The 60,948-nt window shown below is 32.3% G+C and overlaps 4 protein-coding genes and 2 long non-coding RNA genes across 9 annotated transcripts; 3 read left to right on the forward strand and 3 right to left on the reverse strand.

The window, feature by feature from the left end:
* Positions 1-9,626: 9,626 nt before the first annotated feature.
* LOC139905505 (uncharacterized) lies at positions 9,627-10,006 on the reverse strand. The gene is made up of 2 exons (XR_011780318.1): positions 9,930-10,006; positions 9,627-9,867 (listed from the first exon to the last, which is right to left on the reverse strand). It is a non-coding gene; the product is annotated as an uncharacterized lncRNA (long non-coding RNA).
* A 22,446-nt stretch (positions 10,007-32,452) lies between these two features.
* On the reverse strand, positions 32,453-33,165 carry LOC139905600 (uncharacterized). The gene is made up of 3 exons (XR_011780485.1): positions 33,003-33,165; positions 32,811-32,950; positions 32,453-32,748 (listed from the first exon to the last, which is right to left on the reverse strand). It is a non-coding gene; the product is annotated as an uncharacterized lncRNA (long non-coding RNA).
* A 4,162-nt stretch (positions 33,166-37,327) lies between these two features.
* Positions 37,328-38,870, forward strand: LOC121117324 (protein PBDC1). Its single transcript, XM_040711725.2, has 3 exons — positions 37,328-37,451; positions 37,535-37,804; positions 38,419-38,870. The coding sequence occupies exons 1-3, from the start codon at positions 37,431-37,433 to the stop codon at positions 38,740-38,742; spliced, it is 615 nt and encodes a 204-aa protein (XP_040567659.1). The 5' UTR covers positions 37,328-37,430; the 3' UTR covers positions 38,743-38,870.
* Positions 38,731-42,569, reverse strand: Rcd1 (Reduction in Cnn dots 1). Of its 4 annotated transcripts, none has more exons than XM_071888823.1 (7): positions 42,204-42,569; positions 41,928-42,142; positions 41,234-41,855; positions 40,295-41,099; positions 39,923-40,212; positions 39,477-39,858; positions 38,731-39,386 (listed from the first exon to the last, which is right to left on the reverse strand). In XM_071888823.1, exons 1-7 carry the CDS (start codon positions 42,315-42,317, stop codon positions 38,848-38,850), a joined length of 2,967 nt encoding a protein of 988 aa, XP_071744924.1. In that variant the 5' UTR covers positions 42,318-42,569; the 3' UTR covers positions 38,731-38,847. The 4 variants fall into 4 exon arrangements, with proteins under 4 accessions (XP_071744924.1, XP_040567658.1, XP_040567657.1 ...); XM_040711724.2 differs by having other exon boundaries at positions 41,234-41,876; positions 42,204-42,559; XM_040711723.2 differs by having other exon boundaries at positions 38,731-39,858.
* Positions 42,570-48,380: 5,811 nt separating this feature from the next.
* Positions 48,381-49,712, forward strand: LOC121118640 (uncharacterized). Its single transcript, XM_040713225.2, has 4 exons — positions 48,381-48,533; positions 48,606-48,910; positions 48,975-49,445; positions 49,525-49,712. Exons 1-4 carry the CDS (start codon positions 48,458-48,460, stop codon positions 49,618-49,620), a joined length of 948 nt encoding a protein of 315 aa, XP_040569159.1. The 5' UTR covers positions 48,381-48,457; the 3' UTR covers positions 49,621-49,712.
* Positions 49,713-51,091: 1,379 nt separating this feature from the next.
* On the forward strand, positions 51,092-59,538 carry Not1 (CCR4-NOT transcription complex subunit 1). Its single transcript, XM_040711366.2, has 5 exons — positions 51,092-51,665; positions 51,728-51,889; positions 51,946-52,230; positions 52,289-52,444; positions 52,510-59,538. Exons 1-5 carry the CDS (start codon positions 51,618-51,620, stop codon positions 59,443-59,445), a joined length of 7,587 nt encoding a protein of 2,528 aa, XP_040567300.1. The 5' UTR covers positions 51,092-51,617; the 3' UTR covers positions 59,446-59,538.
* Positions 59,539-60,948: the final 1,410 nt, after the last annotated feature.

The following is a 60,948-nucleotide window of genomic DNA, read 5'->3' on the forward strand; positions in this document are numbered from 1 at the left end:
ATTCATTTTATTAAATTTTTCCTTAATCAAACCATTGTTATAATTATTTCAGTCCGACCATGTCCATCAGCCAACTGTTTAAGGCATGTCACTGCAAAAACTTACCATATCCAGTTTTTTTTTAGTAAATATAATAAAATAGAAAATCTGTTCCACTAAACGGCTTTTTTTTTTCAAATTTTCTTATCTAACGGCTTATACATGTATGAGTTATGTTCTTCTAATGTATTTAGTTAAGTCTTTTATATGAATTTAAATCTTTTTATTTCATTTAAATCAGATTTTTTAAATTTGGGTATATTTCATTTGTATATCTAAATTAACACGGTTAGAATTAGTTTATATAATAAACGTCTATACTTATAAACAGTCATTGACATTTAAAAGTAGCTGAATCTTGATTTATTTATCAGACATTTTCCGTCTGTTAGACCGAAGCACTAAATTATGGAGCCTCTCACTTGAGGCACTTGTCGGGAGGATGGCATTCATCTTAAGGAACACTTTCTTAATTCTCCTGTACTACAGTATAGAATAAATGTAACTTGATTCATCAGTTGACTTCTTGCTCAAAAATGTCAGTTCTCCTTCGTCTTTTGATATAAAAGCTACAGGAAGCTGATTCTGTCTGCACTGTGTGGTTGGACACAGATTCTGAATTATCCATTGCTCTGAGATTTTCAATTAGATATCTTTGAGGCCGGACTCTGTGCTCATGTTCATCCAAGAACTCTACTTTGAATTCAGGAAGATAGACTGAGGCAAGAAGTATCTCCCTGGATTCAAAATAGGGATCAAATCGCTTCTTTAGTCCCTCCATCGCAGCATCAACCAACATTTTGATTTTTAACTTTCTCCCTGGTCTCTACAATGTAACTTTTAAGACACTGAATTGTGGGAAGGAGGTGTTCGAAAAACATAGGTTTATCCCCTTGCAGGTGATCTAAGGTATCTTCCATAGGCTTCATTACAATTACCCATTCATACAGGAAGTTGTACTACTGGGGCGTGAAAGGTTTGACATTGGCAGCAGCTAGGACGGATTGGAAAGAGGGATCCTTCTCTTTAATTTTCCTAATACGTTGGAGAGAATCATGCACCCTGTTCCACCTTGTTACTGTAGGTTATTATAGCCTTAGAGTTTTTGCTGACGGTGTCGGATAATTTGGTGGATTGGTTGTAGTAATTCCATGTCTTTGTCAGCTTAGCGGAGGTAGGATAGTATAATGTTGCATATTCTCCATTTCTTGGCTTCAGAGCCTTCTTGCAGTCATTTGTTGTTACCAAATTGAGGCTATTTGCGGCACATCTGGAAATAAATTGATTGTCTAAATTTTATCTTATAATATGAAAAACTGCTTATATATTAATTAAAATTTGTTTTGTCAGATTATTTAGACATAGATTTTGGTATTTAAAAAAAAGGATTTAAGATATGTTAAACATGTATTAGGAATTACATACCTAAAATGCATTGGAAGTCCCGAAGCTAGTTCTGTGGTGTCATTCAGGATAATATGGTCGTCAAGGTCTGCATCATCCTCGTCTTCATCTTCCACTTTTCCATATTCTTCAGCTGGAAACTTTGGAGACTATTCGCCCAAAGATTGTTTTCCATAAAGAGGGAATGCTTATTTAAAGTTCGAGGCGTAATCAGTCACCATAGCAATCGTCTTCCATTAAATTCCCCATTCTTTAAGGATTTTAAGGATAACAATAGGAAAGGTGTGGGATCCTCGGATTCTTCGGCAGGCCAAACTATAACTTTTTCTATTCAATGTTTCAGCGTCAAGGGTATGGGCAGTCAGGCTTAAATAATTTTTATATCCACTGCTCCAGACATCGCAGGTAGTGGATATGTATTCGACTTTCACTAGGTCTTCCTTAATTTATGAGCTATCACTGATGCTAAATCATTATCAATTTAAAAATAAAGTTAATAAAATTCATTATATCAATTATCCTTTTGATTTATTTTTACTACCAGTAGTAAAAACTTGAATTAAATCAGCCAAACAACGATTAAGTGTATTTTGGAAATAGGGTCCTTTGTTGATTTCCCTTATGCTTATGATTCTCTAAAGAAACTACTTAGTACATATTTTTTAAATCATTAGTAATATAAATTGGAAAACTGTAGCAAATAATTATTTTTTACTAGAATTCTGGAACTGATTGGTTACGTTAACGTTAAACGTTAAATAGAATCATCTTTAGCTCAGACTTTAGAGGGAGATCGGAACATTATAAAGAATTTTGAAACGTTATTTATTACGCCCTCCTTGGTCCTAACAGCATAGCACTGAAAATACATAATCTGAGATAAATCACTTCAGGGCACCAAAAAAAAATGCTACTTATTATTTAAAAGCATCCCCATCAATATGTTTGACTTTACACTACATTAACCACCTTGTCTTAAATTATATTCAAATTGTTATAAAATATTTAGCAATAAGAATAAGAAATGAATGGGTAAGTAGAAAATTGCTCTCTTACCTAATCCATAACTATTCCATAGTCAAGTGATTTGCAATTTGTGGGATATGAGATATTTCATAGAAAGTAATCAATGTACACACAAAATCAGGTTCATAATTTTTTTACATAAATTAATTTTATTTTAGGGACCCTCAAAGACAATCATAATTATATCCATAATGAAGAAAAAAAAGTAGTAATCTTTATAAACAATTTCTGTTCAATATCCAAGCCTGATTTTTCTGCAGATTTACTTGAAAGTTGACTTGAATTGTACATATGGATGTCAGAAAAGATTGGGTATACCCGTCTCCAGCATCTATCACGGTCTGGATCTGGCACAGGAGGAGGCGTTGACAAGGTGTTTACTTGGCTTGTTAGTCATTGTTTCCTTAATCGAGGATATCAGAGAGTTCTTGATGGTATTATATGTTCAATTTGTTCTAGATTCAACATAGCCTCAGACAAAATGGTTCATCGGATTAATTTACAGACTGATGGGGGCCATATTTCCTTCCCTATGAAGTCATAGCAGTGTTCAACTCAGACACTTGTGTGATTTGTCAGACATGACAAGACGCTGAGTCTTGTTGCCAGACCAAAGGCCGATTTCTAGCAATTTGCAAAATTGATATTTGAAGTCTCCAAGTTTTTGTGTACAAAAATCTTCGTCAAGTTGCTCACAATAGAGGAAATAATTTAGTTTTAAAAAAAAAGAATCGCTCGAACCAATATTGTGGAACACGAACCGAAGAGTATTGGCCCCATTTACATTGCATATTTTCTTGTTTGCTTTCGACGCGTTTTTGCCTTTGACGTAGTAAAAATGTAAAATATGGCGAATGTCTTCCTTTGAGACCTACATACACGACTGAACCGGAAAAGTGCAATACTGTACGAAAAGCGTTTGTAGTATACTCTAACACAATTACAACACCTTATCATGTGATCTGAAGAGACCAAAATAAACAAGATATACTTAGTTTAAAAAAGTAGGGCAGGAAATAGGCAATTACTTTTTCCTCAACCAAAAATGTATATAATACTAAAAACATTTTTTCCATTTACTTATTCATGTAATTTACTTCATCTTGAAGTTCTATTTTCTTTTTACAAACTTTTTGGTTTTCTTTGCAACAATTTTAACTAAGATAAGTAAATAATATGTAGTATATAATGTATCCTGATCCAATTAATCGTAGAATGAAAAATTCTAAACAACAATCTCAAATTGAATTACTTGAATTTGTTTTTTCTTTACAAAAATTAAACATGGAAAAATGAATTTGGAAAACAATTGGCACAAACTTTTTACAAAAGTTCTCCTCATGCATTCTATCAATAAATTTAAAATAAAAGTATAATCTGTATATGTATTATAATAAAATTTGTAAGTGTGTCCTTTTTGGGTGCCCACACTGTTAGACCTAGGAGGCTGAAACTTTGCAGGAGTGCCCTCTTTTGAGGCTGGTCAGGCTAAGATGGGGGTGTTGATTTGGGGGGGGGGTCATATGAGGGGGCTTAATCATATACCCAAAAACACCAAAATTGTTTTTGAAGCCCAAGGAGACTTGATAGGGGTTGAGTTATAAAAAAAGTGACTGGCGTCTCTAAAAACAACTATACGAATAATAACGTTTTCTAAATTTATTCAAATCAAAAAAGTTATGGACAAAATAATCAATCGTTGAAAATTGCAATTTCCTTTTTTTTTTTTTTTTTTAGGTGCAAAAAAATGAAGTTTCAATGAAATATTGGATTCATAGATAAATTAAAGTTTGTAGAAATTTGTCTAAAGATTTGTTTGCATATAAATTTGTCACTTAAAAATTGATGTTTAACTCATATATCAGTCACATCTCTATTATTTTTCTCTCATTATTTCATCAAACTTCAATTTACCATTTTTCAAAAGATAGATACTAAACCTAAAATTTAAAAAGACATGGTGTGTTTGTATACTTTAACAAGTGTTGTTTAGTATTAAGAGTTGGGTAATTTGGCTGATGACCCATGTTATTACCCCATTTAGTACGTCTAATTTAAGCCCAAAGAGGTATTTATGTATTTTATTATGTTACTAAAAAATTTATCATCTAAGAAACTAATGCTCATTAACACATAATTATCTACATTACATTCTATATTTACTGTTTAATCTGGGTTTGTATAACAAATTTAATCCACTATAAAGTGCAATTTAAAAATAAAAAAATTCCCTTGGAAAAAATGGTAAAAAGAATCAATGCTTCTTCACATGGGTTGAACAGTTAGACTGAATTAATATGGCTCAAAGATGAAGTCATTTCCTGTCACATGTAAAATTATAGTAATTATAATGAATGGTAAAGTGTATATTAGGTTATCTCATATTACCCCAGTTACCCCTACAGGAAGTGTATGATACAAACAAAATATGACAATGCTATTTCAGTATTTGGGGTGGATAAATACCCCAGGGAAGAAACTAAGAGTTATAATATATGCCATATGATGTGTAATCCCATGGCTATCTCATAGACTGTTTATAGACTGTTCTGTTTCCTTAAATTATAGTTAGCATTTAGAAAGATTTGTTTATCAACTTTTTTCCCACTTTGTTTATGACTAGTGTAGAAAAGTGGTAAAAATAAATGTCATTGCTATACAATGTCATCTTTAGGTTGCCACACATCTAGGTCAATTTAAAAAAAGGAAAAAAATGCATTATTTAGGCAATAAAGATTAAAATAAAGCTTTATTGTCTATTTTTTATAAAACAATTTGAATATTCATTTTTCTAAACTCTAAAAAGTATATAATTTTTACATTATTTCCGCTCAAGGAAATGTAAAAAAATCCCAATTTAGTTGAAACTTTTTATATACATATTTTATGGCTTTTTTTTTTAAATATTTTTACATTATTACCAATTATGGTTTTAAATTTGATTCCTGGTGAAACTTGACTGGTATTTTAAATCTATTATTACCAAATGGTTCATGTTTTGTCAATGAGAATAAAAGATGAAAAGAAATTGTTCAAATCAAATTTGGTAATTTCTGTTAAACATTTTTACGATAGATTGAATCAAGTTAATCATCTTCCCCAGGGGTATTTATATAATTATTTTACTTCTTTTTTCCTTTTTTTTTTTGGTTTGTATAATTTTTTCGAAAAAAAATACAAACATTAAAAGTTTTTGATAGAAAAATTTTAAAAATGCATATTATTAAGAAAAAATTAATTTTTTTCAAAAAAATGTCAAAACTGCACAGCTGTTAACAAAAAAAAATGGAAAAAATAAAAATTTTATTATTAAATTTTTTCGTATGTAGCATAATTTGCCCGAATGATTTTTTTTTTAAGAAAATAAATTTTCCCCTCTAACCCACCCCCTGCAGACACCCCTACTCACAAAGAAACTATTGAGGCATGAGTGTTCTTTACTTATTTTTGGTTATTTACAAAACGATTGAGAGTGGCACTGTCTTACGGCTAAATAATATAGCTTCCTGAATGATAATATTAATAGGTGGGGTAAAAAGTACTTTCGTATTTTTACCCTTCTGTTCCATGAACTTGTTAACAACGGGAATCCAACTTCATAATCCCCTTCTCATAAAGCTCCATGTGCCTTTTGGCAAAAAACTCGGCCAACCAATTTTAACAGGCCTCTAATGAGGCCAAATTTGTACCCCAACCAACCAAACCAAAAGATTATTAATAATAATTCTTCATAAATATACTCATACTTCATGTACACTCTCCTTAGCTTTAACGACTGATTATGTTTATTCATTAAGGATGTTTAAATATTACCTGATTAATTTGGAGTTATTGAAAGAGTATTCAACTGCTTTTACAAAGTTCCCGAGCGTATGATGATAGGTGCTGGAGTTAAGGGAATTTGATAAGAAGCAGTAAAGGTGCCGTTTTCTTTACATGGCATTAAAAAAAATGCTTATGTAATTAGCTGGGTTATCTTTGGGAATTCTTTACTTGTAAGTTCAGCTACGTTTTGGAGTTCATGTTTCAAATGGGGTAGCGTCCTTTCAGGTATTTGCCCGCTTTTTTACAGTAAAACACTCCAACTGCGATCAAAACCTTGAACAAATTTTCATCAAAGTCCAAACCAAGAGTTAGTTGAACACTCAGGACGACAAAATTTGTAATATTAATAGTATTAGTGATTCTTACGTCCATGATGTTGATTGCATAAAGACGACCATAGAAACATGGAACGACGCAGCTCAATGGACAAGGAACTCGGGAGAAATTATTCTTTTTAACTTAATGTCCGCAGTCTCCCAAAGACATATTTTACTACAGGACTTGAATGCTAAAAACGAGCGAGTGTATTTTAGCACGAACATTTTAAAGATAGCCCATGAAGAATTAATTTTTTTTATATCAATTTAGTTTTGTTTATGTTAAAATTCTAAACTAAAACGATCTACAATAAATAAATAATAGGTCAATTTCTATTATAAAATTTCCCTTTATATCTCCGATTTTGAAATAAAGGCATTATTACCATTGTTTTTCTAAGTGGGACAAACATCAGACACCCACATTAATTATTTTAATACTATGTAGGATTGTAGGATATATAACTTAATTCTAATTGTATACCTATTTTATTCATTCTTTTATCCTCATCATCCATTAACTGTTCATAAACCATAATTTTGTTTGGATTAATTGAATATTAATTTTATTGTCGTAAAATTTTTACCTAGTATTTTTTTAATATGCTCATACTATTTACTAAGAAACAAACAAACAATAATATATTAATATTTTGTTTATAAGGATGGTTTTTATGGATAAGTTTTCTTGGAAAAATATTGATTAATAAATAGAAAAGATCAATTCCAAGAAATTAGGCATCATGTATTATTCTTGTAGTATTCATTACAACGAAACTTATTAATTAAATTATTATAAATATGATTATTACTTAATCATATTTATTTTACCTATACAGAGTTACCCAGAATGAATCTATTAGTATAATATCATAATAGCATGTGCTAGTTATTTTTTCAACGACTAATATCTTCAAGTATATATACAAGTGTATATTTTTATTTTTGGAGTTTATCTATCTGTTGTTATTAATAAAGTCTTCGCTTAAATTTTTTATTGTTATACTTCATTTGGCCATCGTCTAATGTCTGATCTCTAGTATTGTATTTTAAAAAACGTATTAATTTACATATAAAGTGAATGAAGCGCCGGCCAATATTGACATCAACAACACTGTTAAAGATGTTGAAGAGTCGTCTTTTAGATTTTAGGATATATAACAAGGTCCATTATAAAAGTCAAAAATGCCAAGAACGCTATATACTACTTCTATTTTTTAATCTATCCAATAATGCACACAAGTTAATAGGGCACAGCCATTTGAAATAAAATTCATAAATATGAATAATAGAGGTTAATTAGTTTTACCTTCAAATATAATTTATTTATCTTGTGTCTTCATTGTAAAACTTTGTTAGGAAACTATGAACGATGATGAAACAAGGGCATTATTTTTTTTCCTTCAGTCATTTAAATGACTTATTTTCAAACATATATATATATATATATATAAGTTGAATTCAAAAGCAAACACAGAGTTCAGTTCCATATAAACAGTTGTATGTGATAAGTATAATTCTTTTGAGATATATCAAATAAAAATTCAATGTTACAAGTATATCTACATATACACTTATAAAAACATGTTTGTTTGCTTTTGGATAAATCGTTCCTAAAACTTTTGATAGCTTTTTAATATTGTTTGGTGTCTATATTTATAGCTTTTTTTTCGTTTCTTTAATAGTTATAATGCTTCATATTTTTAAAAAAAATTTGTTAAATTTATTATTATATTTAAATATGCATTAGGATAACCTCTTTCCTTTTAGAATTTATACTTTTAAATTTAAAAAAATAAAATCATCAATTGATATAATATATAATTTAAATAACATTTTTAAAAGGAACTGTGGGAAAAAAGAAACTTGAAATCAATTGGTCCATTCACAAGAATGGATAGAAAAAATAAGAAAAAGTTTAAAAAATAATGTTAAAAATATTAATATTTTTAAACAAATGAGTTTAAATTTTATATTTATTTTTTAATTAATTCTAAAATAATGTTATTATATAAAGGGATTCTTCAGAAAGATGCGCACTATACGCTGTACTCATACACACGACACCGTCTAGAAAATTAGATTAATTTAAATAAAATTATTTTTTTTTTAATAGTAAGGGTCCCTTTTTGAGTAATAATATAGATATATTAATGACAGATTATGTATAATTCTATAAAACATATTCATTTTAAAAGTTTACTGAAGCTTGCATTTATAAATATTTTAAATTGAAAGATTAAGATCTATTAGTATTAATGCAGTAACACACTTCTATGATTATAAACATTATCTACATTTGAATTTTTAATCACTAATTGTAGCTCAAACTTTATTTTTTTAGCAAATAAAAAAACGGAAACTTCCATATAAAATATCAATTTCCTCTAGAACGACCCTATACTTTATTTTTTAAACTTTCAAAATGGATAAGTGTAAACATCAAGGAATATTGAACAGTCTTTAAAAGTATTGGGAACGATTTTAAAAGAAAAAAATATGTGTTTAATATTGTTGTAGAGTCGAAGTCGTAGATTCGGAGTAGGTGCCTTTTTTGGGGATGTCGAAGTCAGAGTGAGGAGCCAGAAAATTGGTAACGACTCCGACTCCGACAAAAAAATATATAACAATAATTTATGTAAATAAAGTTTATTTATAATCTAAAGCTTACATTGAGTGTTCGTAAAGCGTTTTTCTAAATGTTTATTCATAATAGGTATTAAGTACTATTAATTTATGAAACTGGAAAGTTATTTCATTTATAAGTTTACTTCACAAATTTCCAACGTGCCCTATAGTCTACATCTTCACAATTCCCAAACATTTCTAAATTCAAAAATATTATGTTGGATAGAGCATAGCCAATAGGGGTACTAGTTCATTACTTAGTCTTGTAAATAGTCATTATCATCAGAGTAAAGGCTAACTTCATAGTGAGGGATTCTTTGTATTGTTTTTCCTCGGTTACGAGTGCATAACTTATATTCATAAACTTATGAATGTATTAGCAGTAGATAGATTTTGATCCATTTCATTTATTGTTCATCTTTTTAAATATCTTATATTCCAAATGGTTTATTTTTACCTCATACAATTATTTGCTACATATAACTTCACTTCACTTCTATATATTCAATTTAACTAAAGAAAACATCACAAATCATCTTCCAAGAAGTTACGCGAGGCATTCAAGTCTTGAAGTAAAGATGATTCTGGGTCCCTCCTTGAGAAGAAAATATACTTAATGTATATGAACCTTTAAAAAAAACCTAAGTAAGTTGGAGTAATTGAAATACTAAAATTTTCAATTTTTTTTACATATACTTAATCAGTGTAACTCCATCCTAGCAATTAAAGAATAATTTACAAAAATCAAATTTTCAAGGAAGAAAAGGTCATCGCTCACGCTAAAGCCGTCCATGGTATTCTTATGACTAAATAATTATAATTATAGTTAGTGATGAAAATCTTGTGTATTTTTGGACTCGCCCGTTTTTGTTTTGTTTTTGGAATTGGTAATCTGAAGAATGAATTTTCTTTTCCTAAGCTGTTGTCCTTTTGTCACAGCTGATTATAGCAGATCTAATGAAACGCAATGACAACTAAGCCGCTCTTCTCCAAAACATGCGTCAAATTGTTAGGGTTAAACTCTTTATATTCAGTTTATTTTTTTAACATGCCCAAAATATATGGGATTTTCATTACTAATCATAGTGTCATGTAATATACTTTATTGCCCAAACTATAGGAGTTATAGGCTCCTACTTTTTAGACTTAGAGTAATATTTCTATCATAAATTTGTAAAGTTGCGTCACCATTATATAATCATCCCCAAGCCCCACTTGCAAATACTTGTGCCGATTCAATATGCATATATCCCTGTAACAGGTATCTCTAAAAAAAAATATACAATACATAGTTGTAATAATTATATATATATGCAAAACATAATGAGAAACCATTTTATTAACTAAAGTCCCAAGTGAGTCATTAAATGTCGAAAATACATTTTAAAAACTTAAAAAAGAAACTTAACTCATTAGTATAATAGTTGTATTCACGAGTTAAATATCTTTTTAAGAAATGCATTTTTAATCATTTACTATAAAATATATATCAATAATTATCCAATACTTACAGACTTTTCAATATGTAAAAGCTTGTTTGCATTTCCTTTGACAGCCCCCCACCCAAAAAAAAAATAATTATTCGAAAAATTGAAATACAAAAAAAAATAATTAAAAAAGGTAGAAATTATATTCAAAATTGATTATAATTAGTGTATTGTATAAAATATTATCTTAACGTGTGCAAAAAAAAATTATAGTTGCTAATCTGATTAGTGTTTTATTTCCCCTCAAAGTTGTTACTTATGAGTATTCTTTTTAATCCATGAAGAGAATATGTAATCATAAAGTATAATACCAGTGTAGTAATGTTTTAAGTACCTATCCTTGTTGGACTCGGAGTAAAATCGAGGATCGACATCGGAGTAATTTCTGTCTATGTCTTTACTATGTAGATATAGAGCAGGATTGGTGTATATTTCATTCTCCTTGTAGCTACTCACAACTAATCTAATGAAAGGAAATAACAGCTGTTAGCTGCTCTCCTTCAAAACATTCTTTAAATTAAACAGGGTTTTTCCAGTTTCTTTTATTTTTAGATCCCGTCAGATCATATCTTATATACATGTAATTATTAATTATGGAGCTTCTTTTTTTTTTTTTTTTGAGTGAAGACTTTGACTCAAGACGACATTTTGAAGACTTGACAGTCGTCATGATCACACAATCAAATGCTTGATACTTGACTTGGACTCGTTCAGGCTTACAACTCCAGTAGGACTCGAAAATTCATTTTTTTTTTACTAGATATATAAATTATTTTATATTCTAAGGACTTGAAATACACTCAATGGAGATATTTAAGTACTTGAGGATGTCAAGAAAGAATCAGATTCCATTCTAGTCTATTAGTGTACATCCTATTGTTAGTATAGTCCCAGCTAGTGATGAAAATCGTGTGTACTTCGGGTTGTTAAAAAAACGTAAATCAACATGGTTACCCTGTTTTGAAGAGTAGTAGTATAGATGTAATGACGTTTCATTAGAGCAGCTACAATCAGCTTTAATAAGGGAGGAGGGGAAGAAGGAAATAAACAAGAATATTTGTACAAATTACTCCGATATGTATCCTAAATTCTATTCTGAACAATCATAACTCTGCAACTATTCCTCAAGGCTACTCTCCGTCTTTTAGGATCACACAATAATCTTCAATCAGTTTTTGAATATAATTGAATTTAGTTATTTTAAATATTAAACGGTTTTGCTGCTGCATAATTTTTTATTTTTTTTTTTGATATTCACGGATGATTATTTTTTTGTTTTAAAACTTTAGAAAAAAATTCCAAAATCCATAGCTATTCACAAAAAAATTACGGATTTTGGGCATAATATTTTTTTTTTTGGAGGGGGCACCTACAATCCTCCATCTCACCCACCTGCAAACTCTCCTGCAATCAGGAAAAAAAAATTCAATATTTCTTTTCTTTCTTTGGGGGGTTGGAGGGTGTGGGCTTGGTATTTGGTATTTTTTTTAATTTCAAAAATTCACAGCCGTTCACAAAAAATTAGAAAAAGTAAATCTTTTGTAAAAATGTAATACAAATTCCATAGCTATTCACAAAAAATTACATTTTTTTGGAAAAAATTTCAAAATCAGCTGCTGTTCACAAAAAAATTTATTTTTTTTGGAAAAAAAAAAACAAATACAATTTCAAATCTTAATTTTTTTGGAAAAAAATTCATAGCTTTTCACAGAAAATTTATTTTTTTGGAAAGAAATGAAGAATTTTATTTCTGTGGAAATTTGGTTATTCGGGGACTACAGCCGCCCCAGCACACACTCTGCAGATACCCTTGGTAACCCTGAGGATTTATTGTGGCGTTATAATAGTAAGTCCTTGCTGGATTGATCCAATGAAACCTTATGACAGCTGAGCTGCTTCTATCCAACACATTCTCGAATTAGGTGGGTTACCACGTGATTTTTTTTTTTTAATATATATCCAAAATTCTTCTGATTAGCATCACTGGTTATCTTGCTAACAGTACTCATGGAATTCTTAGCTGTCTGGTTATTTTTCATGGAATTGGAGCTAGCTATAAAAAAGGATGTAATAGGTTAAGTAAAAAGTTCTGAGCGTTGTTCCGCTTTATTTTGACAATAAAATAAACATATTTAGGATTATCAGATTAAGATGGTTCCAAACGGTTTTCTGGCTAATCTTCAGTTCCTGGAATAAGTGCCCACATGTCAGTCCAACTCGACGATTTCCATTATTTTATCGACATTTTCATATTACCAAATCGAAATTATTAGAGCCACCGCTTTGCTGTTGCATTCGATCCTGTATTGGGTCCATAAACAGCACAACATTTTTTGGCTGCCTGCTCCGCCTTCTAACCTCGATCGTAGTTATACTGCAGAATATATAGAATTTTATCTTTTTTACTTCTATTTCGGAAAGCTGTAACACACCACTGGCTTCATCAAACACAAAACTATGAATGAACTTTTTTTAATGGTACTCTTAACCTTTAAGCATACTTTAAGCTTTTTTTGATGCAATCGTGAGGTATAGTTCACTAAATACATCTAGCGAAAAAAGCTCAAAACTTTTTACTTAACCTAATATAATCATGAAATAATTCTTCTTTTTACCTGGTAATATACAAAAATACTCTTAAAGAGAAAAGAACAAGGAGAAATGTCTCTAAAGTCTTTTATACATCAATAGGCATGATTTTTGTACGAGTGATTAATTGAAGGAACTGAATGTAATCAAAGTTTGTTTATAGTATCTCAAAGAAAGGTTGTATTGTAGGTGATTGTCCAATGTCTATGTGTTTATAAGTTCATGTGTTACTAAGCCGGGATCAAATTGATTAATCCGTAATGAATAACAAAATTAATTTAACTATTTTTTTATTTTCTATATATCCTATTGGCAAACGAAACAAACGCTTTCAGGAATAAGTATACATCTAATCATTTCTAAAATATTGGATCAAAAAAAATACTGATATCCACACATGTCTACTTTATGTGCAACTTCAACATCATTCAAATTATTAATCATAATAACTAAATAATAGAAATTAAAGATAATTAGTAGATGAGGATATAATTCAAACTCATTTTTGAGAAAAATCATCCTTGCTTGCTTTTATTTAATGATAGACCTCATTATGAGTCTAGAATGCATTAGAAAAATCAATTACCTTTTCTTCATCTCTATAGTTATATGCAATTACTCATCAGTAACTTTTTATTACTCATAAGTAACCACCTCCAATTTATGTCATTCTCAGCATTGCATTCCCCTTCAAAGGCAGATATTCTTTAAAACTTGTTATTACAAGAAGTTGTGCAATCGTCAAAATGGACTCAACATCAGGTCATATATTTACCTAACAGTTCTCACATAATGGCTAGAAACTTGAAACGTACACGCTTGTATTAAATGGATTTGAGAGGTTCTGTCTGAGCTAATTACCACTGTTTGCAATTTTATAAGTAGCCAATCATCTCAAGCACCTGCTACTATTTGATTTTTTTAAATCGGGCGAGGAATTTCATCGCAGTGAGATTCAAGGATTAGGGAGCCAACTTTTCTTCATGCGGGTCACACTCCAACAGAGGTGGCCAGGCTGACGGTAATGGCTTGTAAGACCATCTAAATTTTGAGAAGAGGCTAGACCAAAACAAGACCATGGAGAGGGAGGAGGGCCCCGGAAAAAGCTCCTCATTAATGCAGATGTTTTCAAGGATGCCCTAATATGGTTCCAGGACGGTTAAAGGTCACAGCAACCATGTACATTGATATTTTCAAGGCCATCCTGCTCCCCAGGGTATAAACAAATTTCTCCGACGGCAATGTCGTCTTTCAGCAAGATGGAGTCCCTGCTCAAATGCGAAAATTACTCCGATCTTCTTAGCTAACAACATTGCTTTCAAGGACAAGAGAATGTAGCCACCATAAAATCTGGATGTCAATCCTCTCAACATTTTTTTCCTGTCTGCACATCGAGAGGAGAGCCTGCAACATCCGTCAACCGGACGTTGAAGCCATGAAGGCATCTTTCGACGAGGAGTGGACAGCCATAGACACGAATTTAATATTGAATTGATTAGACATTGGCTATATATCAGAAAAAGATTAATAAAGATTTCTGTTCAATGTATAATTAATGAATTACAGGCTATTTATTTTTTTTCAAGTGTGTAAGTTTCAAGTTACACCCGGTATGTACAAATTGCATATGAAATATAAATGGATTTAAATTGTATTCAAATATAGTTTTACCCTATTATATCATACTTCTCATATTTAATACAGTAGTTTTGGAATCCTCGATTTGAGGAGTTAGACCAGGGCTTCTCAACAGTTTTTGGGTGTTAGACAAAGATAAATTGATCTTCTTTTGGGCCACACTAATTTTTGGATATTTTTTCAGGAAAATTCCAAAATCCAAAGCCCCCCCTCTCAAAAAAAAAAATATATATATATAATCTTGCAAATGCCCCTGTAAAGACACAATGCTAGCTAAATATTCCAAGATAAAATACAATTAATTTTAATTTTATTATTCGTATTATATATTTTTTTGCGGGCCCTCGTTCAGAATCCCTAAGTTAGACAATAGTAATGTAATGTAATTGCATGGATCATTCAGTAGAAGAAAATACGAATATATTATTTATGACCGTCCAGTTTTACAAAACATTTTGCCTAATCGATACATAAAATAACTATAAATGATTTAATATTCTATATTTGAATACACTATACAGCAACAACGATTGTGTACTCAGATATTAATGGTTATTTTATATCTATGGTCATTTACATTAAGGTGGACGGTGGACGTCCATGTATTTTTTTTGAGCTACACAAACACAAAATGTATCAAATTTGTTTCACTTTTCTGAAATTATGATTCTAGTAAAGAAAACTAGAATGGATACTCAATAGAACACAAAACCTCTACCTAAAATAAAATTAAGCTATGTATCGTTATTTATTCTAAAGTAATGGTCAATTATTGTTTTGTGTTAAAAAAGACTCCTGAAAATTTAATGACCTCCTACTGTGTCATTTAGATGGAATCTTTGTATCAAAGCAGATCATAATCGATTCCTAACTTTTGCTGTAATCCTGAACAAACAAATAGGGGCAAAAAAATATTCTCCGCTCAAATTCGTCGGCCGAGGTAATAACTAAAACTGTTAATTATTTGGAGGACTCTACCTCTTTTCGAAGTTTTGTAAATATTTATGTATTCACAGACTTTAGCCTTATGTCTAAAATAATAAAAAAATAAATTTTTAAAGGTATTTTATTATTAGAATAAATTATACAAATCATATAACAACAAGAAAGGGGCACTCGATAGAGTGCAAAATTTTGCTTAAAATCAAATGAGTAATGTATTTGAATTTGTTCCAAAGTTATGGTCGATTATACATTTATAAGTTTTGTATTAACTTGACCTTTGGCCTCTACAAATTTAATGGTATCTTGCTGTGACCATATATAATCTTCGTACCAAGTTAAATCAAAATAGATTGCTAACTTTTGCTGTAATCCTGGTGACTAAAATACATAGTCAAAAAAAATTACCTTCGTTCAATTTCGTTGGCCGAAGTAATAAAATAAGCAAAGTAGAGCTATTATCAATAACTTAAAATTTGGTATTTTGGCTCGAAATTGAAATCTAATTCTATTTAAGTCATCTCTAGAACTAACACTATTAACACTTTGTGAGACATATGTTACCAATTTAACGCATATTCCTACTGATTGTGTATGACAAAGTAAGTGAAATTTTAAAAAAAAATTTATATTTTGCCATGATTTAAAAGTACAACCTCTCATAAAGTAAAAATGGATCTACCTTTACTGCAACTTTGAGTAGTGTATCTCAAATACAATAATCCAGGTTCTGCTAAAACTGAGATGTGTTTTTCTAAAACTTATTTGGGATAGTAACAATCCCATATTCTCTCATCCATCAGAATTTTGTATTTTTGTCCATCAATCTAAATGCTTCTAATAACAACTCCTTCAAAAGTTTTGAAAGCTTTAAGAGGGGCTTTAGATACTCAGTGATCCGTTAAAATCTGAACCCTTTGAATTTTGACCTTCAACAACATATAATTTAGTACTTAGCAACATAATTTCAACAAAATTAATACTATAAACAGATGTGTGCCTGACCTCTATTAATCATTAATGTAGCCGCCCTTAGTGGCAATAATGGCTTCCATGCGGTAGCGGAAGGGATGGCACCCGCTGCAGATAAAGTCCTCTGTTAGGGTGTTCCAGTGTTGGCTGACAGCAGCTTTCAGGGCCTCAGTGTTTGGATGACAGACACTATAGCCCCTCCCCTTAACATGCACCAAAAAGGTGTAGTCAAGAGGGTACGCATGAGGGCTGTAGGGGAGCCAAAAGTGTCAAAACACAGTTCAAAAGAATTTAAAAGAGTCTTGCAACGGAAGATGTGGGCTTCTTTCATTGCTGGTGTCAAGAATGGCCTTTCCACTTTCACAAAGCTCTTTTCACCCACTTTTTTATAGATCTCTGATCAGTCTGCGGTGAAACCCCAAGATCTCTTGCATAGGCCTCATGCCAACACCCTCGACTTCACTTTTTGGGTGCATGTCAAGGGGAAGGCCTGCAGTGCCCGCATTAAAACACCGAGGCCCTCAAAGCCATAGTCAGCCAACACTGGGGCGCCATGACAGATTACTACTTCCACAGCGGGTCCCAGGCCTTACACTGCCGCTTGAAAGCTATCATTGTCGTTAAGGGCGGCTACATTAATGATTAAGAGAGCTCAGATATACATCTATTTATAGGATTACTTCTGTTGAAATTCTATGTTTAATTAATAAATTATATCTTGTAGAAGCTCAAAATTCAAAGTGTTCAGATTTTAATGGACTGCTCGGTATTGTTTAGACATACGGCTTGAATCTGTAAAAATGTAATTTTTTTGTAAGACTTCGTAGAGCGGTAGAGCCCTCCATAGGGTTATAAAGTTTGTGTAGCTCAAAAAAAAAAAAAAATACATCGGCGAAAAATTAAAACTTACACAGTATGTTCCCCACTTTTGACCCCTTCCTTTCCCAATTTTCGCATTTAATACACATTTTTTCAACTTCCTATTAATTAAAGTCTGTACATTATTAGAGTTGTATGAAATATGACCTAACACGCATACAGTATTTTTCTAGTTATCTATTTGAACAGGGTTTTTTTCAAAGCTGTTATCATTATTCTTAAGTGTCACTTATGATTATTTTTTTAATCATTAAAGAACGATTGTCTAAGTTTGAAGTGTAATCACAAGTGTGTGTGTTCTTAAATGACGTAGAGTAAAGCACAGGATTTGTCGTGGAGTTATAAATACAAGTCCTTGTTGGACTCAGAGTATAATTCAGGATCGATATCGGAGTAATTCCTGCCTATGCTAAATATGGAGCAAAATTTGAATTAATTTACTCCCTCTTATAGCTGCTCGTAGCTAATTTAATAAAACGTCATTGCTCCTAATCTGTTCTCCTACAAAACATTCTTCGAACTTTCAGTGTCAGTTTTAGTGTGAGCAGGACCTAGGGCAAATATATACTTAATAATAAATATTAAACAAAAATCCCACTCCTTATATAACAAGAACAGACTATATAGACTGAAATTACTCCGATGTTGATCCAGAATTCTACAACGAGTCTTACAAAGATTTACAGCTATAACTTCCTAGCAAGCCGTCATTGTTACTCTCCGTCTTTCATGAGAACACGCACTAGTGATTACTTTATTCTTAGATGTTCCCTCCTCAATAATCTGAATAGAATCTATAGATGGTGTTGGGTCAGTCCTTATTTATTCGGTACAGTCCAGGGATCGAGCCGATCCTATTAGTCCTTATTACCGTCATTTCTTATATGTCAGTCTATATAATTTTTCATATAAATATAGGTTGTTTTTTAAGCCAAATTATATATACCTATGTATTAAGATCATTGCACATACCTTGCAAAGAATAATATATTTTTCTTTTATAATACAAACATATTATATATTTACTTAGTTATATAATGTATAGGTATAACGAATAACTAGGGATCACGAGGGATCGATTTTACCTTCTTTAAGGACCCACAAGTAAGACTGGACTGGACCGAGGTCCTATATAAGGACCGAGACAACACTACCTATCGGGCACTTAACATAAAAATGTATTTATCTTCTTTTCTTAAATATCAGTCTGGCGTCTTTAAAAAATGGATGCCTAATATACCCTGTTTCTACGTATACTTATTGTATGTATAATACATAGAGTGGAATGATGACTTTCTCATCAATAGCCTTAATGTTTCAAGTGGATAAATTATGAGTTATCTTCCTCTTCTTTATGGTATTTATTCCATAGTACTTGTGTATTGTATGTATCTTCAAAAGCATTGAATTTCGTAATATAATTTGTAAAAATACAAAGTAGTAAATAGAAATAAAATGAATTCATTTGATGTTGAAACTGTATGTCTAGTGAATGTTACTTATGTTGATATATATTATACAACTGTAAATCCCTCATTTCTAGGCATTAATATATACGTTACAATTTATGTACCCATTTTCTTTGGCTATAAAAAGAAATGAATTCTTTTTGTTCTCAATAAGGAAAGCCATAAAACAGGGAAACTTCTCAATTAAAAGCCTTTTCCGATACGAAAGCATTATAAACTGGTGATGGGACGATACTAAAAAAAGTCACGATGCCGACTACGATGGGATTCTAGTAAAAATTCCTGATGTCGATTACGATTCTTTAATAATTTAAATAATAGTTAAAAAATACCGTTTTTGTTATCAGGGGCGACACAAGATTATATCTTTATATATTTTTTTTAATAAAAACAAATTGAAAAATGATTTTTTTTTCTAAAAAAACTTCAAATATGAAACTTTTGAAAAAAAATTAAAAAATTATATTTTTAATATTTCGAAAAAAAAAAATTTAATATTAAATTTTTCGGAGAAAAATTTCAAAAATACATTAGTATTCACAGAAAATTTTTCATATTACAAAAAAAATCGAAAAATTAAATAAAATTTCAAATATTAAATTCCTTAATTTGGGGGAGGTGTATTTTTTTCATAGCTTAGAAAAGTATTAAATTGTTAAATGCCAGTAAAAAGTAAGAATCGGAATCTTAAATTAAACATTATTTTCGTCATGCCGCTCTTGATTCCGATTCCATAAATACACCCGATTCTCTTATTCCATTTATCGTCTCATCACTATTATAAACAATTTTTGTAGTGTTGATCATGGAATTCTAGATACATGGAAGTCTATTGACTTCATTTTGTTTTCTTCCCCCTGGAGTCATATAAAACATGGGCTGAAAAGTCCCAGCTTTACACATAGATGGTGTTTTTTTTTTAAATTTACCTCATTTTCAGTCAGTAGCAATCTTCTAAAAACAGCTGTTAATATTTCATGACAATCTGTTCTTCAGTTTCTGAGTTATTGTGCTAAGTGCTAAGACAATACTTTTCTTATTTCCAAAACAATGAACGTATTTTAATTTTATACTGCTTTTTGATGGGGTAAAAATACCGTTTGAGGTAAGCAATGCCTTAAAAATGTTATGGGGACTCCACTTCTTCAAGTTAATATAAATATTTGTTTTTCATTGTTGAGGACGGGACTTTTCAGCTCATGTGTTATACGAGGTGTGATCAAAAAGTGTCTTTTCAAATTTCAGGGGCAAAGTCATTTGGTATGCTAGATTTTTTTATGTTAGGACACTCACCGTGAACATATATTTATCGTTTCAGATATATTATATATATATGCCTCTCAGGTTTGTTTGTGAGAGGCATAACGGTTGAAGTATTTTGGGCGTTCGGGGATTTTTGTGATTAAAAAACATGGATCAATAGAATTTATATCAAATTTTTTTGTAAAAAATAAAACTCAGTGCTTCAAAAGACTTTAAATGTTGACAATGGCATACAATGAAACTATTATGAGTGAAAAAATGTTGACAAGTTGTACAAACTCTTCTAAGATGGCGAGGAAGATGACAATGAGGAGCTTCGCTCTGGACGTCCAAGCACGTGAACAACAGATTGAAACATTGAAGCAGTGAAGAAAATTGTTTTTTGAAAACCGTCGAATTGCTATCAAAAACAACAGCACAATCATGCCTCAGCCCAATATATTTACTATATTTTGGATTTACTTATATTACAAAACAGTTTTTGATGATTCTTTTGACAGTGTATTTCGGGGGGGATCCAACTGCAAAAACCTTCCTTCATTGGGATCCCTTTTTGGAGGGGTAAAAATATGTATATGATGCAATCAAGATTATGATTACTTGATTAGCTATATCGATTGAACCAGATTCCGTTAACAGCCAATCAGAGGAAGGATAAATTTGACACAAAATTAACTATTGAATAATCTCCTTAAATTTTGCAACAAATGTGAAATACTTTTGCACCAAATTGCGATATCCTGACCTTCCATCTATGCAATAAGTTGGAGATATAATCACGTTAGATTTGATGATGATATACAGCCATCTAACAAAACTCCTGAACATCACAATAGTCTTTCAGTATATTTAAAACTCCCAATACTAATTGATGGAAAAAATTTACGAAAAAAAATCTTTCTAAATTCATAATCTGTCGGTATAATATAGCAAAATTTGGATTTGATTTTGATGCCTTCCTATTTCCTTACTTGATCTGGAGGGGGACTTGTGTGTATTTTCTTTCTCTTTTAGCTGATCGCTGCTAATATAATGAAACGTCATGACAACTAAGCTGTTCTCCTCTAAAACATTCGTCAAATTGACACCGGATTAACATGTTATGTTTTTCGATTTATTTTATTTGTAAATAGCAGGAGGTCATATTTTATTCAACTCTAATTAATGCATACTTCAAACCAACATTGGTTAGAAAGACATATCATCAAATGCATTAACCAGGCAGTCTAATGCATATTTCCTTTTATTTATTCATTAACGGGCATTACTTATATTATTTTTTATTATACTTTCAATTATCGTAAAAGTATACTCAATCCTAATGCTGTCCATCAATTTAAATACTGACATACATCATAATGCATACATCTAATAGATAGGCATATCAACATCTCCCGAAGTAGGTGGATGGGGTCATAGATAGGTATGTGAAAATTGTCTAAATCCCTGTGAGTGTAAATCAAAAAGAAAAGTATATATTGGCAACTTTGATATACGACATATCTACTAACAAGATCAATATAAAAACTATATATATATTAATAGAGCAAAGTTTATCTGTAGCAATGTGCCATTGTATGTTGAATTGACAAAAAATAATTTTTATCTAAGAAATAACAATGTAGCCATTATTTACATTGGATCAATTATTTTATGATTTTTTTTTTTTTTAATATTTTAAACATAATTTAAGATCTTTAAGTTTATTTATTCTTGTAGCTTATTTCTCTTCAATTTTTGAAATAAAAAATTTCAGGAATATAATTCCAATCATAAAGAGTTGTCAAATTCAAATACTTCTATTCGAGTGAAACAATGAGCCCCGCTCATTGTTTTACAAAACGAGTAAAAGCAATAGGGCCCTCTCAAAATTATTAACTGAGCAGGAGCGTGGGTGTGCTCAAGATTTCTTGAGCGGACTAATGCTATGTTTATATACGTATTACGTCATGTTACTTGTGTGTTGATTCCATGCGTAAAAGAAGGACTTTTACTTCCTAGTGTTAATTTAAATAAATATTATGCCATTATGAATAAATTTTTAAAAAATTTCTCCAAAAATTTAATATTTGAAATATATTTTTTGAATGTTTTTTTCAAAAAATCTAATTTTGTGAAGATCTGTGGATTTTTGAAATTTTGTTCCAAAATTTTTAACTCTTGTGAACAACTATGAGCTTAGGAAAATGTTTACCCAAAAATTTAATATTTGTAATTTTTTGTGAACAGCTGTGGACTATTGAATTTATCTCCCCTATATCCAATTTTTTGTGAATACCTTTGGATTTTTGAAATTTTTTCTCAAAAATTTTATATTTGATTTATGAAATTTTATTAAAAAAATTTTTTTTTTTTTAAATATGTATATATACTATAATTCTGCGGACGCTTACACAAACATTTACAATGTGATTGTTATTGGCTGTCAAGGTTTCTGTTCCCCCCCCCCTTAATCAGTATTCTGAACTTTGATTGGTTAAGCAATTCACATTATCTCTTGTTAAGCTGTGAACAAAACAGCAACAATCATTTAATAATGATTTCATAATTGTGAAAAAGAGGCCAACTACCAACTGATATTGGGGTTTTTTTCGGTTTCTGGTTGTGATATTCAATAATGGTAATGACTTGATCTAACAAAGACTCAGAAAGAAAGTACTCCAATGTCGAATCTGAGGATTTTTTTGCAACTCCAATTACGACTCGACTAATTTGAATTATCCTACTCGAATTTCAACTTTGACTCCTACTATTTGAAATTATTCGACTCTGAATTCAACTATGTCTTTTTGAAATTATTCACCTTCAGCACCAAGTATTTTAAATTATTGTCAAATCCGGGTTTGCTATATCAAGCAATATTGATTTTAATTCGAGGATACGGTCAATCATTAAATAAATGGTCCCCATCTTGTGGTTTGATATATTATTGCACCCTTCTGGACTCTTCTTTTAATATTAATATCCATTATGGAAGCATAATGGACGTCATAAAATACTAAAACTCATTACACCCACCAGTGGCGCTGAAACGATAGAAACCAAGGGCCATGTCAAATCAATGTCGAAGTTTTAACGATTTTTATTTTCAAATTGTCTTTTAAAAAAAGTTATTTTTTCAAATTATATTACTTTCTAAAAAATTTCAACTCTAGAATTTCAATTAAGTAAATCTATTTTTTCAATTCGGCATTTAAAACAAAAAAAAAAACACTCTACCAAAAAGCCCGACACTCCTTCTATTCTAAACACTCCTGATGATGTCGACATTATTTAATTTTGCCTCCCTCCTTGAAAATACATTCTAGGACGAGAAAATACTTAGAATTTGCAACTCCACTTTTACAATTCGGTGTTAAGTGTTTTTTTTTATACTGATATGGACCAATCTTTTGGCCAAGCCCGAAATTCAAACCATGCATCAAAATTTTAAATCGTAACAAATATAACGGTTAACAAGGGCCTTAACAGGTAGCCCCCAAAATTAAGAGATTTTTGCTTTTTACAAGATTTTTTTTTGTCAGGATGGAAAAATTGTACGCGAAAATAAGGGTAAACTTTTCATCCAAAAAATTAATGTTTCAAAAACTTTTGTGAATAGCTGTCAATTTTTGAAATAAATTCCAAAATTAAAATACCTGTAGATTTTTGAATTTTTTTTCCAAAAAAATTTATTTTTTATGAATTGCTTTCGATTTTGAAATTTTTTTCGAAACAATTTAATATTTGCAATTTCATTTTTTTTTTGTACTATTCATAAATCAGAAAAGGAACAAAATTGGTCTATATATTAAAACCCAAAAATGTAATATTTTAAAAAAATTTCCAAAAAAAATAATATCTGAAAAATTTTCCCAAAAAAAAATAATTTTCTTTGAATAGTTGTAGATTTTTGAATTTTTTTCCATAAAAAAATTAATTTTCTGTGTATAGCTATGGATTTTTTTTTTTTTAATTTTATTTTTTTTAATTTTTTTGTTGATAGCTATAGATTTTTAAAATGTTTTCTGAAAAAATTAATTTCCTGTGAATATCTATGTATTTTTGAAGCTTTTTTCCAAAGAATTTAATTCCAAAAAAAAATCCCCCCAAAAAAAAAATATAATCCTGCGGACGCCCTTGACTTTTAATGTTTGTTAACAGTCTGAGATCGCGGTCTAGACCAAAATATCAGTCCAAATCATTAGAGAAATAATAACTTAAGACCAAAATGGAAGAAAATCTTTCTTTGACTGAGTATTAACAATAGTATTTTTCCCTGCGATTCACACCTATTCTTTCATAAATAATAGGTTAAAACAAATACATTTTAGTATATAAGTAAAATATTAATAGATTGGGTGATTCATTCACATCAAACAACAATTTTGTACTATAAGTCCAATTATATAATTAGAATTTCCCTTTGATATTCAAATAAATAAATAGTACTGTGTAAAACACATTTAAATATATTTTAATCATCCATGCATAACAATACCATTTTATTTATATATTAGTCAAAAATACTTATTGGAAGTAGAATGTACGCAAGAGCGTTTTTAAGGCAACAAGCCCTGCTCTTTAGACTGCCTTTGGATGCACCTTTTATATATAAAATAAATATTAAATACATATATACCGAGAAGAAATATTTAATAAAATGTCTTATAAATATAAAAAAGATTGACCTTTTTAAAAAAATGGTAATTTCTAAAATAGGAAAATTTTACCTATAATATTTTGTAAAAAAATGAAATATTTACAAAATTTATTAAAATTATAAATATAAAGTAAAGCATTATTTTCCATTTATAAAACAATATTATGTTATTAAAAAAAAGATAAACTAAAAATAATAGAAGGTTTATTTTATGAAAAAGTGAAAATATTTTTAAAAAATAAGTTTTCAAATAGTAAAGAAAGAAAAGGTTTCTAACATTTATCTTTGTCGCAGACTCTGTTCACAGTAAAACCACCTCCTGGTTGTGTATATACATAGTATTAAACCGATACCAAGACACAAAAAATGGAAGGACAAGAAAAGTTTGATGAATCAAAGTTAGCTAACAAGGGTTAAAGTATTTCAATTTAGTTCAGCAGTAAAAAAGGTATGTACAGTGACACACTAGAGATCCCCCTGACCATGTAGGATGCTGCTCAAAAATACATATTTTGACATATAATTTTAAAAAATCAATGAAACAAATCGGACATTTCTTAAATAAATATATTAAAATAAATCGTAAATATCTATCTCAAAAACCCCATTATAATAACTTGTCATGTCAATAGCCCACCACCACCACCAGGGTCAGCGTTACTGCAATGCACAGCATTTTTTTTTCATTTAATCGCTAAAATATATTTGATTTTACAAAAAGCATCATCAACATGGGTTGTTTTCTAATCAGAAAAGCCCCACAAGAATCATCACATGATTGACTGTGAAATTACGCCTCAACATAATTCACGGATCCTTCGTCCTCCAACTCGGAGTTAGCGCCAAAAATATCGAGGTTAGATACTAATAACACTAAAAAGAGGACATAAAATAACAATCACTTCAAATTTGGCTTAAGCAGTACTGGGGATACAGCAATCCCTCTTCTCTCGTGCCTAATATGTGGCAAGCAACTGTCAAACCAAGTTATGGTTCCTAGCAAACTTAAAAAATACCTGACCACTAATTCTCCATAACTTGCTGACAAGCATACTGAATATTTTATATTTATGAAAAGTCAACATAGCCGTCAAGAACAAATGATGACTAAATCTGTGAAATGCTCGAAGAAAACACTGGAAATTTACTACCTCGTGTCTGATATAGTAAATAAAACAAAAATGTCCCTGACTATTGCAGAGACTGTGATTATGCCATCATGTTCAAAATCCTAGGGCCTCAAGCAGCCAAGAAATGACAAAGGTCCCACTTTCAAATTTTACAATAGGGAGGCGAATCAATGACATGTCTGTGGATATTGAGGAATATATTGACAAGTGCACATTTTTTTCAACTGGATAAGTCAAGAAACGAAAATGGGCACACTCAGCTCTTGGTAAATGTTCGGGTTGTAAATGGGGACAATAATAGAGATTTTTTTTTTTTTTTTTTTTTTTTTTTTGCAAACCGTACCCAAACAAAACGACAAGTGAAGAAATTTATTGTTTGACAACTGAATATCATGGAAGAAAGAAGATTGTGTTGGAAGAACTGTATTACTATCTATATTGATTGTGCGGCAATGATGGTTGACCTAATTCCTTCACATAGATGCATTTGCTGCAAAGACGCAAAAAAAATTTAATCCACAGCTGTTCACAAAAAAAGAGATTTTTTTGAAGAAAAAAAATCAAAAATTGAATTGCGAATATTAAATTTTTTAGAAAATAATTTCAAAAATTTATACCTATCCACAAAAATATAAAAATCCACAGTTATTCAAAGAAAATTATTTTTCCTTAAAAACAATAAAAAAATATTTTTTTGAGAAAAAAACCTTCAAAAATTGAATATCAAATATAGAATATTTTGGAAAAAAATTTAAAAAATCCACAGCTATTCACAAAAATTAAATTTATAATATTAAACTTCTTGGAAATAAATTTCAAAAATTCATAACTATTAACAAGAAATTAAATTTTTCTGAAATAAATTTCAAATATTAATTTTTTTGCTCTGACTCTGAAGGACTTTTTTTCAGGAAAGAAATCTTTCATAATAAAAATTTTACCCGTATTTTCCCCTAAAATGTTTTTCATCCTGACCAAAAAAATTCTTGTGAAAAGGAAAAATATTTAATTTGGGGGACTACAGCCCCTTCAGACCACCCCTTGCGGACTTCCCAAAGAGTTTATGGATGTTCCGTTACCCAAGATTTCCTGTAGTAGTTGTTATTTGTATAAGTTGTAACTAGTATAAACAGATTAAACAAGTTGCAACAAAGATTAAGATGTTTAGAATACTTGTAATGGAGATAATAGATTAAATAGACTTTCCAAGGATGGTCCATATATTAACTATGTAACTTTGAAAATTATATGTATTATGTGGAACGTTATAAAGTTGAAATGTCCAGTTATTTAACTCGTCAATACATAACAAATGATAATTTTAATTGATCAAAATGAAATGTTAGCATCAACCCATTAATACCGAGAATTAATTACATCAAAATTTGAGTTAATTGTCATGTTGTTTATCTCATAGTAGTAATAAGGCAGATTTAAAAATATAAATTTTCAAAATGTTCCTACTCGGTAATAAGACAACAGAATTTGAATTTATTACATAACAGTGAATTTCAACTAGAAAAATATGATTTTTATTATTTAATAAATGTTTTTAAGATGATACTGGAGCATTTAGTCCTTAGTGTGATAACGTTCCATGCATTCTGGGTGCAAAATAACTTTGTACTTTTTACATATATGAGGTGTCCGGCTTTTACATTTTTTGTATTTACTTCTAGCATACTCTCCTCTCGCAGTCCAGTGGCCTTCTTTGCTGAGTCGAATACTTTCTTCCTGCACTTCCCAATGGATGTTTGGGGCCTGGACGCTTCTTTGTACCTGTCTGTTTTCAGCACTACAATAACTAAATTTCTAGTAAAATTCAGGAGGCCGAGATTATGGTTATTTCATCAGCTGAAACGTCAAGCATTGACGACTTTTGGATAGATATCCCATGCAAACAAATGCAGCCACCATTTTTTACCATATCCTTATTCTGTAGGGTTCTACTTGTTGATCACATTCACTGTTTTTAATTTGTATGCTAAATAATTTTCTCTTTGCGAGGTTTCTTTCTCGCTGGAGTTTCAGGTATTTCTGATTCAATTTCATTTGGTACGACTTTAGAAAACAAAATTCTTCTTGGTAAATAATCTAGATTACATGGCACTTCATTGTCAGATGAATCAGAGTCACAGTTGGAGTCCACTGATGCTTTTTCAATGGACGGTTAAATGGTTAAAACTTGAGTGCAATCAGTTTCACACTCAATATCTTCTTCTTAAAGCAAAGATTGTATTTCTTCCGAAGACAATCTAAAAAATTTTAATAGAATAAAAGGCACTCACAACTTTTGAAACTTATTATTCGTCATATATATTGCTCAAAACAATAAATTTGTACAACATCTATAACGAGTTCACAAGAATAGTAACTATCATGTAAAAAAAAACACGTCTTTTAGCTTGCAGCGTTGTATCAACTCCGAATGGGTACATTTGTTCCACTCTTCATATTTATGCTTATAAATAATGTATATGATATAATATGTAAAATAAGAAATAAAATTGTCCAAAAATATGCAACAGTTCTTCATGCATGTAAAAACAAGCCCTTTAGTTTTGTTGGATTGTGCCATATTTCTACACACCACACTTGACCTATTTTATCTGCCTACTACTCGTAAGTTACTGACTACATATGTTTGTACTTTATATAAAATATTTACAAAACTTAAATGGAACTTCCTAATCGGTTATAGCATTGAAATATTTTTTGATTGTTTAGTAATAACAGTTTTTCTTCAGGGGGCACGTATGTTCCCAGTTGGCATTCATTGTAATTGATGTATTTAAATGTGTATCATTTTCGCTGACTTCATAAACTGCATCATAATTGAAGGAAACTTCATCTTGGGAGCTCATAGTTAGTATTTTTACTAGATAAAATGGACGAATTTTCAATAAATGTCTTTAAGAATAAAACAGACTTAAGACCTACATTGAATACTAACACTGATAATTGAATTGAGGTCCTAAAAGTTAAAAACGTTGGCTTACAGCATTGGTTCGCAAAGTGGAGTCACGATCCCGTTGGGGGTCGCCCAACACGAAGGAGGGGTTGCGAGATGATTTCTAAAAAAGAAGAATAAAAATTGACATTACGTTAAGTGGCGTTAAAACTTAAATAAGGATGAATGTACATATTTTTTATAAGTTTATTCTGGTTCACTTTTAGAAAAAGTATTTCATAGCAAATAGTGCTCTATGAAAACATAACAGGATGCACCTCTTTTACCGCCACAATTAATCATCTGTTGTCTGACATAAAAGATGCACTTATTGAACTTTCATGCGACCAAACACTAAAAACAGATTTTGATTATAAAACACTTGACGAATTCTGGATTTATTTTAATGAATGAGTACCTCCTTCTGGCTAAAACAACTTTAGATTTACCTATGTCATTAGGGTAAACATATTTATGTGAGAAGACCTTTTTGGTATTAACTTATATCAAAATAAAAACCGATATCGGATATAGGTAGAGGATCTTCGAGTTGCTGTATCCGAAATTAAACCAAGAATATACTTGCTTTGCTCAATGCATAATGAACATTTGTCACATTAAGACCTTGATTAGTTTATATAAACGAAACTTTTTTTCATGACGAAGACGAAAATTTGACAAAAATTACGACGAAGAAGAAACTCTGACGAAGACAAAAACTTTGACGAAACAATGACGATGCCTAACTAAGATAGTAGTATTACACTGACGAAGCTCTGACAAAAACAAATGACTTACGATTACGAAGACCTAAAGTATCAATGTTATTACAGATTGTTCATACAACATGCCCTATGGTCTTGCAACGGAACTAATTCAACAAAACTTTTCTTCAAGCGTATAAAATTTAATTAATAATTAAGTGTATGTGTGTGTATGTATGTATTTCATCAGCTCACACGTTCTACAATATGTCAGTATGTCTCAAGGCAGTTTAAACTGCACTACTAATTATAATTACCAAGAACCCCTTCTAATAGAATACGCCCAGCCTACGGGTTGTGGGCTGCTGGTCCCTGAGACAGGTTATATTATTCATCCACCGCTTCTCTGAGCATCAAAGAACCCGTCTAATATCCAAAATACACCCCGGTCCTCAGGCTGTACAGTTAAAGTGCTAAAAATGTTATTTATCGGCTGCCATGGCCCCGAAAACTACGAGGACAATGCGTTCTACTCTCATTGAATGAAGATCGAACACCGCATTTGAAGCAGCCAAGACAACTTTGGATGAAGCTTCAAATCTAAGTTTCCTTTTACACAGTGCACCAATCTCTATTGCAGCAGATGCATCAGCCGATGGCATTGGTCCAGTCCTCCATTATAAATAAAACAAATAATTATTCCTGGTACAGAACTCTCCATTTTTTCTTAAATGTCTTCCACAACTACTAAACCACATATGCCTACAGAGTTTCGTTACAACTTATTTGACCATATCCACGGCATTTCTCATCCTAGCATTCGTACAATGCTAAGAATGTTGACGTCAAGATTTATTTGGCTCAATATTAATAACGATGTCCACCAATGGGTTAGAACCTGCATAAGGCGTCAACGCTCTAAAGTCAACAAGGACACCGTCTTGCCCCCGCAAGGTTTCCAACCAATATTGATCTTATTTGTCCTCTTCCTTTCTCAGATGGTTATATATATATTATAATGTCCCTTGATCGTTTTACTCGTTGGCCAGCAGCCGTACCAATCAAAGACACCACGGGCAAAACAGTCGCGAGTGCATTCATCGGTGGTTGGACTTCACAATTTAGCATACCATTATCTTTTACGAGTGACCGAGGCGCGCAATTTCAACTGTCACTTTGAGGAGCTAATGACTATGTTGGGTATTGCACACCATCGGACGGCAAGCTACCACTCTTTGCCAATGGCATGGTAGAAAGATTTCACCGCAAGCTAAAGTCTGCCCTCTACGCCCACTCCAATGCCATTCCAAGTTGGACAATGTATTTACGCGCATCCGTAAAGGAAGACATAGGGGTTTCCTGAGCAGAAGTTCTATTAGGCTCTACAATTAGCATACCTTGGGAACTTTTAACAAATACAGAATAACCCAATCTCATTGCTCCTTGCGATTTCGCTCACGCCCTTCAAGAAGCTATGACCAAGCTCAACCCTGTACTACCGCGAACTCCAAAATCACTCAAGACTTTTGTCAGTAAAGACCTTCTAGAATGCTCTCACGTGTTCGTACGAGTCAATGCCATACGGAAGTCCGTCCTTGCAGTCACCATACCAAGGTCCCTTTCCGGTTCTACACCGAACTAGAAAAACTGTCACTATAGACCGACATGGTAAACAAGATACTATCTCCATCGATCGGGTCAAAGCAGCATACATCCTAGAAACTCCTCACCCGGCACCATCGACAAAGAAAAGAAAAGTATCAATAAAGTTTTGTTCCTCACTCCAATCGTCACTGGGGAGGGGGGTGATGTAGTGACCAGAACATTATAGTTAAAGTTGATAATATTGTAGAGAAAAACGCGTGCAAGGAGAAGGGGAGGGGGGGATGGGGGAAAGATATATCGTATCATTGTTTAAAATACTGATGTGATTATCAGCTGCCTGCTTTATTATGATTTTTGAGGGTATAACGAAAGTATTTATTAGCAAGATGTTTAATAAAGATATTCTACGTATAATTGACATAGACGTTTTTTTATCCGTAACAGTAGATTTGAAAACGTCACACTCCATGAAATTGTAATTCAATTCATTATGAACCATATTCTCAGAATAGCTAATGAAACGACAAAGTAGAGTATTTCGAAATATATTTCAAGTTCCTGGTTTAAAAAAGAAGGCTTTAATTAAATATAATCTACATACTAAAAAATATACCATCATAAATTTATGTTAAATATACAAAATTAAACAATTGGAATTATATAACTAATAACAATAAATTATATATACCGAATATTGAAATAATAGATTGATCCAAATAATATTTTCTTGTTCTGACATCGGAATCCAGTTAAATATGTCATAACTTTAGGTTGCAAAATACAAGCAAGACGTGGAGTTTAATTAAAAAGATAATCACCTCTCTTCTTCATGTGGAAGTTGCTATATACAATTATGCACAGGATAGATATATCTAAACCGATGAGATCTAACTAATTATTAATAATAAAGTAAATGTCAAAACCATAAAATTAGACAATAAATATACTAATAAAAAAATGTTAGAAATAAATCTATCTTAAAGATTTAGAGCAAAAGCTAATTATGTAGTAATATCCGGCGATATTACTCCTTATTAAGAGCATCAAAAAAAGATTTTTTCCCCATTATTTATGCTTATATAACAACATACTATTATCATGAAGGATATACACAATTGCTAATTATATTGCTACACCCAACGCAACTAACCCCGTTGTTGTGACCATTTAAGCAGTTGTTTTTGCCTTTTATGAGTTTTCTGAACACTATTTCTTGGAGCCTATCAACCATAGCTAAGCCTTCAGGGATAAAAAAGGAATATTTATTGACTAAGTAATGTTGGAAAACATAATGATCATACCCAAGTCTTTAAGTGAAGAAACTAGTCTCAGACAAACTAGTTGCGAACCATCCAAAGCTACTACCCCCGCTGTTGTGACCATTTATGCAGTTGTTTTTGCCACTTAATGAGTTGTGTATCATAATTCTTGATATGTTTAGCTAAAATAGAATCATATTTTATGGTTAGATTTAAAAAAAATTGAATACTTACTGTTAGATAGTACAAAATTTAGAGTTCCATTTCGAAATTAGTAAATATTTTATACTTTTTACTGATAACTTGATCGTCATTTGGTGTGTATGACTCAATACATTTTTATATGAATTTCTATAAATGACATCAGTAACAACATCCTCCATTAATTTAATGATGGTTCCTGAGGAAGGGAAGAATTTACCCGTGTATTTCTCCATAAATTTTTTGAACGTAGATGATTAGCAATGGATAAGGGTATATACATGCAATAAGCATCTTTGTGAGATCAGAAATAAAGTCTGACTTGATGTATTCATCATTAACTTGATTTTTTTAGATGAATATCCATGCTCTTGATATGAGATGAGGACAATGAGTGGCGTGTAATTCTAGACAGGGGACTAGAGGCACATTTATACCGACATATCCGACAAACCATCTGTTTCTCATCTGGTAAGTATTTTCCAAATTCCTGGGCCTCCATTTTCATACATCCAGACAGAAGGCGACGTTATTTTAGGCATTTTATTCAGTTCTCTATCGACTATCAGCATCTAATATTATATTAATATTGAATAATAAAGGCGGGAATGATAACGTTCTTGATTGATAGAAGAACAAGTATATTATTTAATCAATGATGGCATGCGTATTTATTTATTTCTCCTTGCACGCTTTTCTTTCTTACCAAAATTATCACCCTTAATTATAGCTCCCTTCTTCTTCTTCTTCTTACCTCCATATGAAGGGGTGTATAAGAAAAGGAAGAAGTTTTTCTTTTTTCCCGTTAAAAGGCGCATAATTCAATTATTCAATGTCAATTAATTACATTATATTATCAAACCATTGTTATATTTATATTTTTAACCTCAACACATTTTTAAACCCTATTTATAAATAATATTCTCAGTGAAATTATATTTTTAAAGGTAGAATTAAAAGTAGAAGTACTAAATGTTTAATGATAAATTTGATGTTGATACCAATGTGATTTTATTTAAAGCAGATACCATTTTCAGTAGTTAATAAATCAATTCATTCCATAATTGGAATAAAATATAGATCTTAATACTATTTTTTACCTTAAGATCTACAAGGTCACCGTCATGCCAAGAAAAGAACGACAACATGTAGCGAGAAGAGCTCATAATATTTTACTGTCCTAGTTACTTAATGTCCCGGCAACGCCGGGCAATCCTATTATATTTTCTTATAAAAAAATGTACAAACATACGTACCAACAGGCGTCTCGAGCTTGGGTTTTGTACGAGTTAGGGGTAAGGGAGGGAGTGTATTATTTCAAAAATTATATTGAATTTTTCAGTCGTTTAGAGGCTATCAAACTCTTTGGATCTCTATCCTCCTGATGGGAGGGTGGGCTATTGAAATTTTTTTTCTTCTTAATATAGTCTAATTCAATTCAAATTATTTTTTACCGGCCATCCCTTACTTCACTTTGTGAGTGAAGGAAGTGAGCTCCATAATTCATTTTTGGTTAGTTAAATTTATTTTTTGAAGTTTTTTTCTCCTTGTCCCTTCCATTATTGGATTTGGACCTGAAGAGTGAGACGCTTTTTTAATAGCAACACCGTGACAAAGTTATAAACCGTTGTGTTTGGGGTTCACAACTTGATATGTCCCCCATTGTACGATAAAACTATCATTTTATGTATTGTTCTTAGAAAGCTACAATTCTCATAGATATGATTCGGCTCAGGAAGTCTTCTTGAGATTTTTTTTCTTTTTTTTTATATATGAGTTTCAATCTAATAAATGAGGAAGAAATCTTTATGGTTTCAAATAAAGCTATTTAATAATAATAGCAAATTTAAAATTTAACAAGACTCCTACCCGAAAATATATTTGGCAGTCTTAAAACAAATAAATGTACATAATATATAGTACATTTGTAAATGGGTTTGATTGATTATAGGATCTCAAGTCCTTTTTGTTTCTAACTGAAGATGAATTTTGAAATAATAATATTCACATGAATTGTTCAGTTTGATACAATATTAATTTTAAAATAACTCTTATATATGTTTTGAATTAGTCAGGTTTAGAGTCTAACAATATCCAAAAACCGACTCTTCTTTTGTATTTATTATAAGATTTCTTACAAATATTATTTATCGAACCAATTTTTCATTTTCGACAAAAGTCAACATAAGCGAGAAGCACAGATTCATTTTGTAGTAAAATGGACTCATCTAACTGCATACTAAATTATGTTGCAGCAACAATGTTTCACAATTTATTTTCTATGTTTTTAGGCATTTCATCCATTCTTCCTTGAATTGAGGTACTACTGAGAGGTGTAGACTTCATAATTTGGTGTGGTGACTTATGTACAACTGTGTGCATATCTTTCTTACTGGCCAATCGTGTAAGCCATACCAGATCTAGCAATCAGCAAAAATATGTTGTAGGATGCACGCAAACCGTTATTAGATTGTTGTGGAAGTGATCAAAACCATATTTCCAATATTTTTTCGTCCTTTGACCTTTTTTTAAAGCTGCAGACAAATATGTTTCATGACCCTCAAAGACTTGTGGTTTAAATAGTTAAAGAAATAAAAAACTATTGGTGCAAAAAATATCTTAATACAGTTTTATAATTACTTAACGTCCTTTAAGTACTTGCTTGAACTTTTAGGTTACAGAATCTGGAGTTTAGTTTAGTTTTTAACTATAAGTATAAGTATTTATTCTAAGTAGTCTGTTTGTATTTGAAAGTAATGGTATACCGAATATATGATAAAATATAAAGTCGCCGATCATGAAGTACATTAATCCAATCTCAATATAACGCACTTATTTCCTATCAACCGGATAATATTCAAGATATTCATTGCTTCCATTTAGTAGTCATATTTTTTTATGTTTTTAGATCAATTAGTTCGTTTTATTTAATCACCATTTTTTGCTCTACCGCCCCCCAATCGGCCCATTTCGCATTGCCATTTTCGCCACTTCTCAGTAGAGAGGAAATAAGAATTTGGACTTATAAATTTACTAATAACTTTTAAAAACCATATTCACTATAATTACCAATTTTGGGACACTTATGTGAAACACCCATTCGTTGATATATATTTTTACTAAATATTAATTAATATGACCTGTTTGTTGTCATTGCAAATTTATCGAGATATTAGAGGTCATAAATCAACTATTGGTTATAACTTTTTTTATTATAGCGAATTTCAACGTAATTTTTTCACATAGATATCATATATTAGTTATTACATACTAATTCAATCATTAAAAAAGTCGTCAAAATCGAGTTATCACAAGTCTACAAAACAGTGACGAACTCCTTGTGTACATAGGCGCCATATGTACAGATCTGCTAATCCCCTATTTTTTGTGGCCACTTCAGTGGATAAATATAACCGTCTTGCTATCGTAAAGAATTCATATTCTTTTGCATTGAACTCCCAATAACTTTATTTTATTAGTTCATTTATTCTGTTTATTCATCTTGTAATGTCTGCAAATGATCTCTTCAGTCAAATGCAAGCCTCTCCGTCCAACTGGGAGAATAATAATGATCCCGTTATGACGACTGGTTTTCTTCAAATTTTGTGTTTAGACATTTCATAAAAAGTAATTGAAAGTTGTACACACAAAATTAGATTTATATGTCTTGAATATACATATAAAGTTATATTTTAGCTACCATCAAAGATAATAATTATAATTATACCCATAATGAAGGAAAAAAATACAATAAACTTCCTACAAAATTGTCCAAAATCGATCCTTATAGACATTGAGAAAATGAACGTCAAAGTGAACGCCGTTTGTTTTACCGTTCAATGTCCAAGCCTGTCTATTTGTATAAAATGCAGTCTAAATTTTACATTCCTATCTCAACGAGAGATGTAGGTGTCGCTCATTTTCTAGTAGTATATTTAAGGGTCGAACTCAAAAAAAGTTTGGGAACCCTTGGCTTAAATCACTAATGTAAATACAATTATAAATATATGCCGTGTACCAGTTACAACCAAAAAATTAAATAAATTATAATAATTGTAATGAGAATAATACAATAGTTGAATAATCCTTATTTAGTTGGTATAACTTCCGACTATTTTGATGAAAATTGTTATTTAATCAGTATTCTGTAATACATTATAGTTAATAAACCCACCGTTATATTACTTGCGTATACATAATAATCCATAATTTTAGAGATCAAAATGAAATCAAGCAATAGTTGGTAATTAAAATTATGTTATAATTAAATAAGGAGTTTTATAAGACATACAAGTGGCAAATTGTACAATTAAATATGAATACATAACCACATACGCGTTGCAACTTGCACACTCCGTTAATACAAGTTACACTTCTACATTTGCATAAAAGGGATCGAATATATCAGGCTAGCTAACAAAAAAAGCAATAATAACGTTAGCAGCGCCATCTATAATAACAATGGCCGTGGCACGTGGTATAGTAAGTAAATTTGTACTTTTAACTTTATAATTAATCATTCTACTAACTAATTACTAATTAGGTTATAATTTGTTTTAAAATAGGGAGCTGAAGGATTAATAGCTGCTGCAGAGACACTTGGAAGGCCAAGCGAAGAGTTTGGAAACGATGAGCGTGTTGAGACACTATGGGTCATGAAAGCCATTGAGCACGCTGAAGTCTACTTCAATTTACTATGTTCCATTAAACCAAGTGAGCTCTCTCGTTTAAGTCCCGACGATGACAAAATTCATGATCGATTCAAAAGTGAATTTCCGAATATCGACGTCAAAGTTATAAAGGAATCTCTCCTCAAATCTCAGGAAAATAAAGAAGTGAATAGCAAAAAAATGTATTTTAATCGCCAATCAGGGCTGAAAATTTTCCATCTGTGGCCCTTCAATACAAAAGCAAATCCGAATTATTTTCTTGCATAAACAATCAAGTTGATTTTTTCAATCACAGCCTTCATATTTTGTAGATAAAAATACTATTAATCCCTCACATTATTCACTGAATAGTTCCAAAAATTACAAACACATTACCGTAACAAGTTGAATGTAGTTTATATACACCCTGATAATCTTTATAATCTTTCAAATGTAGTATCTCAAACTTTCATTCTTATAGTGTGACAATCAACTTTCACTTCTTTAAGTCACCACTCAATAGGGTTAATAAGAATAATTTGTTGACAGAAACTGACTATAATTTGTCGAAGAATACAAAAAAATCATTCCGGTTTAATTTTGTATTGACGGGCCACATAATAATATTTAGTGACTAAATCAACTTTTTGTTGCAATAAGGCTAACTTAATTTAGATACACAGGAAAGTGTAGTGTAAAAATAGAATTTACACAACACTTCGGCAACCGGACAAAATATGAATTTTCAATCCTGGTTGCAATCCTTATGATGATTATTTTAATTATTTAACATATTTTAGAAATGGAGAAGTTTTTGTAAGGAATTTGAATATATCGAAGACTATAACTTTGGCACTCTCATCCGACTTGACTCTGAGCTTGATTATTCAGAAGAAAATTCGATCATAACAACCAAAATCCAATTCTTCGCCATCGAAATTTCACGCAACAGACTCGGTTATAACGACGTAATTAGAAGCAAGTACAAGCCGCAACCGAGGAAGGGTAGACCTAAAGATACCGATAGCGTAACAGATGGTGGTCCATCTGGTCGTAACCTAACGAAAGAGGTTGAAAATGAATTGCAAGAAATTCTTGCTGGCAAACATGAGTTGCTCAAGTAAAAATCTATTTCGTACGTTAATATTATCAGAACTTTATCAATAACATATTTGATAATACAATTGAATAAATAAATATTATATATTTACAACAATATAATAAATGAATCATTTTATTCTTTTATTTTTTATTGCTGGCTTAGATTTTTTGGCATACGGCTTATATTCCATATCTTCAAAATCCTCTTCTAATATGTCCGCCTCAAATAAAGGAAGTTTTGGTGATGATGAAAGGGTATCCTCGTCGACACTCAACGTGGACGAACCAAAACGTCCAATTGAGGAAGGTCCTTCATTTTCAGAAGATCCTATTGATGAGCTCGCTTTTGTATCACTTGTGACAAAAATCTGCTTACGAAAGCGTGAGGGCGAAGTAGTTGGAGTAGAAGTTATTTGTAATTTACCTTCATTACCTTTTTGTACCACTTTAACATATTTACCAGACACAATCGGAGAAGGTTGAATGATTGTGGCATTTGAAGTTGTTGGTCTGAGAGAAGTTACAGCAAGTGTTGTTAATGTCTTGTTCGGTTCAGGCTGTAAACTACTTAAACTGGCTAGAATTTCTGCCACATTTCTTCTGTCCTTATCTTTCGGAACATCTCCAATAGTTTTAGGAAGATATTTATTTACAAGTTTGATAGTCTCTGTAAATTTGGAAGGACTTTGATTTGTAGGTAAAGAAGCCTGACTAGCAGGAACAGCAAGTATGCAAAAATTTTCATCTTTTGACTTACCTGGTGTCAAAGAACTTAGACTACGGGTGGGAAGGAGTTCTTTCGATGGATTATATGATATAGTAGCCTGAGGTGTTCCAACAGTACTGTTGGATGTACAAACAATGGGTTTTTTAATTGTTATAGGACATTTAACTTTAGAGGAATCTAAATGCTGATTCAGTATGATTAAATTTGGCGAAGGAGTAACAAGCTTTCCTGAGTGTGTAACACTTGGAGGGCAAACTAAGTGTGGTATACTTGCTACAGATTTCAGTCCTGCAGCTTTTATTCCAGGGTGTTGAATAACTTGTCTCGAAATTAATGGCGATGAAGGGATAGTTGCAGCGAACTGAGGTGTAGTTGTTAGCGACAAAGATGTTGATATAATTGGAGGAGCCGTCTGAAGAATATGGAACGTATTATGTATAACAATTTTTAAATGGCATGAAAAACTGTGAACTTACGCTTATAGTAGGAGAATTTGTCATGTGTTTGAGAGCTTCCGATGGCTTAAGTGGAGTTGAGGGTAACTCAATTAATTTATTGATTTTTTCTGCAGTTGAATCTAACATCTTTTGAGTTCTAAATATATCCTCTGGGTTTAGGAGTTTAGATTGGCTCTGTGAAAAAAACATGGAGGACGTGACAGTTGTTGGAGCTGGTGATAAAATTTTAACAGATGTTGTTTGAAGAGGTTGCTTATTAAGACCATGGATATTTGAACATTCTGTTGTCACCGGAATATTATATACAACTGAAATTATTAAAAGATTTGTGAATTCAATATGACGATACATAACTTAACTATGTACATATTAAAAAAAAGCTTTATATACCTTTATTTATCTTTGGTTTCTTGGGTTTATCAGACTTTTTTCTTGGACGTGGATTGTTCTTTTTATTTGACTTATTACCATCCGAACAGGATACGAGAGGGCTAGCTGGAATCATAGGAGGCCCGTTAACATCTGAATGTGGATAACCAAGGTTCAGTAATGAGTCATTTGAAGCTGAAGATGAGTGTGTCATGGGTGGAGCCCTTAAAACATTAGCAGTAAATTCTCGAATTTCATCAATTAAACATCTATCTACCATGCTTTGAGTTATTCCTTCCAAACATTTTTTTATTTTTGAGACTCTAAGAGCATCATCAGCTTCTCCAACAATGATTAGACCCGTCTCAGCTTTCATTTTTTCTCTCATATCTTCAATATCGTCAGATCGACATAAGAGAGAATTTTGACCAACTATAAAAAGAATAGATGTTTTTAAATCCATAATTGGATCATCTGCCTCTCCTCGGGAGCCATCTAAAGTATAAACGGGGAAACCCAGACATACAATTACTGCTACACTTTCCATGGCAGCAACTTGACAAGCAACCGAAGCGACTGAGCCCCAACCAAGTAAAATAACAGATCGATCCGGGTTATTTCGTTTTAACTCTCTTATCTTGGCAATAGTCTGAGTGATCATATGGTGAAGATAGGCAGAAACTGTCATTTTCTTGGAGTCTTCGCTACTATAGTCCAATACAACCAACTTACCAAGATGAGAGAGCATTAACGCCCATCGTTTTGATCTCAGAGTCCAACTTTCTTTACATATAAGGATAAGCAAAGGATTGTTGGGCAATTTTTTCTGGAGAATAAAAATGATAATAAGAATTAACTGAACTTAATATTTGAACATGAATTATTTTATGTATTTAGAAAAAGAGCAATTAATCTATTAAGTCAAAAGAAAAGACAAGTAAGAATATCAAATCGACTTACAATGTTTTCTTCGCCTAAGCTGGTCACGACGGGGTCCCATGGTCTCTTGATTAAAAGTTGAAGACCTTCTTTCGCTAATTGCGTAGAAATATCCATTGGAAGTTTACCACTGGTCATTTTATCAACTAATGTAGGCATTTTTGCTCGTAAGGACTGAAGAACCTCTAAATATGTTGCTATATGATGCCTGGGTAAATGTTCACAGAAAGTTTCATGAAGCCAACGAGTTAATTTTGAATCCCAAAGAATTTCAGAGAGTATCAAGCGAAACCTTTTGGATGTTTTGTCAGCAGATAAACGCCGAAGCACAGGTTCATTAAGAACACCTTCTGTAGCCAGATGAGAAAGTCGATCCGCATTGAGTATTTTAAAAGCTTTATTAAAAAGACGTGTTTGAGCAGATGTCCAATTATCTTTAGGGATGGAAGCTTCGTCCCATTCCATATCCTCTTTATCAGGAAGAACACAAAATTGAGTATTTGCAAAACTGACAAATCGCTCTGGCTCTTTCATGAACTTGATTGCTTTATCATAATCATACTTCCCTGGAAGAAATGCGTTTTTTTCCACATCTGTATTCACTACGTCAATTTCATCGTCTTCGTAATTCCTTTTGAGGTATCTGAAACGCGGATTTTGAGTTCTTTCTCAAGAAAAATGTGAATAGAATGAAGAAGTGTGTGTGCCAACTCACTTATTGCATTGACGAATGACTCGCGGGATGAACAAGGTTTTTGTGGGTCTGGACAAGGGATGATCTGGACGCCAGTTAAAGGGCTTGGAGTATCCGTGATCGTCGCTGAAGTTCCCATGAATCCTTTCCTCTCTAGAGACGAGATGAATGTATCTTGAGCTCAAATCTTCATTCTCGTGATCCTCCACTTCACTCGTTACATTTATCATCTCTTCCTAAGCAACATAAACTCATTATAATCATTGTTCCAACACACAAAACAAAAGAGGGACTCACATCTTTTTTCTTCGTTCCTTGTTGTTGAGACTCGGACAAACTTCGAATGAGTCCATCCTTGGTTTGATGAGAACTTTCCAACTCTGAAAATTTTATTCCTGGCTGAACCACCATCTTTATGAAAGGTTCTTTATCCTACGCCAATTAATTATTATTATTTATTAGTATGGGAATCTCAAGACATCGAATGAAGCTCAAAAAGTCAATTCCTCTGGAATAGATTGAAGAACAGCCGTACACGTAGTAACACGGTGTATATGTGTTAAGAAGTTATTTTGTTTATTGTTATTGAATTACACCACTAATACTAGAAAAAATATACAAATAGAGGCGACAAAGGGATTTCGGTTGGCAGTTCGGCATACTAAGGCAGGAATAGAGCATTATCACGTGACTTCACAATTTGGGTGTCTTATTTTTTATCGTCCTAGCTAAACAACCAAGCTTTGAAACAATCCTTTGGTCATTAATATTAAGGGAAGTGCACTATGATTGAATGTCAAATGTGGCCTACAAATAAAATACCTTAATTTTTTCTTTTTATCAAAAATATATCACTGTATTGCTATGTTTTAATATATATATCAATATCACCCTAAAATGTATTGATGTAGGTTATTTCGTCATTATACCTTATTTCCGTGTTGTAGATAAAAACTAACTATTATAAATTATAATGGAAAGAATGAAATATTTTTCACTGATTATCCTACTTTTCTCGTTTCTTATCGATTAAAAGAAAAAGTTAATGGTACAAATTGAGACATTTAATAGGGATTTTCAATTCATATTACTTTGAAGTTTGAAACCCCAAAATGGTGACTCCTTTAATTATGATGCAATATATACAAGAAAACGCTCTATAGAGCGTTTTCACTAATCTCATAAGTATAAAATTAATAATAAATTTAATTATCTCCGCCAACAAAAGTTATATTTTTGGCTCTGTTTGTTAATCACCAGTGTATTTCCTTGTTAGATCGTTCTGGATTGAACAATATCTGAAGTATCCATCCAAAAAAAGAATACAAGCCTTCCTTTGTTATAATTTTTTTTTTTAAATTCATAGTAAAATTACAATTAAGGATGTCATTTTTGTAAAGAAACCCATTGATGAAAATAATATGATAATGGAAGAGGAAGTGGCTTTTTGTAGTTGCTACCTGAATATATTTTTATTTTATTTCCCCAAGCTGTTATCATCATTCTTATATTATTGAAGAGAATCATTATAAAGTAGTAAAAGTAAGGTATACATTAGTGATAAAAAACGTGTAATTCGTGTTAATATCATTGCTAGATTTGTAGAAGGTTTTGTGTGTATTTCTTTCATCTCTTAGGTACTTGCAACTAATAAAACGTCATAACAGCTATGTTGCTCTTCTTCCTAACATTTAGACTACGATCATTTTCGGTTTTTTTATTTTAGCATACTTCCAAATTATATTATTTTCAACTAAGATTTTTCTTGGGGGGGGGGAGATATTGGGCTTTGTAACAAATCATTAACAATTTTGACAGAATTACTTTGAAAGTAGAGACAAATTGAAAAGAAAATCCGATATTTCTTATTTTGTCAAATACATAAATTTTTTACAACGAAACTTTGAATACAGAAAATTTTAAACTCTCATAACAACAAAAATAATTGAGAAAAATATTTTTCGTATTCACAAATTTGATAACAAGCTTTTAGTCAAAGTATACTACCACTCCCGTAGTCACAAGCCTGGCCAGGAGGTCTCAAACAGAGGTAGTTGTAATGTTTTGATAGTTATTTAATTTTAAAACTTTTCGTTCAATAAATTTATTTGAAGAATTCCTATTAAATTGTCAATACCATTTGATATACACTTTGTTGATAGTTATTTATATTATGTTATCTTTAAATTTTATAAAATTATTGCTTGCAATAGGTTTGAGGGATTTTTTTTTCCAAATTTCTAAACAATATAAGACTCTCGCCAACATTATACATATATTAACAAAGTTTATCAGTATGTCTGAATGTATGTTTTAAAAAAAAACATTTTTGAACTAATAAATAACAAGGTAGTCATATCAATGAAATTTCGAAGGCGTTTTGCATGTAATATCGAGCGTGTACACAAAATGCTCTGTAAATAATGAGCCCTGATGCATGTCATATATATTTTTGATCTGAAAAATAACAATTTAGTCATATGAATGAAGTCTCCCAGGCGTTTTACATGTAGCATCGAGTGTGTATACAAGGTTCATTGTATATATAGCTCCCCGATGTATAGTTAGAGATGGGATTTGTTTAAGAGCACGAGGAGAAAACTCCTCAATTCTACTTATGAATAGAGATGGTATTAATGCAAAGCCATATTTTACTTAAATGGGTCACGCAACCTATTGAAAGTGCGTGCTGTCTTCCTTAGTTACATTCAATACATACAAATTAAATGAAGAAAATATAATTAATTATAACTCACTATTTAGAATTTTAGACTCGAACATGGGTTGTGGTTAACTCTTATTAAATTGAGAATTCGAACTCCAGGAGGACTCGATATGGACTAGAAAAAATATATTTCAGATTTGACTAGCACTCAATATGAAAGACTCTTAACTCGTCTGTAATTCGTCTTCAGATCGACAAGGTTCAGATTTTAATAAGTAGTTGCAGTGGCCTGGAAACTTCTCTGTTAATAATACCCTTAATGCCTATGTTCAAACTAAATAAAATCAGTCAATATTCATTAAACTTCCTTCATAATAAGAAAGAACAGAAGCACCCTTGGTGATGGACAATGTTTATACTTGTTTTATGTATTGAGTATTTATAAAAATAGTGTTGATTTGAATAAAATACAAAATATTTTTAGAAACAATAATCAGTTCGATTAATCTTAATCTTCAAATGACACATTTAATTAACATTATGTATATGAATTTCCTGAATAAAATTTATGATTAAGCTTTTTACTCATTAAATAATAAATTTTAGTAGCTTAACCAATGTCAAAATTTAGTTATTGATATGGTTTCCTGTTTTTTAACTTTTAAAAATTGAAAAGTCATGATAGCACGATAATCTAGGTACTAGAGACGGGGTTGGGGTATATATTTTTGGAGACTGAGTAGGTACGGATAATTGAACTTTGGAATATTTTAATACCCTTGAATAATTTTTAACAGTACAGCCTTAATTTCAATTAACTTAAAAAAGTACAAAATAATTTACTAAAGCAATTAAGTGATGAGTAAGGATGTGAAAATTATCGAAATCCTCGTGAGCATAAATTTTATTAAGAAGTATATACTGTTAAACTGCAAAATATTAGTACTTTTGTTGATTATTTCTCCATATTTAGAAAAAATTCAAACGTATAAGTGAGCAAGGAATGCTATAGTTTATATTGTGAACTCTGTCACTCATAAGTACAAAGGGATATGTGTAAAGAAAAAACTAAGTTTATGATAAGTATAGTCTTCACGTCAATAATATTTTACTATTGTCTGGTTATAACTTATAACCAATATGTGTTTAGTGGTACTGATTCTTATTAATGCTTACTTATGCATATGATGATATGTAGAAAAATAAAAGTTTTTAGTCGGCTAATATTTATTTTTTACATAAGAGTTTACTGAAAGAGGGAAAATTGATTAAACAAAAATTATTTATCGCAAGGTTAATAGAATTTCTATTTATCGAATACGAATACATAGTAGAATCTTAACCAGTAAATTCACTTCAAGTTGTAACTACTATTTAAATAAAGAAGATAATGATAATTACTAAGATAATATTCAAGTACTGAAATGCTCCAAGCGCTAGATGAATGGGGATTAGTTTAAGCTTAAATCTCAAGGAATAACCCAAATGGATTAGTTGCTAGTAGATTGAGAAGCAAATTTGACCATTCAAATTTATATTTAATAGCAGTCCATCCCTCATGCATCTAGAAATATTCATTAATATATATTAATGGAGACAAATTTGTCGTATGTCTATCGGTCTGAGGAGGACTTTTGAGTGTGTGCTTAATTAACTGTGTAATTTGAAGCAATGTCGACTACTCCCGCTAGTCTAAAAAAATCACTATTCAAACGAACTGGGATAAAGAGTACTCATTGTACAAAAGTCAACATATTTCTACATGGTTTTGCGTGTGGGAAAACATCAATTCTAAATTTCACAGAGAAAGGAAGTCAGTCTAGGAAGATTTACATGTTATAATGGCCTCGAAAAAGAAGAACAGAGAATCTAAAGTTTTGACTAGTTCCGAGCCTTTGACGATTTCCGATTAACACTCGTCTTTTTATGCCTACGAGGCGAGTTTTTGTGTCGTTTATTATGTACATTTTAAAAGTTTTGCTCGTGGCACATCATTAAAAATTGGCATCAAGTAGAATTAAATGCATGTATTGAGTTTCTTTATTCTTAAAGCCATTTGATGAAGTTTCAGGGGGCGTCTGCAGGATGATATTTTGGGTGGGGTTGGTTTTTAGAATTAAATTTTGCTCTACATCATAATTTGCTTAATTTATATATATATATCTAGATAATAATTTTTTTCTTCAATTCAATAATTTTTCAAAATTTATTTATTTTCGAACGCCCCTGAGTTTAATCAACCCTTATTTTATAGTTTTCCATATTGTGTTAAAAATATTAACTTTGAGCTCCCAAGATGGCGTCTCCTTCAATTTGCAATTTATGATGTCTTTGAAAATGCTCTATTATACGTGGTGCATCAACATACGAACAATATTGAATAAAAATTAAGAAAAATAGGCTTTATATTCAAATTTTTGGGATAAGTTAAGATAGCCAATAATTTTAGCAGTAATTTAGAACCTTTCTTTGATTTAACAGATTTATATTGGCTCCAATATAGCCCCTTTCAAATAATATAAGTCAGTTTCTCACTTTTTCATTGTGAATATTAATTTTGGGCAACTTCAAGTGCAATCTGCAGTGCACCTTAATGGTTAATAAGAATAATTTGTGCATAGAAATTGACAATGATTTGTAATAATCCAAATGTTTTGTTGCTTGTACCGGGAGTGTAGTTAGTGTTCCTTCATTCATAAATAAGTAATAGACAATAGACTTATGTGGGAGTACGTTAGTCTATAGAGCATTCCCTATACTAATAGCCAATAACCATTCATAATGTATTCATCAATCAGTCATGGTGATATGGTGAAACCTCGAACGTACTTAAATAAATCTACGTTTTATTATTTCCGGAAATTCCTTCAAAGTATATGTAAAAAAGAAACAAAAATTAATCTGATCCTCTTTTATTCATCTTAAATTTGAAATGAAGGTAAAAAGAGAAATAAAGAATTTCATTGGTTACTTTTTCTGACGTCACATCCTTCAGCTATTGATTAATATATATAAATAGCAAAATAGATATCTTGATAATTAATATTACATAATTATAATTGTAACTTGTACACTACGTACAAGCTACAATTTCTTTTACTATTAATGCCTTATTTATTTAATATAACACAAGCAATTTTAATAAACAACTCCATAATATACATTAAAATAAAATCACATCATTTTGGTCTATTAAAAGTACGGATTTCTTATGTATTACAAGTAATACCAATCGACCTATATTTGAACATTTTAACTTAGTAATGTGTTGCTGAATAATTATCAGTTATATTGTGATTTCTTGAAAATATTCAAAAATTAGAGCAGTATTACTCAGTCAAATCTGAATAAGGGAAACTGCTATTTTCCAGATAAAAAGGAGCCTATATTCAGATTTTTCTTAAATCTGAAGTATATAAAAAGACGACAATTTTTGGATTCTTTTGTAAATAATTAATTTTGGAACTTGCTAATTCGAGGCAACTCATGTTTTATCAGATCCTATTTTTAACAGATCATATGATAACCACACAAATTATATTGTTGTTTTAACATCATCCTTTCTTACTACAAATAATATAGTACGGTTGTTAAAAAAATTATAATTGTTAACTAAAAAATAAGGAATTATACGATTCCACTTCAAATAAACAAAAAATTATGACAGGTGTTTAAAGAATAATTTTATGATAATTGGAAAAAAAAACCAAAACTTATTAGCCGATCTTTTGTTTTTCCAGGTGAATTATGTTTTTGTATTACTAAAATTGACCCGTCCTCTTTTTATAAATGACCAACAATGTATTGTCTGGTTTTAGTAACTAATATATTATTATTAACATATCCCGTCTTCTTTCATTTAGCTATCAGTGTTTGATTGCTCAAAATGTATTTTCTTATACTCTATTTATTATTAGCGATTAAGACATCATTGGCAAGAACTATTCCTTCCTTTGACTTTGGTATTTTGCAAAGCTGGTCTTTATCAGACAATTCCTTTAACTAAAACTTTATTTCATTATAATTTATCTTAGGTGATAAAAGTAGAGAAGAGTTCTTACGATCCGCTATAGAAAGAAGCTCTCCTGGAAATGCTCGACTCCTAGCAGAATTATTTGGAGGTTTGGAACTTGGCATCAACTTAGGAGGGGAAACAAAAGCAGTCATATCGGTTGGAGGAGCGGCAACAAGATGTCAGCATCAATCTCCTTGCTTTGATGTGGCATGTGGACTATGTTATGATCCTTTATTACGAATTCATGGCCGTTGTGGCGGAGCAAGCTACTATACATGTCGAGGAACTCTTCCACAGTATTGTGTTCCCTTTTCTTGCACAGCGGTAAATATGGTTTTATTCTTCATTCTAATATCCATTTGTCTACATAAATGTTTTATCTTTAAAGACACCAGATGGTCGATCTGCTCGGCAGAATAGTGAATCAAAAAATGATGGGAAGGATGCTTATGGTCAGTCTAAAGTATTTGTTAAAACATTTCCAAAGGGGATGGGTGCACAAGGAGTTGGTTGTAGACAAAAACAAAAAGTCGAAGATCCAGGAAATTTTGAATATAATTCGCAGAATCAGGGCATTAATGCTAGAGCAGCACCAAGAAAAGGAAAGCCAAAGGATGTATCAGCTCTCCCTAAAAGCGATCTCGACGAACCTAAAATGCCAAGTTGGGCTTTAATAGTCCCAGAGCCAGTGACCTCTTGTCAAGGTGATGATATATGTGTGGACCTTAGATGTGGTAGATGTTATGATCCCTATCTCGGAACTCATACCCATTGCGGTAAAATGACTTATTTTGATTGTGCAACAAGTCTTCATGAAGAGTGTCAGCCGATTAGATGCACGGACGTGGACATTGATGATGTAAGTTTTTCAATATATTTGCGTGATACATTTTTATAACTAATATTAATTCCAAACTGTTATACGCGATTCATTTCAGATATTCACTGATCAAGTATCGGAAGGAAAAGAAGCAGATACTCTGATGGTCAGAAGTTTCTCTCCCATGAAAGACACTCCTTCCAAATGCTATTAGATTGAAACCTTTATATTTGATTGATTTGAATGTTTATAATTTTTTATGTTTTAAAATGTATCTTGTGTAATAAAGACTAAAAAATAACTGTATTATTCTCATGTAACATAGCATTTCATCTGATTTGAATTTGATTGATTAAAGAGTAAATCTAAGATTCAAAATTAGCATAATTTAGAATATTAGCTGAAAAGACACCCGTTTAAGACATATTGAAGATATCCATGTCCTTTCAGATGTTCAAAAGAACCTCTTCCAAGAGACAAGATAGCTGAAGTTTTACGTATGTGTACGCCTACTACTTATGTTATACGTTCTAGCTATCATTTATTATTTTCTTCGTTTTTATATTATTAAATCCTAGCAAAGTGAAGAAAAGATAGGACCCATACAACCGATGGATGTGGTTAGGACCGTTGAAAGGTAAAAAAAAGTTCAGACTGATAAGGTAATCAATCCGAAGACTGATCCAACACTAATAATGTCTTTCAAAATCATGTCTAAGAGAAAAAATAAATTTTTTCTCTAAAGTACATAATATTAGAGATTTAGTTACGAATATGTAACCATTCTGAGCATATAAATGTTTGGTACACAACTCGTTTGACGAATTATATATGAATACAGTGAGTACTCAACTCTCGATTTGGTAAAAATAATAAAATCCCACATAGAAACATAGATACAGCTGGATTCAAAAATTGTTGGTGGCTGACTTGCATAAAAAATCTTTTCCATTTTCTTGCAAGGGTCCAACTGTGTTTATTTATGGCCAATAGACAGATCTCTAATGATTGTTATAATTATAGTATTATAACAAATATGTACAATGTACATGTCAACTAAAGAATTTAATGTAATAAATAAGGGTATATTTCCTGATGAAGTCCAGGATATAGATAAATATGAAGGATGTAAGTAGCGGATAAAGAGGTGGAAGTAGATGGTATGACTGTTTTTTTGAACATTGAAATGAGGGTGGTGGGCAGATGAATGTAAAAAAGGAGGAGATAGAGAAGAAAGAAGGAAAAAAGAGACGAAGAAAGAGACATGGAAGAAGATAAGCATTGAAACAAAGACCACGTGATGTATATTTCTATAAGGTAGTGGTCGTAGCGACACTTTTTTTTTACCGCTAGGAGTGTTGAATATTACTGAAAATTTATTACAAATTACCCTTTTAACTCGATGAACAAGGCAAATTCCGCGTAGGAAAAGAAAAATAACCAAAAATGAGTGTGGGACGTCGTTTTTTGAAATAATAAAAAGCGACACCTTGCGTTTGAAAAAAGATATAAATACGATTCTATATCCCCTCAAGTTAACAGGCGCGTTTCCCTACTTTATTTTAAAGTTCTAGGAAGAAGAAGTGAGAGGATAGAAAGAAAATAGAGAAAGAGAGACAAAAAGAGATAATAAAAAAGGAAAGAGAGAGAGAGAGAGAGGAAGAAAGAGACAGGAAAGAAGGAGAAGGAATGTGAGCGGAGAGAGAGAGAGAAGAGAGAAAGAGAGAGAGAGAGAGAGGAAAAAGAAGGAAAGAGAGAGAGTTGTTGAAAAAAAAAAAAAAAAAAAAAAAAAAGGAGATGAAAAAAGGAGAAGAGAAGAAAGAAAAGAGCTGAAGAGCTGAAAGAAGAGTGAAGAGAAAAGATAGAATAAAGATAGAATACTGGAGATTGGAGTTGGTTTGTCTTTGATGAAGTAACGGAAGAGGCGAAATAAGAGTGTGAAAGCAGCGAGAAACTCAGGATTGAGGTGGAGTTGTGGAGAAGATTGTGGAGTGTGTGATCCGTTTGGAGGCTAATTTGGAGGGGATTTGCCTTGGTTTGGAAGAGTTTGAGAAGAGGGTTGAGTGTGGAAAGGGGATTGGGAGAATCGGCGCAAGTGTTGAGAAGAGGGGGCCAGATGTGGTCCTCGGATGATTTTCATCTCCGTGGGTGGTTGTTGAGTGATTGGATCCGGGCTCGACGTCTGCGACGAGTCCCTGACTTGATGGAATTATGAACCTAGAGTCTCTATCCTTCGCTCTATCTCAGATCAGTTATTTGGTAATTGCTGACTCATTGATTTAATCCTCTTTGATTTCCCTATTTCCCTATTTCCCTTGTAGATTGCGAGTTTGACGAAGAAAAACTACAAGAGTAGCACAAGCGAGTGCCTTTCCTTAATATCCACGTTCGGGCCCGAGGCTGAGAGACATTTATTCCGCTGTCTCTTTTCTCGAGTCGATTTCTCTCTTGAAAATAAGCCTCCGATTTCTCAAGAGTTGCAAGTAAGTGTGCGGCGCTGTTTGTCTCGTCCTTACTCCTACATTTTTACTCTTTTTAGTTTCTTATAAGTAAAGTTGACGACCTACTTAGTTCTCAAAGTCACTTTGTCTCCGTTTTGTGCTTCTCTCTGGATAATCCATTGCATCATCAAAAGACATTGAGGCCTTCGCCTGATTTACTATCCAATTTATCATTGAATCTTCGATTGTCGCCAATTAAAGATATTTTATTCTCCTTGGCCTTAACTCATTCCTCTATTTTGGAAATTAAAGCCTTAGCGCAATCCTTCTTTATAAAGAAATTTTCAGAGTACGCTAACAATAACTTAGCGTCTGACTCAAAGGTTACTATTTTCTTTTTTTTTTCTTTTCTTTTTTCGTTAATCAAAACTTTATTCTTAGGTTGATAACGACACAGACATCAATTCACTGTCTGAAGGTATTAATTATATATTGACAACGATTTATGAAAACGAAGATTATAAGGCTCTAAGAGTAGACGGATCATTGGACAAGTTTATAAATTACTTAAATCAAGAGTATTGTTCTTCAGACGCAGTGAGATATTGTGGAATACCCAATCCCTTTTAAATAGCTAAATCATTGTTATTATCTCTTTTTAGGAAGCTCCTACTGCTTTATTACCCTTTCTGGACTTGAATCATCAAGACCCTGATCCATCTCTATTAGCTGCTGCAATCAGTGAAATCACAATGGCGTCTAAGGGTCTTTTAGATGGATCTATCCCAGATGTCATTCGAGAATTGGGGTATCAGTTCACTAGTAACAGTGAGCATTGCAGAGATATGTTGCAAAAACTCTGTAGAGGTCAAGAAATACATGCGCAAATGGTTGCTCGTATAATTGGCGTCATGGTAAGGACTCATTCTGGGCTGGATGAGGGAGTGAATACTTCATCTAACGCAAATAATATTTGGGACAAAGATAAAGGTGCTGGTGAGCCGACCTCCTGGAACATGGATGTTTTTATTAAAGTTGTAAATGAATTACAACCTACGTTACACTGGAAAGAAATCATTTATGAGTTAGATCATCCAGGTTTCCTTGTGCCAGATAGGCAAGGTCTCATGCTTTTGATAAAAGCTTTGAGATTAGGTCTCCAAGCTCAGGGATTTCAAGGACCTTTTCCTTTTGAAATGTTTTATAGACATTGGAAAAACACAGAAGGTCAAGTTAGTCTTTTCCAACATTGCCTTCAAAACCCAGAGATTTTCTCTCTTGCGGATCATCATCATCATTCTGCAGCTTTTGAAGTATTAAAAGTACCTCCAGACTTGCAAAGTCGAGAAGTTTCATCTTGGGTTTCTTTGGAACTTGTCGATGCCCTTCTCTACTTGGCTGAACATGGACAATCCCATATTGTGACAGAATTGTTCAAATTTCCTCAAACACATTGTCCTGATGTCTTGGCTCTCTCATTGTTACAACTAAATACCCCTATTACACCTTTGCGTAGGGATTTACTTACAGTCCTGTTTCAGATATTTTTGGCAAATCATCCTAATTCATTAGTCATACTTGCGCATGCGTGGAACATGCCAGCTTTTAAAGTGATAGTTATTCAAGCGATGGACGAGTATTATCGTAAAGCTGCCGAAGAAGGTGATTGCGAGCATTCTCGACTTTCCCGTATTCTGGACGTGGCACAAGACCTTAAAGCGCTATCTGTGATGCTTAATGCTCAACCCATACCTTTTATCATCGATCTAGCTGTACTTGCATCAAGGAGAGAATATTTAAAACTCGAAAAGTGGTTGACGGATCAGATGATGGACCACGGTGAAGCTTCTGTGAAGGCCGTCGTTCAATATTTGCAAAGAAAAATTCCAGCTATAATGGGATCTGTTCCTGTGAAAGAAGAATATGTTCTTAAAAGTAATATTCCGTTAGATGCTCTCCCCATCATTTTAATGTGTCTTCAACAAATCATTACCAATGGCGCTAGAATACAAATGGATCTGAGAGAAACAATTATAACTATGGTCTCAAATTGTCAGGGTATATTAAGTAGAAGACAATCTCAACAACAGCCTCCTGTACCTCCACCAGTCGTACTGAGACCTCCTTCAAGATCAACCTTGGAGTCTAGTGGGACAGGCGGTTTTGGTAGTGGAAATTCAACTTTAAATAACACAACATCGTCAAATGGTTGTCCTATACGTACCACTCCACGATTACCTAGTAACAGCATGTTCCCAGTACATGATCCAATTGCGGGGATATCCAGCCAATTCCCCGGGGGGTTAAATTTAAACGCTCCAACTAGTTCCAGTGCAATAAGTCTTGGACCATTGGTATCTGGACCAGGGTCACCGAGTCGCATATTTGGGAATCCCACTACGTCGGTAGAAAGTTCCTCCCAGTTTGGAGGAATTATGCCTCAACCGCCTCCACATCATCATATCTCCGCCACTGTATCAAACTCAACGACTGCAGTTGGAACAACTGGTGCTGGTACCAGCATGCCCAGTGGTATGCAGTCTGGAATTGAACAACTTCGTCAAGGAAATATTGCTAACTTGTTGCCAGATATGTGTGGCCCTGTATCTAAGGAGATTGAAGACGAAACAAACAGCTACTTCCAAAGAATATATAACCGTCCGCCTTATCCAACATTATCGATTGATGAGGTTCTGGACTTGCTTAAAAAATTTCAAGATTCTCCAAACCAGCGAGAAAGAAGCCTTTTTAATTGTATGATTAAAAACCTGTTCGAAGAATATCAGTTTTTCTATCAATATCCCGACGCCGAGCTCCACATAACCTCCCAGCTTTTCGGGGGCATAATAGAAAGAGGACTTGTGCCAACTATTCCTCTTGGTATTGCTCTTAGATATGTCTTAGAAGCGCTAAGAAAACGTCTGGATAGTAATCTATACATCTTTGGGATTACAGCGCTGGATCGATTTAAAACACGATTAAAAGATTATCCTCAATATTGCCAACATATTAGTTGTATTCCTCATTTCAAAGACTTTCCTCCTCATTTAATCGAATGGGTTGAATTTGGTTCCCAGTCATTAGTACCACCTGGTGAGCCTCAGGCTCCAGATGGATCTTTTAGGCCTTCGTCACAAAGACGCAGTACTGAAATTGAAACTTTGCCTACTCAAACAACCACCCTTCAAGTAGCCAAAACTACCGTCACCGTTACAAGCACAACCTCTAGCTCAACAACGATTGTACGTCCATCAATTTCTACCGTTGGGGGTCGTCCATCTATTGCTAATACAACCAATATCGACACTTTAATCAATGCAAGGCAAGCGACAGGCCATTCGGAACTTGTAGTTCCATCTGTGGATATACAGGATAAAATAGCGTTTATTTTTAATAATCTAAGTCTCATGAACATGCAACAAAAGGCTGCGGATTTGAGAGAACAACTCAAAGATGATATTTACACAGTATGGTTAGCTCAATATTTGGTCATGAAACGTGCCAGCATTGAACCAAACTTTCACAATGTGTACTCGAGTTTTTTGGAAGTTCTATGTATGAACTCATTGTATGATGATGTAATTATAGAAACTTATCACAACATCCGTATCTTGTTGCGGAGTGACAAAGTTCAATTTAGCTGTTCTGATAGAACGCTTCTTAAGAATCTTGGACATTGGTTAGGCTTAATGACCCTGGCACGAAATAGACCTATTTTAACGATAGAACTTGACACCAAACCTCTTATAATTGAAGCTTATCACAATGGACAACATGAATTATTTTACATAGTACCTTTTATAGCCAAAGTTATGGAATCTTGTGCTAGAAGTAGGGTTTTTAAGCCACCTTGTCCCTGGACAATGGGAATCATGAATCTTTTAGCGGAATTGCATCAAGAACATGATCTGAAACTCAATTTAAAGTTTGAAATAGAAGTTTTGTGTAAGACTCTCAACCTGGATTTAAATACCTTGAGTCCTGGAAACTTACTAAAGGATTATGATAGACTGCACAAAATACTGAACGTTAAAAATTTTTCCCTACAACATCATCAGACCTCTATACAATCTCATCACCCAGCTGCTTTGGCAAAACCTGGTGGGGCGGAACCCTCTTTTGTCATGCCTACAGGACACAAGTTAGAACATGGTGGTGTAATGCATGGGGGAAATGTAACATCTTCGTCCAATATAGGAGCGTTTAACACACCTGTAACATCAGTCCAGCCTGGGTCTGCTGGTGCAGGAATGGGAGCAGCTCTTGTTGCTACACCTATAATCAGTTTGACAGGGTCTGCAGCACTTATGGGTGGGATGGGAATGCAAGGTCAAAATCCTAGGTTGTATGACACATCCCATCCTGAGTCATTGGCCGGACCTCCACAAACTAATGAACCTATGACACCGCCAGTTATTCAACAGCAACCCGCATCTAGTAATAACACAGTTACTCCTGCAACTTTAGTTCGGCAATCTGAACCCAAATTTCATTTCACGGATATTAACACCAGTAATTTAAATGGAATTGTACCACATATAAGTATAGATAGTCGATTAACACTACTAAGAGATCAACCTGACTTAGTTCAGCTAATTAAACTTGCAATTGAAAAATCTATTCAAGAATGGGCCTCTCCTGTCATTGATCGGGCCATCAAGATCGCTCTCACGACTTGTGAGCAAATAGTAAAAAAAGACTGTGCCCTAGATCATGATGAAAACAGATTACGCCACTCTGCTCATTACATGGTACGAAATTTAACTGCTGGCATGGCTATGATTACTTGTAGAGATCATTTACTCCTTTCTATCAAGACTCATCTGAAGAATTTTATGATTACTCTTGGGCGTAATCTTACTCCTAATCAAACAGAAGCAATTGAAATGACTGTGTCGGTAATAGCTAACGATAATGTTGAACTTGCTTGTGCTTTCATTCAAAAGAAAGCGATTGAAAAAGCAATTCCAGAAATTGATAAGAGACTTAAAGGTGAATACGACAATCGTATCCTAGCTCGTAAGGAAGGTCGGCGCCATTGGGATGGAGCTGCCTTGGCTTACCAGGCTGAACGAATGCCTGAAATGATTCGCCTCAAAGTTGGAGCTGTATCACAACAGCAAAATGCCGTATATGAAGAATTTGCGCATAATATTCCCGGCTTTAAGCCTTTAACAGACAGAGAAATTTTGGCTATTGCACCAAAACCACTTGTTGATCCTGGACCAGTCGTTTTGTCATCGTCTAGCAATACAATGGCCCCTTCAGAAGATTGTATTGCCATTCTTGATGAAGTATTCTCAAAGCTTGAACCATTTGTTGCAAATTGTACCGGTTTACCTACAACTCCTCATATGGCTAATCTACACGCACTTGTTCAGAATCTAGCCGTTACTCGTTCTAGCAAGGAGGTAAACACAATAAGTCTTTTAATCCACAAGGCTGTTGAAGGCTTATTGGAAGGGCTCACACCGAATCTTCCAGTAGAAACAGAAAATCTTGCGAGATATAGAGATGCGAATTTGTTAGTTCTGCGAGCTCTTTCTGATCCACGAGCATTTGGAGCCAATTGGACCAGTAGACAAGTAACGTTAGCTCTTATCGAAGCCCGTGAAGAACTCAAATATAATTTGGATGCTGTTGATATATTAATTAGATCTGGGTTTGTATCTCTTCTAGATTATGATAAACATCTGTCCCAAGCGATGCAGGGTGGAGAAAATGTAATAGCAACAGCTTTTGCCATGCATCTTTGTAAAATTTACTTAATAGATGACCGATCTAATGCTCACATAATTGAAAGTGATCTCTTTGGGACAATAGAAACCCTTCAAAAAATATCTACCAACTCGCCCAGACCTCCAGATGGAATTATCAGCTTAATGGAAATGATTAAGATGTCAAGTGAGAGACTAGAGCAAAACCTTGCAATGGCAGGTCCTACAGGACAATTACATTCCGGTATCCAGCAAGCTCGTGAATTTGGAGACCCCAGGGGCCTTTTGGAAAAAACGGAATTTTTGTTGCGGGAGTGGGTCAATGCGTACCATTCGAGGGACGCTGGCAAAGATTCAAGACAGGCATTTTTTATATTCGTCAAGCGTATGAACGAACACGGAATTTTAAAGACAGACGATTTGATTACCAGATTCTTTCGAATGTCTACTCAGATGTGTGTAGACCTTTGCTATAGGGCTCTCGCTGAACAGAATAATTCGCCTACTTTGGTGCGTGCAAAGTGCTTCCACACTTTGGATGCTTATGTCCGCTTAATCACTCTCCTTGTAAAACATTCTGGAGAGACACAAAATACTGTAACCAAAGTTAATTTGTTGAATAAAGTTCTAGGAATCGTCGCTGGAGTGCTACTCATAGACCATGATGTCCGTAATACGGGTTTCCAGCAAGTACCGTATCATCGAATTTTCATTATGTTGTTTTTGGAATTGAATACTCCAGATCATATCTTGGCTACCATCAATTTTCAAGTTTTAATGGCTTACAGCAATATGTTGCATCTGTTAAGACCGGCGAAAGCCCCCGGGTTCGCCTACGCTTGGCTCGAAATTGTATCGCATCGGGTCTTTATGCAACAAGTTTTAGTTAACAGTCCACAAGCGAAGAGTTGGCCAATGTATGCACAACTATTGGCAGATCTATTCAAATTCTTAGCTCCTTTCCTTAGAAACGCCGAGCTAGCAAAGCCTGTCCATCGATTATTTAGAGGAACACAACGGGTACTACTCGTGCTTTTACATGATTTCCCTGATTTCTTGAGTGATTATCATTATACTTTCTGCGACGTCATACCTCCAAACTGTATTCAAATGCGAAACCTTATTTTATCAGCTTTTCCACGGAGTATGCGTTTGCCCGATCCTTTTATGCCTAATTTGAAAGTTGATATGCTTCCTGAAATATCAATTGCGCCACGAATGTGTGCTAATTATTCAGCAATGCTAAAACCAAGTTTTAAGAAAGAGCTGGATTCATATTTGAAAAATAGAGGTCCAGTTTCATTTCTCGTTGAAGTGAGGAGTCACTTGGTAATTAATGGAAGTGGTGGTGAGTCTGGAGGCAATGGCACAAATTGTTCAAACCGGTACAATATTCAAATGATCAATGCCCTCGTGATGCACGTAGGAATATCAGCCATTAACTATATCCGGTCCAAACAATTAGCGCCAAATATGGCTACCATTGCTCATTCATCTCATATGGATATATTCCAAAACTTGGCTGTGGATCTCGAGACGGAGGGAAGATACTTGTTTTTAAACTGTATTGCAAACCAGCTACGTTATCCTAACTCTCACACTCATTACTTTTCCTGTACCTTATTGTATCTTTTTGCTGAGGCCAATACGCAAGCAATTCAGGAACAAATTACAAGAGTCCTTCTTGAGAGACTCATTGTTAATCGTCCTCACCCATGGGGACTTCTCATTACTTTTATCGAGCTCATCAAAAATCCAACCTATAAATTTTGGACCCATGATTTTGTGCATTGCGCCCCAGAGATAAGGAAATTATTTGAATCCGTAGCCAGGTCTTGTATGGTTCCCTCCTTGCCAAGGGACAATGGAGATAACGAATAATAATAATCATTAAATATTTTTTTAAACAAATTTCTAATACAAAAAATATAAAACTTCGAAAAGACAAAAAAAAAAAAAAAAAAAGAGACAAAACTTAAATAATAAATGAAAGAAGAAGCGAAGCTAATCTAGAAAATAGTTCTCCTATTGATGCTTTCACTTAGGCCGTCAAATGAATACTCCCACTCACTTATTACCCATATCAATATTTTTATATTTTTAATATCGGGCTAATATTTTCTAATAGTACATTTATGGATCAGCAGTTAATTATTATTTATAGTGAAAGTGACTTTAACGATCGGATGGACAGTAAATCAAAGACTCAGAAACAATTTATGGTTTACAAAGAAATAGTGCGTGATAATGACGACGCAATGGGTGAAACATTAGGGGAAAATTATTTACATTATTATTATTATTATCACTATTATTATAATTATTTCTATTTACCACTATAATTATTATTAATACTATTGCTCCAGAAGTTATTTTTTCAATGATAATTTAAAGTTTCGCAGATTATAAACTGATTACATTTCTGTAGTTTTTTTGTTTTGTAAATATTTTCGTGATTTTTTTTCCTTAATATAATTATTTTTTCCTATATTATCTTGGCGTTTATATATACTTTTTTTCTCCTTTGCTGTCCTTGTTTGTAGATTATATGAATTTAAAAAAATTAAGAAATGTGTGAATAAAGTATTGGATAATTTTCAAGTGACTCATATTTCTTTCAACCCATATTTATCTGTTTTGTTTCAAATTTAATTATTAAAACCTACCATTCACATGTAAAGACTTTTTAATTATTTGTATTTTATCTATGTATTTTATTTAGTAGAAACTGAATGAGTATTCAAATTTAATGTCTGGTACAAGTGCATTTCTATATTTTTGAAAAAAAGAACATATCAAGAGAGGTAATATTTTTTTCTTTTAACACTAAATCTGTGATTCCAAACCTTTTCATCACTGCGGAAACCCTAAGCAGTGGAGGAGCTGTAGCCCCCCTAAATTAAGGAATTTTTCTTTTTACTATAAATTTTTTTTTAGTCAGGATGACAAAAAAAATTACGTGAAAATAGGGGAATTTTTTTCTAACGATTTATTTTCTTAATAACAAAGGTAATTCGGGAAAATTATGCAGCAGAGCAAGAAGAAGAATATTTGAATTTCTATGTGAATTTTTTTTGAAAATTGAAATACTTAGTGAATACCTATGGATTTTCTCAAAAAATCCCTAAAAAAGCCCCAAAACCTGCTAAGGGTAATTTTAGGAGAATATTTGGTTGTGAAATTTTTATTTTGAGGTCACATCATTGCCATAAATACGACTTTGTTATTTGGAGAGGGAGAGGATCTGGGGATTCACTGTAGGGTCATTCCATGTCAAATCAACGAGAATAGCTAAGAATCAAATTTCAAGAAGTTTTAGTTCTTTTGGATCAAAAATATACAAGAAAAAGTAGTGTCCGGTAAAAAGACATTAAAGTGACGTTG

Source organism: Lepeophtheirus salmonis, chromosome 5, assembly GCF_016086655.4.
Source record: "Lepeophtheirus salmonis chromosome 5, UVic_Lsal_1.4, whole genome shotgun sequence".
NCBI classification, from domain to species: Eukaryota; Metazoa; Arthropoda; class Copepoda; order Siphonostomatoida; family Caligidae; genus Lepeophtheirus; species Lepeophtheirus salmonis.

What these genes read in the sequence shown, in the direction of transcription:
- LOC121117324 (XM_040711725.2), top strand. Translation starts at nt 37,431, where the DNA reads ATGGCCGTGGCACGTGGTATA. An exon ending in TGGCCGTGGCACGTGGTATA is followed by an intron (nt 37,452 to 37,534) that starts GTAAGTAAATTT and finishes GTTTTAAAATAG; the next exon opens with GGAGCTGAAGGATTAATAGC. An exon ending in AATCTCAGGAAAATAAAGAA is followed by an intron (nt 37,805 to 38,418) that starts GTGAATAGCAAA and finishes AACATATTTTAG; the next exon opens with AAATGGAGAAGTTTTTGTAA.
- Rcd1 (XM_040711722.2), bottom strand. Translation starts at nt 42,317, where the DNA reads ATGGTGGTTCAGCCAGGAATAAAATTTTCAGAGTTGGAAAGTTCTCAT. An exon ending in AAGGAACGAAGAAAAAAGAT is followed by an intron (nt 42,143 to 42,203) that starts GTGAGTCCCTCT and finishes TATGTTGCTTAG; the next exon opens with GAAGAGATGATAAATGTAAC. An exon ending in CAAATTCTCCTACTATAAGC is followed by an intron (nt 39,859 to 39,922) that starts GTAAGTTCACAG and finishes CATATTCTTCAG; the next exon opens with ACGGCTCCTCCAATTATATC.
- LOC121118640 (XM_040713225.2), top strand. Translation starts at nt 48,458, where the DNA reads ATGTATTTTCTTATACTCTATTTATTATTAGCGATTAAGACATCATTG. An exon ending in TATTCCTTCCTTTGACTTTG is followed by an intron (nt 48,534 to 48,605) that starts GTATTTTGCAAA and finishes AATTTATCTTAG; the next exon opens with GTGATAAAAGTAGAGAAGAG. An exon ending in TTCCCTTTTCTTGCACAGCG is followed by an intron (nt 48,911 to 48,974) that starts GTAAATATGGTT and finishes TTATCTTTAAAG; the next exon opens with ACACCAGATGGTCGATCTGC.
- Not1 (XM_040711366.2), top strand. Translation starts at nt 51,618, where the DNA reads ATGAACCTAGAGTCTCTATCCTTCGCTCTATCTCAGATCAGTTATTTG. An exon ending in CGATTTCTCAAGAGTTGCAA is followed by an intron (nt 51,890 to 51,945) that starts GTAAGTGTGCGG and finishes TACTCTTTTTAG; the next exon opens with TTTCTTATAAGTAAAGTTGA. An exon ending in ACTTAGCGTCTGACTCAAAG is followed by an intron (nt 52,231 to 52,288) that starts GTTACTATTTTC and finishes CTTTATTCTTAG; the next exon opens with GTTGATAACGACACAGACAT.